Source organism: Cnephaeus nilssonii, assembly GCF_951640355.1.
Source record: "Cnephaeus nilssonii genome assembly, chromosome: 7".
Taxonomy (NCBI): Eukaryota; Metazoa; Chordata; class Mammalia; order Chiroptera; family Vespertilionidae; genus Cnephaeus; species Cnephaeus nilssonii.
The window spans coordinates 30,747,439-30,819,527 of NC_137078.1; positions in this window are offsets into that span (position 1 = coordinate 30,747,439).

Consider the following 72,089-nt stretch of genomic DNA (forward strand, 5'->3'; position numbering starts at 1 on the left):
TATATATATACAAACACACATACATATACATACTGAGTGGCCAGATTATTATGCCACTTAGTTCAGAGATCATAATAATCTGGCCACTCAGTGTATATATCACATTTTAAGAAACACAAACTATGTTACAACAAAAATGGGAAGATAGGATTAGACTTATAAAGGCTTTATTAGAACAAAGCTTATGAGTGAAAATGAGATGGGTACTTTGGGAGAGACCACCATGAAAGTTTAACCTTCAAGTTTAGAAGAGAAAAAAAGAAGGTTGAGTGGAAGTGTCCTAGGCTGCCAACTAGTCTAAGGAAAATTAGTTCAGGACCTTGGCAAGTTCTTGAGACAAAGTAGGCTGTCACAGGCATTTGCGAATGTTATGGCCCTGGGTCACCAGGAAGAGGCCAACTTTAGTGTTGTAGTCACACAGGGAGCATCCCATTGAAGTGTGTTCTCGGGACAAATGCTGTGATGGATTTCAGAGCACAGCATCTCTTGTTGTGTCTATACAACCGTGGCTGTGTTGTACTGATGTATTCTCATGTCAATCATAACAAAGAAATTATTAAATCAATGTATATTTTTACAAATTAATATCATTCTCATGAGGCAAGTAAATCTCAGATAAGTTATATATTTTTCCACTGATCACATAAATAGTAAGTGGGGGATTAAAACCAAGCTTTTCTTGTTCTTAGGCTATGAGTTATTATTTCTAATGCTAGTACTATTTCTACTACATGAAGAAAATGGAATTAAAGTATAACATGTAGAAAAAATTAAATGCCTAGTCTATTGATGAGGAAGGAAAACTGATTGTCCGGATCACTTTTTTTTTTTTTAATTACTGAAAGATAATCATTTCCATAGTAAATCAGGAAATAAATTCTACCAGCAGGTATTTTCCAACTTTTAGTTATTGTTTCTTAGCATCAAATCTATTCTTTTCTACTCTTTTAAAAATGGGAATGGAATCCTAAAGCCCTATTTCTGCTTGGCTATCCATCTCTCTGTTAGGTTTTGTCAGTAGGGACACAGGGAGGTGTCTACATAGCTGGAGGAGGGAGAAGGGACTCGGCCTATCATGATCATTTCCTGTAGGTACTCTGCTTCATTCTCACCTTTTTCCTGTTCCTGAGTCAGCCCAGCAATGCTTCTTTGCTCTAAGAGCATCAGTTCCTGACTAAAATAGAAACTGAATCAATAGCACTTTCAACAACTCTTGGGGAAGCAGCCTCATAGCATACACTCTCACCCGTTGGCAGCACTAGCCAGCTATTGCCTCCTCCTCAGAGGGAGAGAGTCTGGGTCCCAGCCCTTTAACCCTTCTTCAACTAAGAAAATCCAGCACAAGAGAAGCAGTGTCTCTTCCTCAGGATCCGAGTTTCTACTCATGAGGCTCCTCTAAACTTCCATGTTGTAATAATTCCAACCTCTTTCTTCTATTCCATAGCTCTAGGGGTGGAGGCTGCTTCCTTCAATACTAGCTCTGTTATTCCTAGTATTCTTTTCCTATCTTTTGAATAGGAAAACCACTTTAAATCCATTTGAACCACTTTATACCCAGTTAAACTACTTTATACCAGTTAATTTTTATATTGAGTTATTTCTGTTTGAATGACAAGTATGGTTTTTGTCTCCTGAGTGGACCAGACTGATAGGATGGGAAGAAATGAGAGAACAGTTAATCACATGCATATGGTATCTAACATTAGATTATATCTGGGTTAGAATATAAGTAAGAAGATATATGGTCCAAGACAAGTAAAAATAGGCATTAGTTAGAGTCTAAGAAATAGGTAAATCCACAAAGACTCAGAACAAGCCATTTGAAGATGTAGGCACTATAAGGCTGATTTTAAAAGTCCACTTGATAGTAAATAAATTTAGTTACTGCTAATTATCCACTTCTTAGGGTTATCTCTTTTTTTCAATTTTTAAAGTAACATTTCTCCAGATAACCTATGCCAGTGATTCTCAATGAAGTTGAAGGGAGTTGATTGAAATCGTATAGTTTAGCAAAACGTGCATAGCGTTGAGATGTGTTGCCCAAATTTTCTCCATGCATAGAATCAGAGCTGGTGGACATGGGTATCCCAAGAGTTACTGTTTTGCTACAATGACATCAGTAGATACAGAGGAGTGATCTCAGAAACATGCTTATGAAATTGTTCCATTTACTGTGTAATATTGTTGAAGATAGGTGTGTTTTTAAATTGTTATCATTATGGTTGTTGGATTAATCAAGATAGGCTAGCTTTGAATTAGTAACAAACATAAAAGTTTATTTTTCACTCACACAGTATTTATGGGGGGATTAATAGCTCTACGAGGAAGCTATTTTCAGTGACTCAGAGAAAAAAGGCTATTTCTTGTAGTTCCATGATTTTTTCCTCTAGGTCCGTGAAAAAGAAAGCATACGGGTTTCAATTTAGTCCTGAGGTGGTCCAGTCCATAAGAGAAACACATCAGTTTCAATTATGTCCATTGGCTTGATAATGTATGCACATCATCTTAACTTTCAGGTGGCTGAAAAATGTGGAGGGAACACACTGATATCCAATAACCAGTAAGTGTCTCTGCCACATCAGTCCTCATTGATTCATGGTAAGACTTGTGTAGTTCCGTTATAAAAATAATTTTGAATTTGAGGATTTGCAGACATCTTGGGGCATGTACCTCTTAGATGTCAAGGGTTTACTGCAAAGAGAGGAAGAGAGGCAGCTCAGGAGTTTGTCACGAATTGGTGCATTGTGGAGAAGAAGACTTTTCTCACAAACCTATTGGCTGTCTTCTATTTTAACAATCTTAGAATGACAAACTATTTTTTCCACATCTCAAGTATTAGAATTATGAAAGATCTTGCCATTATAGCAACAGGTTTAACCTTTTGCACTCGGATGTCGAGTGTGACTCGACATGGTTAGCATTAGAATAAAGGAACCGAGAAAAAAGCAAGCGAGTGCAAAGGGTTAATTTAAATCTGTACAATACAACTATAGCATTGCATTAAATGTGGCAATTTAAACTCACCTGGGTGAAAGAATAAAATATTCACAGTGATCTTATGGATAGCTGAGGTCATGAATGAAGCTTGATTTCTCCAGTGTGGTGTAATCATGCAAAGAGTTCAATGCATAAATAACAACAACAGCGCAAACAAATCCTAAATGTAGTCATTGCTAACAAGAAACAATTGTGATTATTTTAGACATTTTGCCAAAATGATAGTCATAAATAAAATGACCCTACTTTTTAGCAAGGAGTGTTAGTTGAATTGCTTTTACTAATGTTTGCTTGTTCTCCATGGAAGGTCATTCTTTTAAATAGTGTATAGATAATGACATTCATTCTGGAGCATGTATGACAAATTTAGGTCAGATTAATTTCAGGAAAAGTACTCTCATGAATAAAAAGCTAGTGAATGGGGACTATAGTTGATATATAGTTGACAAAATAAAGTCAAGAGCCTGACTATGTACAATTTAGCAGGGTTTCTTTTGTGAAGTACTCACATTTTAAATTGATTTTTGTCATTGGTTGAGTTTCACAGGAGCCCTGTGTTCTAATATTTATTTTACTCCTCATAAGGCACACCTCTGTGTACCCATAACAAATCGACGTTGTCTTTATTTGTAGAAAGTTATCATTAAGAATAAATTGCAATTAATACCCCTCTGATTCTCTCCTTACTCTGATGTAAATTAACCTAAGTGAAAAAGTTGCAAATGTTAGACCAAAAAGAACTTTAGAATTCCCCTTCTCCAGTCCAATTTATAAATTTAACAGATGAGAAATCTGAGTCCTAAATAGAGGACATGGCTTGTAATGTAACATATACATTAACTTACACTCATGTGCCCTAATTGTAAAGTGAAGATAAGAATTCTATTCTCATCTACTTCTAGAATCAGATTAGAAAATGTATGTAATTTTTTTGAAAACAACAAAACTTATAATAATAGTAATAGTAGAGATCATAAAGATAACATTTATTGAATACCTAGTATGGACCAGGCACTGTGATTTACATACATGATCTTACAAATTACCAAAACCCTATCAGAGAGGTTAATGATAACATTTAGTTCCCCAGTTTAAAAATGACAAAATGGAGTTCAAAGATTAGCTCTAGGTCTTAAGCTAGCCAGTGGTGGAGATAGGACTTAACCTAGGGGCCTAACATGAAGCATAACTCTTTCTCTTTGCTTATGACCTAAAAATTCACACCCTTTTCACAAGTGGCATCTGTACTGGACCACAATTTTCTCACTCACAGTACAGGGTGTTCCCATTGTTATAAATTAGTTTCATAAGGTTCTTTTGGAAACAGAGAAATGGAAACTGCCTATCCATTTCTAGGCCTGTTTTGATGTGTTCATTACTTTTAGCACTGAAGTTTTAACTAAGAACAGAAAATAGGACACTTTCTGACGCTATTATAGATGTTTCAGCCCAATGCCATGGTTTCCTATCTGCCAATGGGTCCTGGAAGTGCCCAGTGCTATCATATCCAAACAAACCTCTCATTACTTTGTGTTCTGTTCCCTTGCTGCAATAAGCATGAAACTGTAAATTGCCTACCAGGAATTTAAAAAAGAACCCAATGATCATGGCCATGGTACCTGTGTGTGTGCAGTACATACAGGTGCCTGATGATGTTAAAATGCTGCCACCTTCTGTTTAGCCCAAGTGCTGTTGATGCAACCTGTTCCCACAGCTTCCTCCTGTCCTCTAAGCTGATTTGTACTGATCCCGAATTGCATTTCTGCAATATATATAATGACAAGTTAAACGCAAAGCCTGCCAAAAAATCTTGATGGGCTCAGCTTTTGTGTGCAGCACTTGAAAAGACCATTACAACTGCCATCCCACTAAAGTGTGCTCAATATTTTTGACAGTGAATTATCTAAGCAACTGTTTGTCTCAGCATTCATGGGGGTGTCTAAAGATTCAAGAGAGGAAAGATAAAGTGGGGGTAGGTATAATTTTACATTGTTCAAGTGTATGGTTTACTCTAAGGTTTTCCAGATGTTGCAAGGGCTCCAAGTTTATTCTCAGGAGTATTTTCTGATGAGATGCTCAAAAGAAATGAAACACAGCATGAGCAGGATTGCTGATTTATAAGTGAGGGAACAGCACCAGCACTTGTTTTTTTTCTCCAACTGAGAGGGTTGTACTAAAGAGATAGTGTGTGCCAGACTCCAGCAAGCTGGGCCCCCAGCAGCTGGCTTATCAAGCCAATCACCTCTGTTTATCAGCATTAAGCTATTGTTTCCTCCAGGAGAAGAACCCTATAGCAATCACTGACACCGTATAGTCGATCCCCTAAATCTGGAGCTCTGCCAGTCTGAAATCCCATCCCTAACTTCTCCCCAGAAAATAAAGGCAGGGCTTCACTTTGTCTCAGTCCTATACCCCTGCAAAATTAGCTTTGCTGAGAATCATTTTAATAACTAGCACATGGCCACTTCCATCCGTGTGTATACACTTAAGTCTGGGTGAGTTGGGTCTCCTTATATCGTTAAAATACCAGGATTGTTCAGTAAGAAAGTCAGAAATGGAAAATAGTTCTAGAGGCCAAAACTGTCTAGTTAAGTGCTTAATGACCAACATTTTATTGACTATGGGAACCTTATGCTTCATACATTTATTATTACACTCAATCTTCTCTTGGGTCTGAAATAAATAAATCTGTCACCTATCTATCATCTATCTATCTATCTATCTATCTATCTATCTATCTATCTATCTATCATCTATCTATCTATTTAGTTTTATGTCTCTTGTTACAGGACACACAAAAAAATCAGAAATATATAGTATTTTCTCCTGAAGACTTATAGAAAAAAATCACCTAATCTTCCAACTTTTCATTCTAAAAAATAATATTTTAATGTCCTTATTTTTCCCCACTTATTCATCATTTTTCTAGAAATGCTTCTCTATATGTTTAGTCTTACATAAAGTTGATGCTCATCATTGGAGAAAATCTTACTGCTCTTAGAGTTTTCAAATTTTTAAGCTAATTAATTACTTAATTGTAAGTAATTTCCAATATAAATGTGGTAAAACTAGATTTTTATATTTTTAGGGGAGAATTCCACATTCAAGAAAAATTAATACCCAAGTGCAAAGTTACTGAGTAACCCTTTAGTGGACATGCATACAGAGGCAACTTCTTCTAGCCTGGGTTGAAATGATGACAGCTGAGAGCTGTCTTGAGTATAGAGTCCCTCTACATCTCAAAGATTAATGCCCAAGAGTCAGGCACCTACAATGGGACAAACATGAAAAGTTACTTTGATTTAGAAGAAAATCTTCCCTGGACCTAAGGTCACAACAATGCAGGTGAATACAATTTCCTCACGCACTCCAGTATTCAGATACTGATGTTTTTTTATCTTCAGTTTGTTCAAGTTGAGTGAATAGAAGCACTACTTTCCAATGCTCAGATTTAATTCATATACTATTTAACAACAATCTCTATCTTCTCTTGATAATTGAGGTTTGTTAACCTCCACTAAGTTTTACTGATTGGCTCAGAAAAAAAACCTAAGACAGAATCATACAACCTGCAACTCCAGTACCTTCTCAGGAATCATGCACAGTATGTAAATTATGCGACTGCAAGGGAGCTAGGAGAGACACACAATTTGTCAGATCCCAAGGCTTGAAGGAAGGAACTCTCAGAAAATCAAATCTAGAGAAACAACGTGTTCAACGCTAGATTGGACAAGGGAGATCTTGATCCAAAACCATCATTTTTGATGAAAAAACAGAAGTACAGAGAATGATTGGACCATGATGATACAGCTAGTTTAGTTAAAAATAAACTTAGAACCCAGTCAAATAGCCGATACTTTTCTCTTTCAACTGCAACATCAATTCTCAGACATTAATGTAAAAAAAACAAAACAACACACACACACAACAACTTCAGAAAGTTTTATTTGATATCAACATGTAATTGAGTAAGAAACAAACGATTCATGAACAGAGGCCTTCAAAACTGAACTTGGTGAGACACTCATCTCAGCGTGGTTACAATGAGTTCTATAAGACTGAAAGTGGAAGTTCATGGAGCTTAATTCTCCTGGATCAGGGTCAGTGAGTTACTTCAGCCATCACTGATTGGCTGCCAGGTACTGGGTCATGTTGAGAAGGAAATAAGGCTCAAGCTTTATCTACAACCTGCATTTGTATGTGGGTTTTCTAGGCAATCGTAACACAAGTGCCCTGCACTCCTTCATGTGGTAGCTTTCCATTTAATTTTAGGGAAAGATTTCTGGAACCAAAACTGAGAAATTATTCAATTATCTAACCAAGGGGTCATCAAGTTTGAACCAACTGATAATTGCTCCTCCATACTTAGAGTTTTGAGGCTGATTTCAGGGAAGAGAGCACGTGAGAAACAAAAACATGCAGAAATATCAACTCTGCTTAATTCTGACCCCCGTATTCCCCACAGCCTCTCCCCAGTAAGAAGAGATAGGGCCAAAGGCCTCCCTTCTCTCATTGGTCTCTCAAACCTTAAAAGTGTCAAGAAAAATGACAAATATTTCCTTCCTACAAAGGGCTCTCATTTCTAAATTAGTCCTTTTGTGAATATTCTTGATAGAAGTGAATGTGAGGTTCTTCTTATCAAGGTCACAAAGGGAAAATATAGAAACAGGCAAATTGGATTAAGTCACAGGAATGGACTAGATGGAAGCAAGATTTGAGGTTTAGTTTATTCCAGAGGCCCCACCACTTTTCTGCGGCATTATTATCTCTCATAAAAAGTGCCACAGAGAAGGGTGAACTAATTTGTGAAAACCATTATGATTTTCAGGATTGGCAGACCTGCGTCCACTGGAGCTAAACTCCCAAATATCAGGTGATAAGCAGCAGAATAGCAACAACCTGCTTCTCTGTCTCTTTCTTCCCAACCCCACTGAGCTGCAGGCACTAGGCAGGAAGAATAAAAGTAAAATTGATGCATTTCTTTTTCTTTCTGCTTCAGACAGGGAGCTACGGCCAGCTTCTCCATTAAAAGTGGGAGAGAAAGTGAACTCATCCTATTTGATTAGGACTGTCACCATCACACAGTGGTTGCAATTAGTCCATGCCAGGCTTATTCAGGCCTTTGATTCTTTTCAGAAGTGAAAAAGGGAACACTCCAGGTCTATTGAATTGGAGCGTGGCATCTGCCGCACACCGAGGGGAGAGGTCGGGGGTCAGTGCTTGATTTTGATAAAGCGTGCCAGATTAATTGTCTTCGGTAATCCTGTTTGTCATGGTAGATATGCAGAGGGGTCTTTGTGGCACAGGCTGACATATGGGCCAGCCTGCTGCTTGCCTATTCAACCCCCCCAGCACATGCTCTCTACAGTTGGACTGGTTCCCAGGGCCTTGTTTGCCAGGGGAGTGGGGCCTCCCGCTCCTATTCAGCCAGCCCCCATCTCCACAAACAGGCTTCCTAATCTTCAAGCCTGCCTGGGCTATTGAAAGAGGCCCCATTATTCAAAGAGGCCTAAAGAGAGAAAGGGAGAGAGAAGGGGGGCTGGTGAGGAGAGAAAGAAGGAGGTGAAGGGGGAGGGAGAAATTCAAGCACCAGAGATCTCAGTGAAAGACTCTACAGACTGGGGAGGGGTTTGGGGCAGAGAAATATAATTACACAAAATAGCAGCCATGTACTTCAGGCAGAGCACTTCAGGAGGCTGATTATAGCTCCTCTCCAAATCCGAATCTATCACCAAATTATACCCTGCCTCTTTTGTAAAATAAATGTTAATAAGAGGTAATTTGGGCCCTGCTGATTGTTAAGCTCAAAGGAGATAGACATTTTTTTTTTCTGCCTCTGTGTGTGTGTGTGTGTGTGTGTGTGTGTGTGTGTGTGTGTTTATTGTAATATCTGGAGGGCTTTTTTTTCTTCCAATCAGAATTTATATTCAACCACAAAAGATGAAACAAACATTTAAGGGCCTGACACAATGCCAGAAAATTGAGAACAGTTTGATTTTTATGATAAAGGGGGATGTACAGATTAGCAATTGACCCTTAAACCACTAAAGCATAGAGTTGGTGTGTTCGAGAGAGGACATCCTCCAGAATTTAGGAGACAGTGGAGGGGGTGGGGGGTGGGGGAGAGGAGGACTGCTATGCCTGCCTGGTGGGGAGGGGAGAGTCCTTGCTCTAAATAGCTTTTCTTTTCTTTGATTTAAAAAGCAGGACTTTTTTCCATTTACATAATCATTATTTTGAGTTGCTGACAATTCTTTTGGAGGCTTTTACATCTAAGAGCACAGAAAATAGAGACAATCCTGTGACAGATCTTTTGAAAATGTTCTTATGATGCGTATTTATGAACAGATCCAGAAATGGAGCAATTAGAAACAATGAATAATAATCTTCTGATCAGACCAAAGCATGGAGATATTAAAATATAAATCCTTGATCATAATAGCCCTGAAGCTGTCCTTCATGTACTTTACTATTCTGATCCTCATATCCACAGGGCAGAGATAGGGAGTAGGTCAACCAATAAATTCTCTGACCCCACACTGCTGGGTCTCCAGTTGTAGTTTCTTACTTAAATGCTTTGAATACTATTTTCTTGCCTGTAATATTTTGGTAATGCTATTATCTATTATTAATTTCATGGGGGAAATAATAGATTTTTAAAAATTTAAGAAATTGAACTGAGGAGAAATTATTCAATGGTTCCTTTATTCTAGATATCCCAAGGAAAAGGTTTTGGCAACCCCCCCGCCCCATGAGGTTGACTGCTATATTCACATTGCTTTTATTTTTTTTATTTTTTTAAATATATTTTATTTATTTTTCACAGAGAGGAAGGGAGAGGGATAGAGAGTTAGAAACATCGATGAGAGAGAAACATCGATCAGCTGCCTCCTGCACACCCCACACTGGGGATGTGCCCGCAACCGAGGTACATGCCCTTGATTGGAATCGAACCTGGGACCCTTCGGTCCGCAGGCCGACGCTCTATCCACTGAGCCACACCGGCCCGGGCTATATTCACATTGCTTTTAGATATCTAGATCTCACCATTTGTTTGGCTTCCTATAATAAAGCAGGCTGGGCCCCAGGGATTCAGGGAAGGTGTGTAGTAGAGACAGAAACAAAGCCTGTCTTCACAGACCTTGTGGCGTTTGAGGAGTCACTGTTGTTTCAGCAGTAGAGAACGGTGTTAGGCACATCCTATAAACATATTCAATTTATTCAAAAATATTGAATAAATAAGTAGCATTTCCAAGAGGGAAAACTTGTTTTAACTGGCACATTACATTATAAAGAAGAAGGGGAAGAGAAAACTAGGACGAGAAGGAGAAAAAAAATAACATTTGCGAGCAAATGTTCTTTGCTGGTATGAATATTACTCCATCTAATCCTTAACAGAACCTTTGGGCGGGAAGGGCTGATATTCATGCAGGGCACATGGTGCCTTTGTACTAGTTATAGGATAAAAATCATCTAATAACTCCATAAGACAGGTTGTAGCAGATGCCTAAACACCATTAACGAGAGCCTCTGGTGGTGAGGCCCAGGCATCAGTATTTTCCAGGCATTCAGACTTCCCAGATGACTCCTTTCTTTCTTTCTCTCTTTTTCTTTCTTTCTTCCTCCTTTTCTTTTTTTAATATATTTTTCTTTTTTTCAGAGAGGAAGGGAGAGAGAGAGAGATAGAAACATCAATGATGAGAAAGCATCATTGGTTGGCTGCTTCCTGCATGGCCACCACTGGAGATCAAGACCGCAACCCAGGCATGTGCCCTTGACCAGAATCAAACCTGAGACCCTTCAGTTTACAGGCCAATGCTCTATCCACTGATCCAAACCAGCTAGGGCCTCATTTTCTTTTTAATGGATATGTGTGTTTCATTATCTGCTTGCTAGGATGAAAAAGAGATAAAGAAGTATTGGTACAGTATTATTAAAAAGGGTCCTTGATTCAACCACATCCCTAGACCAACCCCATATGGTATCTTTACTTCAATTTCCCCCATTTTGTATACCACTCCAGGGGCATTTATTTCGTAAAGAAACCAATTAAAATGGAAATCTGTGAGGAGGCATTAATTATTTACATCTTAGCAAGACATGGTGCTTCCAGAATGCCCCGAGGCAGTGCGTGTGGGGGTTAGAGAGAAAGGGCAGACGTAGGTGATATACCAATTTGGGATACCAGCCAGAGGCATAATACCTGTGACTAGGTGGCTGAAACACAGATACAAAACAGATTCAGAAAGGGATAAACACCGGGCCTTTCTCTCTTTCTCAGCTGGATTTTTGGGGAGATCTGTTTCAGAGCCTTACAGCCTTTTCAGAGCTTGGCACTGGGAAAATCCCCCTGAAGAGATGGAAAATGACCAACACTTAACTAGCATCTTCCTCCCTCACTGTAGGAAGGCTGGAGCCAAACCCTTTTAAACCTGCATGGTTAGGCTCAGTGGGAGCCAGGAGCCCTCCTGTGTTCATGGGGAAAACAGGCAAACACTGCCCACCTTCCTCTCACGCTCTCTATGCAATTATAGCGGAGAAGTGTGCCTCCGAATTCCTGAAATAAGCTTCTATAGGATCTATGTCTCTTTCCCCTGGTCCGTAGGAATGAAGTGGAAACTAAGCTTTGTGCCTTTCAAGAGAATCATACACATTTCGGAAGGTCCAAATATATAAGTAAGCAACACTGTCCTCACTTTATTTCTTCTCAATTTACCTTTATTCAACATTGTTATGCCTTCCTTTTTTATTTTTTTAACCTATGTTAGCCAAAAGGCTTCTTTGTGGATTTTTGAGTCAGTTTGACAAGTGAGCCTCAGAAAATGCCTGAGAGACAAGTTGTGAAAAGGCAGCAGCCTTCTATCCTAAACATGCCCAGACAGACCGTTACTTAGAAGCAGCTTGCACCTATCGCTCTATTTCTACCCCAGAACAAACGGGAGCCCTGTTCACAATGCCTGGGCCAACTTTTACAAGGTCCACAATTATGTGATGGGGGAAAACAGCGTGAGGGAAACAGGAGAAGTCAGGCATCTTTTATTCAAAGGGCAGCTTCCTTAGAGTAAAGCATCATGCCTTTCAGGGCTGTCTCCAATGTGGAAGTTTAAGGAGTCTTAAAGCTTAGAGTGAAAACTTTGCTCATCCTTTGAGCTCTCCCCAGTGGGCTAAGGACTCATATGCTGGTTTGAATGCTTTTTACCAATTCAATACACTCAGACTCCTAATGGCCACTCCCGCGGCAGGTTGCCAACAGAAACCGGTCACAGTGACCGGTTCAAAATGCAGTCAGGTCGCTTGTGTAAGATTCATTTCACAGGATTTTATTTTCTGAGATAATACTGATGAAGAATTATTGCCTCTATCAAACAATAGTGCATATAGAGACATTGCCTGTTTCTTTCGTGAGATTATTTAAAACCAAGTTAAGCAAAGATGTGCTGCTTCTATCTGTGTGCTGCATCTCTCTCTCCAGGGGAAGGAAAATGAATCATCTTTAACTTAAAAATCTCCTAGTTGTTGGCCTGCCCACTAGCAGTTCCCCAATGTGCTTTAACAGTGATCTAGCATTTTGGAAATGAAAGGACTTGGGGAAGATAAAAAGTGGTAGCTTGCTTAGTCTGCTGCTAGACTGACTTTATCTGGGCTGGAGATTCAAGCATTTTTGAATTGTTAAATCCCAGTATGGACTCTTTTTCTCCTATCTGTTTTCATTCATCATCCTACATATCTCAAGAACCCTCAGACACTTCCTATGAATAACAACAACAATAACAACACTACTACTACTAATATATTATTATGAGTAGTTACTTCCTGCTCAGTTTATTTCACTTTATAATAACTCCAAACTTCACAGCTAGGTACTACTGCTTCCTCCACTCATAGAGGAAGAGATGAAGGTTTAGGAAGTGTTGGTAGCTTGCCTAGCGCCCCACAAGCTACCATCTAGTAGTGATTAGACTCCATGTCTACCCTTGATCATTTGTAGCAGAGATACAAAGAATCAAATAAGCAAGCACTTAGAGGACCCTTAACATAGAATTCGATGTGTTAGATTTAAAAAACACACACACACACACACACAAAAAGAAACAGAAAACATATAAGCCATGCCCTCAAAATTCTAGGAGTTACTTGCTAGGAATTTGCCAAAACTTGGTTCCTATTTTTGTAGATGTAAAAAATACATAGTCCTTGCCCTCAAAATGCTATACTCAAGATAGGGAAATATATGAGAAAAATAAAAACTCAAGTGACACTGTAAAAATTAATACAGAAATAGAGGGGGAAATAGATATCCCCTAAGTCACAAGGCAATTCTGACAAAATGCCAGTGAAGGATATGTCTAATTTAAGTGCTATCAATTTAAGAAAAAAAAAGTATCTAAGAAGAGAGATAATAGGAATAATGGAAATTCCATTTTGTTGCATTGAAGGATTCACGTTACTCTGGCTATTTTCTCATATAAATATTTAAATATATTTTAACTTCTTTGAATTGATCTCGATAGATAGGTTTCCCTAAAACACTAAGAGCCAGGCTGCTGAAGGAATACCTTGCTAATTGAATTCCATTTATGTTGTAGGCATTTTGTTCTCCTGAATAGTAACTGAGTGAAGAAAAGATCTACCAGGTTGTTTGTAGAAGCCTAAAGTTTTAGAATTGATTGTGAAACATAACTAATATTTGAGATTATGAAAAAGTAGTAATAAACAATGTGAAAAACTGTTCATATTTACTGTGTTGCAAGGCACAATCCTAAGGGTTTCATATGTTTTAATCCATTTTAAATCTCACAACAGCCCCAGAGATATGGGATTCTGGCAGTTACTAGACATTCACCGAAGCTTGGTTTCTTTTCTCCTGACTACATTTCATTGACTACTTTGCAGTTATCTCTGGCTTTGTGACTGACTTCAAAACAAACTGTGATCTTCTCTATTTCTAGTCCAGGACCACATCCATTTCATGCACATTTCTCCCTGCTCTTTTCTATTTCTAACTGGCTGGGATAGAAATGGCCCCACCTCTTTCCCCAACAAACACACAACATTCCCCTTCCCTCCACCCCCCCCCCCCCCCGGCCTCCACACACACACACAAGCACGTACTCATGCACAGGGTGGAATCTCTGGGATCTACATACCAAATAAGATGGAACCACAAGATAAAAAGAATCCACTTGTAGAAAGGTCATCCAATCTGGGACATAGATTGTACTGGGAACAAAAGGTACTGCTTTACTTGGTTAACCCATTTTGAGATTTACCCATTATGGCACCAAGCCTACCTTAAGATATACATTCCTATTTTTATTTCTTCCAGTTTAGAGATGAAAAACTGAGGCTCAAAGAGATTAAACAACTTGCATGGGATCTCTTGGGGGAACCAAGGTTGTAACACGGGAGACTCAGTTCCAGAACCCAAATACTTATCCACTATGTTAAGCTGTAACTGAACTCATTACTTTCTTCTATGTGACATTACTTACACCTCTGGCTAAAACTAATTAACGCAAAATCTTCACTATAACACTTTGGTGTGATAAGCTCCTCAAGCCAAGTAAAATTTAAACCAGAGTAAGTAGCTTTAAAAATATGTTAATTTTTTGTCTGCCTTTGTTTCTGTAGAGCATTATGTTTATTGTTTTCTGATAATTTTAATTTTGGGAGCAGTTCCTAATATTTAGCCTTACAAACTAAAGTTGGGATAGACAAAGTGAAATGCAGAATCAACTCTGTTTGTGGCAAGGCTGTAGACATTTTTTGAATTAGAACATTTAACAGAAATGAATCACCAACTTACTAACCAACAATAGAAGAAAACAACAAATTTTTCAATGCAACATTAATCCTTGTTCTGAATGTATAGTATTGTTGAAGGGAATACTAACCTGTAAAAAAATAAATAAAAATAAACACACAAAAAAACATGTTAGAGTATTTTTCAAAATTGCTGCAATAAAATTAATGTTGATTGGAATTGCAAGTCAAAAGTAGAGGGCCAGAGAGTAGTTGAGTCGAGATAGTAAACTAGATTTATAATTGCATATATTTTGGCCTTGGCTGGTGAAGATTATCACAGGTCAAACTTTCTGCAAACATAAGGGTACTCTTTCATACTTCTCCATCATCCAGGCTATTTTCAATCTCTTCTTGCTGTTTATTTTATTTTTTCCACAATTGTTTTCCCTGCCATACTATACAAGTGTCTGTTGATTAGGAAACTATTTTTATGCATATTTCTAATTCTCTCATGTCTAGTGTGATGTTTGCTCAGATTAAGCTATTCAATAAACATCTTCTAAATCAATGACTATGTTAATGGTCATTAATGTGATATGAGACTTAATTCAACTTTTGAGTCCCCTGTCATATATAGGACAGACAGTTATAATACCTTACAAATCTACTTCAGTAAGCCAAATATTAGTCATTGCTTCCTGAATAGCTGATTCTATGCCTAGATGTTCACTTTAAGTCCATAAAGCATAAGGAATTTTCATGACATTAAAATACAGTTTTAACTATTAGGATTTCAAATTATTGCAGAGTAAAAGTTTGATGTGCCATCTTTGAAAGAAAAATTAATGCAAAAATATATACAAAATTTTTGTGCATGCAAAAATTGGTGCAATCTGATTAACAGTTGGAAACTAGTTAATTGTGCTGTGCCAATCAATTTCCTGAGTTGATAATGCACTTTTGTTATTCATATTACCATTGGGGGAAGCTGGATAATGGGCACAAGGAATTCTCTACAAAAATTTTGCAACTTCTTTCAAGTCTATAATCATTTCAAAATAAATACTTTTAGAAAAAGTAGTGTAAAATTATTTTAGTAATAGAAGAGGATACCAGAAAATATGTATACCCTTTTAATTTGATATATTCATTTTGTGGTTAACAAAGAACATTTAGGAAGTTTTTGCATTGAGAACCAATATTATAAAGCTCCTTATATTGCTGACTAATGTGGTCTAATTTAGCCCTCCTGTCAGGTAATATGAAGTGGCAGAAATTATAGAAAATATATTTTGTTATTAGTACTTACTGTTTTTTGACTGCTGAGTCAAAGAATAATTTATGTATTCAAATTTTATGCATACCATGTTAATTTTATAGCCTTTAAACTCATTTGATATTGGGTCATTTGATACTGCTTTTATTGCGCTGATGGCGAGTTTACTGCTTTATGTTTTAAATATTCCCTCACTAATTAAGGCTTTGGAGATTTCTGCCATCTCAATGTTAATGATATAATTTTATGTTTGTAATGCAATTCATTAAAATTGTATTATACAAAGAGGCTAAATTGATCAAGTAAAATCCAACACACATGTACAAATATAATATTCCATGAACTTGGATGCACCTAATTAGGAAAAACAACTTCTATTTAGTTTTAGAATCCTCAAATAAGGTATTTCTTTATATTGTTTATAATTTCTTTTCTTTAGACTTGATCTTGCCATGTTCTCTTAAAAACTTTAGTAACATTGTCAGGATTATATTAAATAAGATTTTCTTCTATAACTAGATTTTAACGATGAAAGAGAGTTCATAAATAATAAATCTAACTGGCTCATTTATAGAATAAGAAACTGAGGGTTAGCCAGGCCCATGTCTCAGTGGCATAGTCTGGATTAGGAAACAGTCTTCTGGTTTTTCAGAATATTGTACATTTTGTTGTCTGACCTGACCCACCACATGAGAGAGAATGTGAAAAATCCAAAATTTTAGGAATTAAAATGACCATTTCAGATAATTTCTTCACATTACTTTCAGATATAACAGTGGCCTGGTGCTGACACCTAAGATATTTATTAATGGCTTTACACACTGTGCCCTCTACTTCTCTCGCTGTGATTAATCAGGCTACAGGGGGAAGAGAGAGAGAGAGAGAGAGAGAGAGAGAGAGAGAGAGAGAGAGAGAGAGAGATAGGAATTGCTTAGTCTGGGAATGCAGTGAGAAGGAGAAAGAGACTTGAGAATTATGTCAAGGTTCTTTTCCCCCCAGTGTCATTGTTCTGTCTAGATGTGAAGAATTATGCTGCCGAAAAGAATCTCCATTTCCTTGTCAGAGCAGAAAACGCCAAAAGGCATGTGTTGGCAGTTCTATGGCTGGTGAGATGTCTACTGTTTTTATGCTTTAAAACTACTTCCTATGTTGTTTAATTACCCAATTAGTCATTTTTTTTTTGTTTTGTGTTTTTTTGTTTTTTCTTGTGAATGCCATTTCATGAGCTGCAGTCACTTTTGGAAAAGCAGAATTTCCCCTAGTACACTGATCTTTGTTTTGTGAGAGCTATTATACTGAGTTTCTGGTATCCAGGGAAAGATGCATGGATTGGGAAGATGGACATATTGATTGGAATTTAAAAAGGCTTCCCTTATGCCCCTTGGATCATTCCACAAACGTCAATAGTCTCACCAGGCCACACCTTCCTCTTTTCATGTTCTCCCTGTTCCTATCTCCACTGATGTCAATTACTATCTTATGTAACTAACATGGAGCAGTTAAAGAAATGAATTCTCATTGAAGGTATTAGAAAAAAAAATGTGGAAAACTCTGAAATGGATGGGTTGCTTTATTAGAGTACAATATGTTGTGGAGTTTGCACCAGTCATTGTTTTTGAGCTATTTTCTAAGTCTCTACGTTGCAAATAACCAGTAGCAATGAAAAGAATTATTTTCCATTTCCAAGTGAAATCTGTCCAATGCAGACACAATTGCTTTTCCCCCTCCTTATGAAAAAAAGATTTATATCTGTTTCTAAATTTATTTGGACATCCCTGATTGAAATATATAAGTGTGGTCTGTTGAATTCTCATTGTAACATTTGACTGGTTCTCTCATCAATTAAATAATTGAATCACAAACTAGACATTAAGTATAATATATCCATTTAAGTACATTGTTTTAAAATTAGTGATTGTTGTTACACAAAATGAGACAGTCTTCCTATTCAAGGTTATATGCTCTGTTGTGATTCATTATAACTTGATAATTACTACTGTAATTACTAGTATGGTATTAGGCAGGGTAAGGTTGAGAGAATGAGACTGAGAGAAAGAGAGTGAATTAGTTTTAAGTTCATGTTATATGCTACTTGGCAGAGTCAGTGTAAGTGTAGGGCTTGGTCTTTAATTTTGTATATGTAGGAACTTACTTCATTTTACCAACTTATCAAACATTTTGAAAATGAATTTGTCAGTTAATCAGATTAAATCCAGACTGGATCATATGAACCAGATTTTTAAAGTATTATTTTATCCTGGGAACTAAATGTGACAAAATAATTAATTCTGGTTATTTCAAGAGTCTAAAGTGTACTATACAGTGTGCATATTTAAATGTTTTTAAGAGACTATATGGATGAAGCTACCATTATTTGTCAAATTATTGTCTTCAACTATATTTTAAAATTAATAAACAGTTATTGAGGCCAAAATCTTTGAATAGCATCTCTGAACAGTTTTGAAAAGGTACTGAAAAATTCTGTGTACACAGTCCTCTTTTTCTCTCCTATTATCTTTTATCATAAAAAAGTCTTCATTATGTACAATCCCCTTTATATTGTTTTATATTAGCTACATTCTATATTGATATGAACCATTCAAAGAGGCACCCTTGGCCCTCACCAAGATTTAGGAAACATTCTAGTTGTATCTACAACATAGTTTCAAAACATTTATTACTTAACTTTTGTTTGTTGGAAAGCATTTACCTTCATAGTTAATCTAATTTTACATCATGATTTAGAGGACTGACTTTTGTTTTAGGGTCATCTACCTATTTTTTTTTCTTTACACAAAATAATTATATTTAACTTGAGTGGTTTGTTCTTGCTACCATTAGTCAGAAAGAAAAATATTATTTTTAAGAAACTAAAGAAAAACAAAGGACCTCAGTATCTACTTTCTCTTCTAGACATAAAATCCCGGACCAGGATTTCGCAGAGATGATTTCCAAGAGAAAACCAAAGAGTCTGTCCATGGAGTATATTATAAAGGGGAGCACATGGCATCAGACCTCCGTAAAGATGAGTTGTTGTCACAGCCCGCCAAGTAATAAATGAACTCATTGGGTGAGCTTTCACTTGCCCCTGGACCTGCAAAGTTCTAAAATATGTCAAATAATTAAAGCTTCAAGCAGGGATCAGAAGATAGGAACAACACAGAGGGGCTATGTCTATTGTTGTTGGGAAGCATCTAACATAATTCAGAGGGAATTTTGGGGTGGCTCTCTGGTGCAGGGTCACTTTATTGATGGACACTGGTTGTCATATAGGGGGAAATGTGCCTATTTAATACTTCTAAAAGTTTCACATTGCTTGCCATCTAGCTGAAAAAACAACAAAGAAAGTTCGTTGAGTGTATGTGAAAATTTGCTAGATAAATACACATGTAAAATATGTAAAGACTACATGTCCATATACTACAGACCACATGCAGTATATTATGTTGATTTTTGACTGAAATAGTCAATAGTATTTTAAAGGAATTATATGTCTATGCACACATACACAGTAGCATTTAACATATGCAGTAAAAAGAGATTGCTTCTATTTTCTCAGATATTTATCTTTTTTGGTACTCTCCATTCATTCCTGAAAAGCTAGGTTCCCTCTGTATTTATTTACCTTCAATTCAAAAAACTTCTTTTGGTTTAAATTGATGTGGGTCTGCTGGACACCATTCTCTCAGCTTTTGTCTGCCTAAGAAAGTATTTATTTCATTGTCATTTATAAAGAATATCTTTTTAAAAAAATGTTTGTTAATCCTCACCGGAGGATATGTTTTCCTTTGATATTTAGAGAGTGGAAGGGAGGGAGGGAGGGAGGGAGGGAGAGAGAGAGAGAGAGAGAGAGAGAGAGAGAGAGGTGATGTGAGAGACACATCGACTGGTTGCCTTCAGCATGGGCCTTGACCAGGGCCAGATGGAACCTGCAAATCAGGTACCTGCCCTTGACCAGGAATTGAGCCCAAGGCTTTTTGGTGTAGGGGCTGACGCTTTACCACTGACCCACACTGGCGAGGGTGAAGAATGTTTTGGATGGATATACATTTCTGCTTTTTTGTTATTTTACTTTCAGTACTGTCAAGATGTTAATCAATTTTCTTTCTAACATTCTTCTTTTCCTGAAGAGTGATCAGCAATCATTCATATTATTGTTTCTCTGTGTGTAATATGACCAATTTTTCTGGCTGCTTTTAGTATTCTTTTTATTTGGTTTTCAGAAATTTGATCTGATTCCATTATCTTATTTGATATCTATTGAAATTCTTCTTACACAGGTTAATATTTTGAAATGTTCCCAGCCATTATCTCTTGAAATATTCCCATCCCGTTCTTTTTTTTTGGTCATTTCCTCTGCAATGTTAATTATGCACGTGATAGGCAATTTAATTTTTTCCACAGAAATTGTACAATCTATTCTTTTTTAAAAATTGTTTTTCTCTTTATGTTTCAGATGAATATTTCCTTTTGATCCTACTTTAAGTTTCATTATCCTTTTCTTTACCATATGCAATCTACTCTTAAGCTCATAGGCTGATTTTTTTCTCATACTGTATTTTTATTTTTTGCATCCTTTTTCATGGTTTCCATGTCTCCATTGAAATGATAATATCTTTATTTATATATGTTCACTTTTCCACTTTAATGTTTCATTATAGTCAACTTAAAGATTTTCCCCCAGAGACTGATTTTATTTTATTTGTTAAATTAATTGATTTTTAAATTTTTTCTTCTCTATTGAATTTATTGGGGTGATACTGGTTAACAAAATTATACAGGTTTCAGGGGTATAGTTCTACAACATATCATCTGTACACTGTATTGTATGTTCAACAGTCCAAATTTTTGATCATTCAAAAATTGGCACCTTCTCTTATTCTCCTTCCATTGACTAATTATTTGGTCACTTTTTAAAATGTGTTGTGTGTCTTTTGATTTTTTGTTGAATATTTTTATAAAAATACACTAGTACTAGAATTCTACCTGGAGCAAACAGGCAACATAAAGAAATAAAAGGCATCAAACTTGGAAAGTAGGAAGTAAAACAGTCTTTATTTTCAGACTAGAGGCCTGGTTCATGGATTCATGCACCAGTAGGGTCCCTTAGCCTGGCCTGCACACTCTCACAATTTGGGACCCCTCAGGGGATGTAGTAGTGTGCAAAGCAGCAGGCGGCTGGGGAGGAGCCCAAGCCCGGCTGGGCACTGCTCTGCTCCCCTCCCGCTCATCTCAGCCCCACTGCGCCTGCCTCTACCACCGCTGCCATGGAGATGGGAGAGGCTCACACCACTGCAGCTGTGCTCTCCAGCCATGAGCCCAGTGTCTGAGCTCAGCGTCTGGTGCCAGTTGGTCAGCTGAGCAGTGCACTGACCACCAAGGAGTAGCTCCTGCAATGAGAGTCTGCCCCCTGCTGGTCAGTGCGTGTCATAGCGACGGTCAAAAGGTCGACCAGTCGACTGATCATTCGGTCCCTTAGGGTTTTATATATATAGAAAATGTGAAAGAACACAGACCTCCTGAAAGAACACAGTCCTAGTCTGTTAGAGTAGGGACTGAGTCAATACAGTTGGTTGTTGAGGTCTGGGATTGTTAAAATGCCAGTTTAATTTAGTTTAACATTGCATTTAAGTGTTTTGAGGGTAGGTATGGTCTAGGATTTTAGCCTTATTGATTGATATTTTGGAGAGCTGCCTACACTTCATTTTCATTTCAAACTGTGGGGGAATCCCTTTTTGCTTTGCAACCTGCTGTCACCATTTTGGGTAACTGGAGAGATTTATTTGCTCTCTGGTTTCACCTGCTGTGTTGCGCTTATTCTCTTTTGGATCTTCTGAGACTACCTCAGCCACTGAGGTCATCTGTGGCTGTCCTATAATCTGTGAGGCTAGTATTTATTACCAGGGAGATAATATTTCTCTGCAACCTTCTTAGCTGAATTTCAAAGTACCTCAAAGCCTTTTTATCACCTTTCTTTACCTACTTCTGTTTATGGTATACTGATCCCAGCCCTGGGAATGTCTGCGACTAATCTTGGTTCTAATCTACCATGTCAGCCCACACTCTACCACTAAAATACTGGTAAATGTTACACTTTTAATTCCATCTATGGCAAATTGTTATCTCTGTTCTGTTTCAGTCTGCAATAAGAGCAACTAATCTTTTTCTTTATGCTTTCTTTTAGGAATTTTGTGGTTTCAGGACTTATGGTTAAGTCTTTAATCCACTTTGAATTAATTTTTATGAGTTATATAAAAGAGAGATCAAATTTTATTTTTCTGCATGTGGTTATTCAGTTTTGCCAGCAACACATATGGAAGACTATATTTTTCCTACTGAATATTCTTGGTTCCTTTGTGAAATATTAGTTGACCATGTACATGGGAGTTTATTTTTGGACTGTCAATTCTGTACCATTAGTCTATGTATCTATTTTTATACTATTACCATACTATTCTGATCACCATAGCTTTGTGGTATAGTTTGAAGTGTAATGTCTCCAGATTCACTCTTCCTTCTCAGGGTTGCTTTACCTATTTGAGAATGACATTGATCTATAGATAGCTTTGGATAGTATGAACATTTTAACAATATTTATTTTCTAAACTATGAACATGACATATGTTTTCATTTTTCTGTGTCTTTAATTTCTTTTATCAGAGTATTATAATTTTCAATTTATAGATCTTTCATCTACTTGGTGACTGTTTTTGATGCTAATGTGAATAGGCCTGCTTTCTTTTTAGATAGTTTGTTGTTAGTGTGTAGAAACACAAGTAATTTCTGTATGTTGATTTTTATAACCTACTATAGTATTTACTGAATTAGTTGATTCATTTTTAACAGTTTTTTGGTTGAATTGTTAGAATTTCTGTACATAAAATAATATTATCTGAAAATAAAGACTGTTTTACTTCTTACTTTCCATTTTGATGCATTTAATTTATTTATGTTGTCTGTTTGCTCCAGGTAGAATTCTAGTACTATGTGGAATAAGAATATTAAGAGTGGGCCCTGTAGTTTTGTTTCTGAGATTAGAGAAAAAGCTTTCAGCTTTTCACCATTGAGTATGACTTAGTTGTGGGCTTGTCACATATGATTTTTATTGTATTGAGCTATGTTCCTTCAATACAAACTTGTTGACAGTTTTTATCATTAAAGGATGTTGCATTTTGTCTAATGCTTTTTCTACATTTATTGAGATCATATTATTTTTTTCATTGTGTTAAAATGTGTACCAAATTTATTGATTTGGCATATGTTGAACCATTCTTGCATCTTAGTAATAAATTCTACTATATTATGATGTAAGATCCTTTTAATATGCTGTTAAATTCAGTTTGCTAATATTTGTTGAGAAATGTTATATCTATATCAGGAATATTGGTATAGGTCTTGGCAACAATTTTTTTTGGATGACACTAAAAGCACAAACAACAAAGGCACAGCAAATAAGTAGGTCTACACCAAAGTAAAAAATTCCGCACAACAAAAGAAATAATCAGCAAATGAAAAGGCATGCTAAGAATTGAAGAAAATACCTGATAAAGGCTTAATATCCAACATATATAAAGAATTATCAATAACAAAATGGTGAACAATCTGATTAAAAAATGGACAGAGGAACTGAATAGACATTTTGCCACAGAATACATACAAATGGCCAACAGATACATGAAAAAGGTGCTAACATCACTCATAATCAGGGAAATACAGATCAAAACCACAATAAGATATCACCTCATACCTCTTCAAGTGGCTATAATCAAACAGATAACATGAACTGGCAAGGATATTGAGAAAAGGGAATGTTGTGCACTATTGGTGAGAATATAAATTGGTATATCTGTTATAGAAAGCAGTGTAGAGGTTTCTTAAAATATTAAAAATAGAACTTGCATATGATCCAGCAATTCCACTTCTGGGTATATAATACAAAGGAAATAAAAATGGGACATCAAAACAATATCTGCCATACAAAAGGGAAGCTGGGTGAAGACCCCTGTGTATTTATACTTTCTTGCCCCACCCATGGGCCTCCTGGATGACCAAGGTGTTTGGTATTATTGGTAACTACATTAGTCAGGGGATCAGCCCACGTAAGGAGTCTTACCCATGAAGGGTCAGGAGCATAAGACCAAAATACTTACCCTCTTGTCCCAGGTAAAATTACCGTACATCTGATGATTGCTTAGCATGGCTAGAAAGGCGTTCTCAGGCATTCTTGGGTTTCTGGTTACCTCACAATTTCTTCCCTGAGGTTTGACGTTCTGATTGATGTTTCTCTGTTTCTGGATCTATTTTTCCCATCAGTTTATGTTGTTCAAGAACAGACCCAGAAACAAGGAGGCATGGATCAGACTGTCGGGCCTCAGAGGGAGGGTAGGGGAGGGTGGGGGTAAAGGGGAGAGAGCAACCAAAGGACTTGAGTACAAGCATATGCTCCTAACCAGCGGTTGGGGACAACAGGGGGGTGGGAGCATGTGTGGGGAGGGGTGTGGGATGGGAATGGGGGGATGAGGACAAATATGTGATACCTTAATCAATAAAGAAATTAAAAAAAAAAACAAAAACAAAAACAAAAAAAAAATATCTGCACTATCATGTGTATTTTATCATTAGCCAAGACATGGACTCAGCATAAATGTCTGCCAATGAATAAATGGATAAAGAAAATGCAATTGATATAATGAAATATTATTCAGCTGTGAGAAAGAAGGAAATCCTGCCATTTGTGACAACCTTGAAGGACCTTGAAGGCATTATGGTAAGTGAACTAAGCCAGGAAAAGAAAAACAAATATTATATGATATAATTAATATCATACAAAAAAAAAAGCCAAATTCTTAGAAGCAGGGAGTGGAGTGGTGGTTACTGGGGACTGGGGTCAGGGGAAATAAGATATTGGTCAAAAAGTACAAATTTTCAGTTAGAAGATGCATATGTTTGGGGGATTTAATGCACAACATTGTGATTATAGATAACAAGACTGTACTATGTATTTTAAATTTGCTGACAATGGCTCTTAAATGTCATCACCACAAAAAAACAGGTAATTATGTGCTATGATGGACGTATTAACTTACACTATAATGGTAATCATATTACACTACCATGGTAATCATCCTATATAATAAAAGGCTAATATGCAAATTGTTCCCTCCACCAGGAGTTTGACTGAAGTTCAAACAGGGGGCAGGGCCTGCCAACTTCCCACAGCCCCTCTCCCCAGCAAGCCCCAACCCCCGATTGCCCCCCCACCATAATCAGGGCAGGCTGGCCGGACCCCACCTGTGAACAAATTCATGCACCAGGACTCTAATATTACTATATATGTGTATCAAATCAACACATTATGTATCTTAAAGTTATACATGTTGTATGTAAATTGTAACTCAAGAAACTTGGAAAAATATTTCTGTAATAAATTTTTAAAAAGTGCAGCCCCAAATTTATTTTACTCTTATAAAGGTCTTATCAATTTCTAGATTTTAGATCTTTTATGTTTGTGTGGCTCTTATTCTCTTGGATGGCTTTTAAATCTTTGCTTATGTAACCTATCTGGCTTGTTTTAATTATAAGGATGAGAATAAGGGTCTTTTGAGATATCTGCATGTGAACCAGAAACATCTATAATGATTTTTCAATCTTTTCAGCAACCTCTAGTACCTAATATGCAATGCTGTAAAATTGATACTCAATACATATTTGCTGAATAAATAGAGATAAGAAAGCAAATTTATTCTACTTTGCACCAGAGTGCAGCAGAACTAGGAGCAAGGAATGAAGTTATAGGGATATCAACTTGGGATCAATATAAAAATGTACTGTGTAGAAAATATAGCTAACCAAAAATCAAGTAGTTTTACTGGTGAAGTAGTAAATTCCAAGTTATTTAAGTAAAGTTTCTTAAGTAAAGATTTTAGGGTATACATAGAGGAATGCTTATATTTAAACTAGAGGCCCGGTACATGAAATTCACACATGGGGGGAGGGATGGCGGAAGGGTCCCTCAGCCCAGCCTGTACCCTCTTGCAATCTGGGACCCCTCAGGGAATGTCTGACTGCCAGTTGAGGGCCAATCCTGCCAGGATCCAGCCTAAACCAGCAGTCGGACATCTCTCTCACAATCCAGGACCACTGGCTCCTAACTGCTGGCCTGCCTGCCTGATTGCCCCTAACCACTCTGCCTGCCCGCCTCATCGACCCTAATCATTCACCTGCCTACCTGATTGCCCCTAACCACTCTGCCTGCCTGCCTGATCACCCCTAATTGCTCGCCTGCCTGCCTGATCACCCCTAACCACCTCTGCCTTGGCCCCACCAGGGCTTTATCCAGAAGGACATCCAGAATGATGTCCAGAAGGTCGTTTGTCTGTCCAGTCTAATTAGCATATTACGCTTTTATTATTATAGACTAGAGGCCCGGTGCACGAAATTCATGCACAAGGGGGTGTGTCCCTCAGCCCAGCCTGCACCCTCTCCAATCTGGGACATCCCTCTCACAATCCAGGACTGCTGGCTCCCAATCGCTCGCCTGCCTGCCTACCTGATTGCCCCTAACCGCTTCTGCCTGCCAGCCTGATCACCCCATAACCACTCCCCTGCCAGCCTGATTGATGCCTAACTGCTCACCTACTGGCCCGATTGCCCCTAACTGCCCTCCCCTGCCAGCCTGGTCACCCCCAACTGCCCTCCCCTGCCAGCCTGATCGCCCCTGTCTTCCGCTACAGGCCTGGTTCCTCCAAACTGCCCTCCCTAGAAGGCCTTGTCCCTCCAAACTGCCCTTCCCTACAGGCCTGGTTGCCTCTAACTGCCCTCCCCTGCCAGCCTGATCACCCCTAACTGACCTCCCCTGCCAGCCTGGTTGCCCCTAACTGCTCTCCCCTGCAAGCCTGGGTCCCCCCCTCAACTATCCTCCCCTGCAAGCCTGGTCGCCCCCAACTGCCCTCCCTTGCAGGCCTAGTCCCTCCCAACTGCACTCCCCTGTTGGCCTGATTTGCCCACAACTGCCCTCCCCTGCTGGCCATCTTGTGGCAGCCATCTTGTGTCTACATGGGAGCGGCCATCTTGTGTGTTTGAGTGATGGTCAATTTGCATATTACCTCTTTATTATATAGAATGATTAGGTAGATCTCTATAGTTTAATGATTCTACATTATTGAAGGAAGAACAAGTTTTTATTTTTGCAGACCATATAAAGGAATTTTCACACACTACACAGATATACACAGAAAATATGGCTTCTAAGTATTTTCAATATTATGTATTTTACCAGTTCCCATAATGTATCCCATTTGACCAGTCAAGAAATATTTTTTTGAAGTGGCTTCTGGCATGGCTTGACTAATGATCTTTACAAATTATATCATTACTGATCTCTCCTTAAGTTTAAGGTGTCCACAACAAAGGAAAAGACTGCATCTGATACCTTAGTCCTTAAACTCCATGGATGGCTTTCTCCTAGCTCACGTTGGCAGAAGTAATGGCTTTTTTCCCTGTGGGAAATTACTCTGATGCAATAGTCGCCTCTGAGGACATAACCAAGCAAGTTATACTCAAGTCACGTAACAGGAAAGTTCATAGGCCAAATTGAAATGAGTGATTCACATGGTTTATTTAATTTAGAGTGCCAACTGTGACCTACAGGGAAAGGAATAGAGTAAGTTAACTCACACTTCCTAAAGTCTAGGTTATACAGTGTTTATATAGCCTATCTATTTCTGAGCTGCATAAGTCTTTTACAATGATGGATGAGGACCAGAGTTGAGATTTCACAAGAAATCACAACAGATGGAAGGCATCTGGGCCAATAGACACTTGCTCTATCAGAGGTAGATCTCAGCGGCAGAGACCTCTAGTAATACCACATAGCTAACTTTTGCCAGTGAACTGCTGAGCTGCCATTGATTTTTACCTGAGTGTCTCAAAAGGAAGACACTTAAGGTCAGAATGGGTATCACCAATGGAATTTTATTTAACATTTCATGCATTTCAAGTGCCTCATGAAACTTATGTATATTTAGTGCATCATGAATACTTGCTGTTTAATTTGTCTTTCCATCTCTAGTTTCACTCACACACATATATCCCACTGACTTTATATGCATCTGCTATAGGCAAAGATATATAACTTGAGGGGACATTAAAATATCAATTAGTATTTTAAAATGTATCAATTAATTTTAACATATTAAATATCATTATTATCAGAAATGAATTAATATTTATTGTTTTTAGTTGATATCTATTATGAGCCTGTTTTGTGTCAGACACTATACTGGGAATGGAAAATGCAACTGTGAACTAGAGTGTTTCTTAACTATCCTATATAATAAAAGGCTAATATATGCAAATCAAACAAACGGCAGAATGACCAGTCACTATGATACACACTGACCATCAGGGGGCAGACACTCAATGCAGGAGCTGCCCCCTGGTGGTCAGTGCACTCCCATGGGGAGCACCGCTCAGCCAGAAGCTGGGCTCACAGCTGACAAGCAAAGCAGCGGGGGTGGGAGCCACTTCTGCGGCAGTGCTAAAGATGTCTGACTGCTGGCTTAGGCCCACTCCCTGCCTAAGCCGGCAGTTGGACATTCCCCGAGGCCTCCCAGACTGCAAGAGGGTGGGCTAAGGGCCACCCCTGCCCCCAGTGCAAGAATTTCGTGCACCAGGCCTCTAGTTATTTTATAACCTTTAAACAGTGCCAATATTTACACAATGTTCTGCAGTTACATAGATGATCCACTAAAGTGAACTGACAACCTTAAACTTTTTAAATAGCACAATCTGCTATAAAAATTGATATTAGGCATGGTTTATTCACCAAGGGGCATATTTATTCTTTCATTAATCCTAAAGAATATAACCATGCATTGCATGTTATACTTTTTAAAATATCCTTATTTGAAATATAAGTGGATCCTTAGGTTAGGTAATATTGGAGGGGTGGAGATCTGGGGTATCAATGTAGAGGAGAAAATTCTTAAATATTTTCAACATGCAATATCTTAGCACTGTGTATATAATGCACACACTGGTATGTATTATAGACAGTCACCTCTACATAAGACAGTTACCCTCTTACTAACAAGTTCCCTCTATTTTTATTTTATTTTTTAATCTTTACCCCCTGAGGATATGTTTTTACTGATTTTAGAGAGAGGGGAAGAGGGAGGAGGGAAGGAGAGAGAGAGAGAGAGAGAGAAACATCAATGTAAGAGAGAAACATCTATTGGTTGTCTCCTGTAAACGCCCTAACCAGGAATCAAATCCTCAACCTTTTGGTGTACGGGACAATGCTCCAACCAAATGAGCCACCTGGCCAGCAGGGTTCCCTTAATTTTTATGGGTGCAAATTTTTGGAAGGAGAAAGTGGTGCCTAAAAAGTCAACTTTTCATATCTATCTATCTTCTATCTATCTATCTATCTATCTATCTATCTATCTATCTATCTATCTATCATCTATCTATCTATCATCTATCTATCTATCTATCTATCTATCTATCTATCTATCATCTATCTATGTATCATCTATCTATCTATCTATCTATCTATCTATCTATCTATCTATCATCTATCTATCTATCTATCATCTATGAGAAAAACCCATATGTGAGATTCCATAGCCAGCTGGAATGCATGAAATACTAGAAACGGTCATGTTCCAAGATAGGAGACAACTAATTAACTTACAAACACGTAATGCTTCCATTACCCACAACATGAGCAAATTTGAATACATTCTTAATCACTATTTCCAGGTTACAATGCCAACTTATCTGCCTCTGATTTTACTTGCTATCATTCTATCTGCATTAACATATTTTATAGATAGCCAACTATCCATTTATAGATTATTTTCATGAAGTTCAATGGTTGTAAGTCTTCTATTGATATTGGTGTTGCTTTAGTCTTTTCAAATGAGAGGTTTCAAAGCACAATACTCTTCTTGTAGCTCTGTAGTTATCCCTTATAACCTTCATCAATATATAATTAGTTGATGAAAACAAGCTAATCAAATTCTGTTTCTTTTTCATTGTACAGTCTTTGGATCTCTTGATTTTGTCAACTTTCAAAAGCTATTGTGTCCCTCTCCAGTTCTCTGAAATGCCAGATACATAAGGAAGTCTATCATGTTTGAATGTATCATTATTAAATTTTCTTGTGGGTTGGTGTGGACTTTCTGCTAGTACATTTGTAAAGCCATTGTATTAGAAGTCCGTTCTGAGTTTCATCTTTGTTTAATGACAATTAGTCAATGTCTATAATTACACAGATGTTCTACAGTTACAACTATGATCCACTGAATCGAATTGATACCTTAAACTTTGCTAAATATCACAATCTTCTCTAAAAGGGACAAAAGTGATAACTAAGGTAGCTGTTTGATTTTCCTGATGGTACTCCATATTGAAGAGTAGAAAAGAGAATCAAAAGTAACACACTCAGAGCATATTATTTTACCTCCAAAATGATAACTGTACACTTTTGCTAATAGTTTCTACTCAATAGGCTCACTATCCAATACATTTTGAAACACAAATTTAGATGCCACTAAAAAAATTCAGCTGGCCAGTTTAAACATTAGTTTGTTTGTTTTTTTAGGAAGTTCTGCCCTCTCTTAGATAATACTATTATAATGAAAGTATGCAACATTTAGTATTTGTGCTAATTTTTGATAATTACTGTGAAATTATATTCATTCCTACAGTAATCCCAAAGTGAGACTGGGAGCAATGGAACACAAGGTCTCTGTCCATGTTAATCCTGTTTTAAGCCAGTGGTACTAGGATTGCTTTTATATGCCAATAAAATCTCCACCTAAGCAGAGGAAGCTCTTGGCTGTTCTAAAATGCAAATCCTCTCTTAAGAAAACAACTGACTTGAAGCACTTTTGTATCTGTGGATCATGCTGTCAGGATTTTAGTGTCCTCATAACGCAATTCTAATGAGTTCTTATGATTTATTCAATAAGTACTAAAGGTCTTTTATATAATCGTTACCTTGATGGCTAATATAAGAAATGAGTATCCTAGTTAGTTCTAAAATTCTACATATAGATACTATTTAGCTTTCATCTTTGAATAATTAAAAAAGTAATCACAATTCCTTATTAAATAAATTACCATTCTCTAAATTAGTTTTATTTTTTAGTCTGGAAAGCTGCATAAAATTTGCCAGAAAAAAAAATCTGGAAAGTATAATCTCTCTTCAGGCAGATAAAAGTCATTTTAACTGTGAAGAATGGTCATTCAGATGAAGTCAATTTATCTGTTATGGATTCCATTTGTCCAGACAATTATGTTAATATATAAAGATTGGGAATTCAACACTGAATCCTTAAGTATTAGTATCACCCCTTTTAATTTTTCTCATGTTATTATATTTCTGTGATTTTATGATTTTCCAAAGCATTTTAATGATCTGCTTTTTTTTTTCTTAGTGAACTTTGCATATATCTACTCAAATAAATCAAGATATTCATTCTTCTAGTTGATTTACCTGACTGGAATGAGATGGTTGTACAAATCAATATAGTCAGTGTAAGATGAAACATTGGGCCAGGCGATTATTAAACTTAAAATTTATATAACTTGGAGTCTTGGTACTTCATTAAAAAGTTAAAGTACTTGTGAAACTTTTGTGATACGGATTTTTGTGAATTTTATCTTTGTTATCTTCTACATTCTCCCTTTTCTAGGATCACACTCCTAACCTGGTGTCTGCAATATTTTTTATGCATCTACTGTGCCTCACTATATCAAGCACTGAAAATAGCATCAGAACTATTGATTAAGATGTTAACTAGATTTATTATGGTGATCATTTCTCAATGTATTGAGAAATTATATTCAATCATTATGCCACACACCTGAAACTAGTAGAACCTTGTATGTCAATTATATCTCAATTAAAAATCTCTCTTCAAGTGTTTAGAAATTAATAGATGTTTAAAAACTGAATAACTTCAGTAGCTGATAAGATAATGAAGCAGTTTTGTTTGTAAGCAGTGAAGGAGAAGCTGTTAAAGTCAGGCTTAAGGCTTTTTGCATCCTGTTGCATGAAGAAAAGAATGGGTCAGTCCTGTAATTTTCTCTGGCTTCTATGTGTTGTTTTTGTTTTTAGATGTTTAAAATCGTGGGGTGTTTTTATTTGTTACATAATACATACAAAAATGTAAGAGTAGACTACATATGAGCCATGAAGCATAAAAATAGTAGCTATAATACTTTTACATCTACCTAAAAACCTGCCATGGAATCAATAATTAAAACAGTACCCTATGTAGAGTTGTTCCTTATTAGCAGACAGGTAGGTAACTTGCAACATTTGTCATTTCAAGCTGTATAACATGTCTAAATATTTAAAAACTCCTATTATTATTTCTTCCTTGATAAAGCAGTCAAATTTTATGTCATGTAATTTGTATCTTAACAACACTAAGAAAGAAGACATAAGAAACACAGTTAAATCAAGGTTACTATAGGGTTGTTGAATTTTCCATATCTTTATGAAGTTCTCTTATGCAGATCTATAAATAACTGACAGTACTTTTGAAACCTCTAACTGTAACAGTTATATTTTTCACTTATCTCTATATTTCTATAATTTTTTGTTTTATATATTTAAAAACTATTTTGGGTGCATATATTTTTCTGATGTGTAGAATATTTTATTATATGGTGACTTTCTCTACCATAAAACCCACTCTGTCTTAAAGGCCATCTTTTCTGATTTAAATTGAGTTCTCCTAATTTTCTTTGGCTAGCATTTTTCATAGTTTTCCACATTTTTCAATCATACCGTAGCCTTATATTTTAAATGTGTTTCTTATAAATAACTTACAGCAGGACTTTTAAAATATATATAACATGTCATAATATCATATACAGAATACATTTTTGAATAATTTAAATTCTTTAACCAGCTTTATTTGTGTTTTCCTTCTGCACTGCTTTTTGTTTGTTTGTTCTTTTTTTCTCTCTCCTTTTGTTTAGACTTTTTTTAATTACCCCTTGCATGGTTTGATTTCTTTTCCTCCCTCTATCCCAGCACTATATCAAATAATCTATTTCTAGATATTTACTATTTATTATTGATGTTTTACTGTATTTCCTTAACCATATATACTCAGAAGAACATATAGGTAATCCAATCTTTAAACACCTCACCATTCCCACCATGAAAAGAATGTAAGAACTTTTCAGCACTGATGATCATCACCTATCAATTTGTATATCATATTGATCTAATTATCTTATTTTGGGAAGTCTGTTGGACATTATTTACTTTCCTTAAAATAAACTTTGGTAAACACATTTTGGTGGTAACCTGACAGTTTTTGGTTTTATCCTAAAATGTCTTTATTTTGTTCTCTTACTTGAAAGACAATATACAACATATTCCTGTTTTGATATAGAGTCAATATTAAATTTACTAGTCTGTTTCTCATTAATTCAATAGCTGTAGGATTTTGTTTCCCCTGTCTTCTCTGCTAGCTTCTTATAACTTTACCATATTGCACATGTGTTCATTTTAAATATTGGTACATTTCATAAAATTATTTCCTCACTACAGAATATATATTTTATAATACAGGAAGGTAATTTTGGAGGTCGATTCTTATTTTTAAATGAAGTGAATATGTTGACAGCCTAATAGGAGTATGTAGATAATTTATCTATCCTTGATTTCTCATAGTATGGTATAATTACTAATATTTTCTCACTTTACTTATAAGAAATTAACTGACCAAATAATGTATCACACAAGTGGGGTATCTCTTGGAAAGAAAAGTCTGTACTAACTGAAGCCTTGAGATAGTTCCTCATCTTACACACAGTTTCATTTATTTTATTTTTCATATATGCACTAAAACTTTGATAGCTCATCACAACACACTTAAGAATTATTATGAGACTAAAATGAATAATCAATTACAAATGATAGAAGCAAGTGTCTGCTAAGAATGATCAGTGTGATGATTCTTCCTTTCCTGAGTCCAGAACAAAATGCTTTCTACAGAAAACTATCAGGTTTATTATTGGCAAATAAAACTAATTTTTTTTTTACTATAGATTTGTAGTCAAGAGAATTTTTAAACTCTCCTTTTTAAGCCCAAACTTTTAGTCAGACCAAACCTAGACAACTTGGAGTCAAATAAACAGTTTTCTCTTGTATGCTTTTTCTGTGATGAACATGGCCCCCATCAGCCTACCTCTCATTATACAGGGGGCAAGGCTGGAAGGATTTTAGTAATCATGAAGTCAAAACCCTCATTCTCCAGGAAGGCAACCTAGCCCCAGATTGGGAAAGCAAATGAAAGGGAGCAAAGCCAGTTAACTTGTTGGTGGATCAAGGACAGAACCCACTTTTTTTCATGACATACGCTGCTTCTATTCTTTCAGGAGCCACAAAGCAACCAATAGTCTCAACGTATTGATGAATGAAAGATAACTAACATTTATAGTACCCTATCATTGAATTCTCAGGATACTCATATGTGATATTTATGGTTGTTATCTCAGTTCTACAGGTAAGTAAATTGAGGCACAGAAGGGTTAAATAACTGACCCAAAACTACACCATTAGTAGCATGGCTGCAAATCCATTAGTCAGACTAGGGAAACTGAGTTCTCAGCTGACCTAATTCTGCTAATTTATTTGATCAAATAAGGAGCTAACTTGGAAGAAAAATCCTTGGTTTTAAATCAGATAAGATTAGTCTGTTCTTGAATTTTTCTATTCCTGGTTGTTACTGAACAAGCATGAAAGAGTTTAAAATAAGGTTTAGGTCCCCTCCTGTTTTAGAAAAGTCCTAAGAAAGAACTAAGTAGATGAAAGCGGATATTTCATCCAGTTGGCTGGATTAAAAAACACACAAAAAACAACACCTAACTGTTCTACAATGCATCCCAGGGATGAGTGTCAGCTGGAAATGCACACATGTGGGCCAAAAAATAATGATGGAAAACAAATAATAAGAAAAAACAGCTCTCCACACAAAAGCCCTGGAGAGATGGAGAGAAGAATGTAACCTCTAAGGTGGTCTGACTTTGAGAGTGAGCTCCACTTCCCTCCTTGAATCTAATCTGATCCCAGTGGGGAAGTTTTACTAATACTTGCTTTCAAGTCTGTAAAAGGAGGCATGCAAGTTTCAATGATTTTTAAAAATTACAGTGTTGGCATTTTATCAAAGAGCATGTTAAAATATATTAGGGAATCTAAGATGTAATAACTCATAAGTGGATTTTCATTATATTTGCTAAATGCATATAATAAAATTTCATACATTTTAATAAAATGCTAAGAAAAATCACTGAATTTTAGGTAAAACAAGTGAATTTTACCATTAATTCTGCCAAGAAACATCACTGTAGGCAAATTAAGTTACAATAAAATAAAAGTATTTGGCTTGAATAGGGGTCTCAAAGTAGAGTCCAAGTCAAATCCACCTACAAGAATGCTTAATTTGGGCAGCATAGGGTTGTTCTTTTTTAAATTAACAGTGTACAAGTATTTAATATTTTTCCCAAAAGATTTTGGGAAGTATGAACTTGATAGTTTAAGAAAGCATCAGATATAACTAGAATTTGATTTTTTCCCCCACAGAAATAGACTTTTTTTCTCTCAAAGTTGAATTGATATTATAAATTGGATTATATTATTTTGCTAATATAAAGTAATTATGTACTCATTTTAGTTATGTTACTATCTCCAGTTAACTAGGCTTTTGAGTTATTAACATCTGAAATTCCTCATTTCCAATCATGAAAGGGGTTTAAATATAAACTCAAGTATTCATTTATTCAAATATTCATTTATTTTATCCTTCACTCAACAGTCACTTTAGAGTCTATGTTCATGACAAACCCTGGAGATATTACAACGAACAAGAAATGCAGTTTGCCTTCTCAAAACTCACCTACTGATAGAAAACCGCAACCCTCAAACACTTAGACACATTTGTTTCTGTCCAAAATGTCCAGAGAGACATTAGGTCCCTACCAAAAGATCCTTGGTATTTGGTCCTGTTCAAAAATCCAGGGAGACATTGGCCCATAGTGAATATAAATCTGGCTTTTCTGCAAGATTCTAATCCTGGCCCATCCACCCAGTACCATGTGCCATTACCAGCGAGGCTACTGAGGCAGAAAGGGTTATTATTGTCCATATAACCACATCATAATTATTGGACCAATAAAACAAGATAATATTCTTATGTATTAATCCTGTTAACCAAAAGCATATATACATGTTGTGGGCTATTAAACTCTGAGATGTTTTCTAAGCATGGGCATTTTGGATAGGACCAAACATCAAGAAGCTTATGGTATGGATGTTTCAGACAGGATCTAATGTTTGCTAATACCCAAAACAATCGTAAAACAGTATAAATGGTAGGGGTAGAATAGGGTGCCATGGGAACATTGAGGACTGGCAACTGACTTGCTGTTCCCGGAAGGTTTCCTGGAGAAAGTGGATATTGTTAACATACAGCAATTCCACCTCTTCTCTCCGTCAATCTATACCTATTGACTCTGAAGATCTATGCCTGAACTGGAAAGATACAATGTTTGAGGTTAACAGGGGAGCAATATTGGCAGTTTTCTAAAAGGCAAATTGATGATGTTCAAAATGTTAATATATTTGATCTAATGTATATATTCTAGAAATTAATCCTCCACAGGTACTCACATATATAAACAAAAATTGGTGCTCAACAATATTTACTATAATAGCAAATGTTGGGATAAATTCAACAATGGGGGATTAATAATAAATTATAAGGATACACAATGTTAAAAATGCTATGCTCAGGTAACTAGCAGAAGTAATGCCAAAAATCAAATAAAATAAGACAAAGCTTTTCTACAATGAATATGTATCACTTAAATACTAAGAAATTATGAATTCCTTTAAAAATTTTGTACTTTTAAAACACATGTACATCATTTGTATCAGACCATTCTCTATGTTTTGAAGCTATATCCAACTCACTAATATTCTAATCTATCAAAATACTTTCATTTACAGTACTTCATTGCATCTATTTTACAAACTTGTGGGGGGAAATTGGCTTTGTTTTGGTAGTTCCTAAAGTGGTGTAGGAATTTGTCGAATTTTTTTGGGGGGGATAAATGTTGAACATTTATTGAGTATTTCACTCTCTAGAAGATTTAAGGTTCAGTAATTTACACCCATTATCTTGTTTAATCCCTTGCCACAACAATAGCTCCCTGAGCCAGGTGATATTAATATTTTTATATTGACCAGGCTGAGGTTCAGACATATCAAGCTACTCTGTCAAGGAAAGACAATGTCTGTGACAGGGCTGTAATTTGAAACCAGGATGCACGCATCTGCAGTCTGAACTGTTTAATAGAGTATACATTATGATGCCAACTATCTCAATTATGAAGAAACTGAGGTTCTTTTAAAAATATGTTTTTATTGATTTCAGAGAGAGGTGGGGAGAGGAAGAGAGAGATAGAAACATGTCACTTCCTGCACTCCCCCGACTGGGGATCGAGCCTGCGACCTGAAGATGTGCCCTGAACAGGAATCCAACCCTGACCTCCTGGTGCATAGGTCGACACTCAAGCATTGAGCCACATCGGCCAGTCGAAACTAGGTCCTTAATCATGAAGACACTGAAAGACCACATCCCGTGTATAATGTCATATTTCGACTAAAGCTGCTGCTGATTTTCAAATCTCTATGTCCTAATGTTAAATTTCATATCCCCTCCTCCCTCCCCACTACATTTCTCTATATGCTTGAGATGCAATATCCTATCAATTTCCAGCAATAGATGGATTTTCAAAAATAAGTAAAGTGCAAAGGAGTGTTTGAGGGAAATGCTGTTCCTGGTGGTTTTCCTATTAGTCTTCCTAACTGCATAACTCTAACAAATAAACATGTTCCATGGTGATTTGGCCGGAGGCTCTGAAAGCCTGATTTCATCTATTTAGGCTCTGCAAGTCCTTACTTGACTTGCCCTTTAGACCTTCTGTGTCATCTCCAGGGCTACAAGGTGGTGGCATCTTGGGCTTTGGATCTTTCTCACCCTCACTCAGATTCATCAATCTAAGGATATATACCCGGTCTGATTTATAATATACAAGTCAAAATAGATTTTTGAACAAATAACAAGCACATATAAACTCAAACAATACCTTGTTTAGTTAATCCTACCTAATAATAGAGTAATATGCAAATTGACCGCACCTTCGCTACGCCTAAGCCACGCCCATCTTCCAAGCCATGCCCACCAGCCAATAAGGAGAAAATATGCAAATAAACCCAACCAAGATGGCTACAGCCACTGAGAGTGGGAGGGAGGCTTGGGTTTCCGCGGTAACAAAAGAAGCCATCCTGTTGCCAGCCTAAGCCTCCACTCAAGGCTACAAAGTTTCAATTATAGAAGGTGAATTAACTCCAACAGAAATCACTGCTGGCCGTGGAGCAAGCAGGAGGGAGGTTTGGGTTTCGGCGGTAACAAAAGAAGCCAAGCTTTCCACGTTGCGGGCCTAAGCCTCCACTCAAGGCTACAAAGTTTCAATTATAGAAGGTGAATTAACTCCAACAGAAATCGCTGCTGGTCACGGAGTGAGCAGCAGGCTTGGCTTTGCTCCAGGCTACAAAGTTTCAATTGTAGAAGGTAAATAAATTCCAGATACCAGGGCCTCCTCTTGGGTCACCAGGGGGCATGGCCGCCTGCAAACCACCACCGGCCCCTTGCTCAGGCCGCCCCACGCCCCAAGGGAACCCCCACCCTTCAGGGCAAACCAGTCAGCCCCCACCCATGCACCAGGCCTCTATCCTATCTAATAAAAGAGTAACATGCAGATTGACCATCACTGCAACACACAATATAGCTGCCCCCATGTGGTCAAAGATCCTGCCCCCATGTGGACACAAGATGGCCACCACAAGATGGCTAGCAGGGGAGGGCAGTTGGGGGCAATCAACCCTGCAGGGGAGGGCAGTTAGGGGTGACCAGGCCGGCAGAGGAGGGAAGTTGGGGGCTAACAGGCTGGCTGGGGAGCAGTTAGGCATCAATCAGGCTGGCAGGCAGAAGCGGTTAGGGGCAATCAGAAAGGCAGGCAGGTGATCAGTTGGGAGCCAGCAGTCCTGGATTGTGAGAGGGATGTCTGACTGCCCGTTTAGGCCCAATCTGGGATCGGGCCTAAACGGGCAGTCGGACATCCCTTGAGGGGTCCCAGATTGGAGAGGGTGCAGGCTGGGCTGAGGGACACCCCCCCCTCCATGCACAAATTTCATGCACCGGGCCTCTAGTTAGAAATAAAACAACATCAACAATAACAAAGACATTACATGTCAATTTCTCAATTGTCTTCTATCTAGTTCACCTGGAAAACAAAACTTTCACATGCAAAGGTGACAACATTCTATAACTGATAAATGAAAATAATGAGTTTCTTCCACTTGTTGAAACTGGGCCATCCACAACTATATCATCACTGAGGTGGAAACCAATCACCACTCAGCCTACATTAATGTCATAATATTATGGCTGTGATTCACTCAATGGCCTGCTGCACACAGCTATTCTTATAAATAAGCCCCCTCATTCAGAATGCCACAATATGTGCTCAGGCAACTGGCAGAGGCAGCATAAATATTGATCATCATCATAATTGTAGTTTATATTGGCATAATGTCCTCCTTATGAAGCATTGAAATGGCTCTCAATATTTTCCTCAAATATTTCTTAATTCAAATATGGTTGTAACTGGTGTTTATCTCTACCATGATATGAAAAATAAATTAACAGTATAAACACAATTTGTGTTTTGGGAAGAAGATAATATTTGGTTTACTTAAGAAACACATTCATGTTAGCCCTTTAAAATACTACTTGGCAGGTATTTATAATGTTTCTGTAAGCATTTTACTAGTAACAAATTAATTTCATTTTCTCATTCAAGCATGTATGGTTTTTCTCTTGGATAACCATGAGAATACTTCCATGGTTTGACTCTTTTATTTTTTTATTCGTCTCAAAATTCGAGATATACTTAAACTTCAAAGTATTAAAAAAAACTTGGATACTGTGTTTCAAATGGAGCTTACTCTATATTGAGGACATATCGTTATTTCTATAAGTAAAATAAACCACAGTGAGCTTTTTTAATAACGAAATTTAGAGCATACAATCTTCCAACTTAAATCCCTTTGATGGCTTCCCATATCCTTACTAGTAGAATAAAACACGGTTTCAACAAGGCACTTCGAAATGTACATTTTCCTCTGCATTTTACAGCACACTCACCATTTTCATTAATATTTACTAACACAGTGGTCGGCAAACCGTGGCTTGCGAGCCACATGTGGCTCTTTGGCCCCTTGAGTGTGGCTCTTCCACAAAATACTATGGCCTGGGCAAGTCTATTTTGAAGAAGTGGCGTTAGAAGTTTAAGTTAAAAAAATTTGGCTCTCAAAAGAAATTTCAATCATTGTACTGTTGATATTTGGCTCCGTTGACTAATGAGTTTGCCGACCGCTGTACTAACACAAACTTCCTTTCTGTAACAAGGATTTTTCTGCCAAGGCGTCTGCTGCCTAGAGCACTCTTCCTATGGTGCTTTTCCTCAAGTCTCAGCTCGCAAGTGGCCTCGGTATAGAGAATTTCCCTAAATACAATACATAAAATACCCCATCTGCACAGCTCCCCAATTCACCCAATTACTCTCTAACACATCGTTCTGTTTATTTTCTGCATGTCACTCAACCATTCCGTATTGTAATTATCTTGTGTGTATTTAATTTACTTATTGATCTTCTACTGGGAGCGTGAACATTATGAATTCCACTAAACCAGGCTACTTGTTGTCCTTTACTCATTTTTTCTCACCACCGAGAAGAGGGCCTGTCACATAATAGGTATTCAATAAATAGTCATGGAATGAACAATAAGACTGTCTTTATCACAATTCACTTAACCTTAATATGTCCCTTCACAAGAATTAAATAAGAATTTATTATATGTAGCAGTTGGTAAGGAACTAATGTCTGTCAGTTTTTAGAAGATAAGACAGCATAATACAACCCAAAGACCAACGCCTGCCTGCTGCCTGTTTTTGCAAATAAAGTTTTATTGGAATATTGTCATGACAATTCACATAAAATATTGTCATTGGCTGCTTATGTGCTGCAAAGTCAGAGTAGTTGCAATAGAAATTCTCTGTTCTGGCTTGGGAAGTCTAAAATATTTGCTACCTGATCCTTTACAGAAAAAGTTTATTGACCTTTATTGAACCTTTATTGACCTCTATTGAACTTTAGAAAATTCCAGTGTGCCCTAGCCGGTTTGGCTCTGTGGATAGAGCGTCAGCCTGCGGACTGAAGGGCCCCAGGTTCGATTCTGGTTAAGGGCATATGCCTGGGTTTCGGGCTCGATCCCCAGTGGAGGGCTTGCAGGAGACAGCCGATCAATGATTCTCATCATTGATGTTTCTATCTCTCTCTCCCTCTTCCTTCCTCTCTGAGATCAATAAAAATATATTATAAAAAAAAAAGAAAATTCCAGTGTGATAATTGTTTCAATAGAGAACCTTTTTTAGTTGGGTTTTCAAAACTAACAATCAAACAAAGACTTTTAAGGACAGGCTAATTCATTATATAGATAGAAGATCAAGATTAATGGTCATTTTTTGTTTTGATCTCCTCATATTTATAGTCCTGAATCTGCATTCAGGAGTCCCTAGTTTTAGTCATGATGTATTCGTTAACATTTGCCATGTCCTGAATACTTTTGAGTTTAAGTTTCATTATCTGTATGATGAGAACAATAACATTTGCTTTGACTAATTGAATTAATTCTTGTGAAGAGAGACTGTGGTGTCCCATACCTGTGTCTAAGTTTTGTTTTTGACTCCATCTTTTTGATGGCTCCTTAAGTATTAGCACTCTTCTACCTGTTCCCAGTCTTTGAAGAAGACTGTTTAGAGTAGAGGTTATAAACATGATACATAATTGACATATTACATTGTTTTAAAGTTAAGGTATACAATATATTGATATGATGCATTTGTATTGTAATACAATTGCCATTATAGCATTAATTAATAACTCTATCACATAATTATAATTTCTTCTAGTGGTGGGAACAATTAAGTTCTAGTCTCTTGGCAGCTTAATATTTATAATACAGCTTGTCTATAGTTGCTGTACTCTGTATTAGATCTTCAGGATTTATTTATTTATTGGTTGCAGATGTTGATAAGTTAGTTAACCCCACAATTCCCAGAACCTTACTGGTAAAATGAAAAAAAAAACACACACACAAAAAAACAAGAGCTAACATTGTTTTGAACCAGCTATTGCTTTAAGCCCTTGAGATATATTCATTCATTTAGTACTTTCAACAACACAATGAAGTCAGGTTTGTTGTTATTATCATCTCATTTTACAGATAATAAAATTGAGGCATTGAGAAATTAGATAACTTGTTCAAAATGTATGGTCCAGTAAGTAGAATAGCTGAGATTTTAAACCAGTTCTTGGGCTTGGCCTCTTATAACATAAAATTCTTGTTAGGATTAAATGGGGAAAGTGATGAAAAATCCTTGACAGTTCCTGCATTAATAAGCATGATATAAGTGAATGTTACTTTATCTAATCTTCTATAGGCTTCAATTCTGAGGGGGAAATGCCCCACTGAATTACCTTAATTACTTCTGAATAATTTAAATAAAAAATGAATATATGTAGTTGATCCATTTCTATGATATCATTTAAATAGCAGCAAAGCCCATTGTTTTACTTTTGTGTGTGTGATGTAAAAGACCCAAACACACAGATAATCCAAATATTTTGTTAGTCCAAATATTTTGACAAAGTAGAATTTTCTTCTAATTCACCCTTGAGCCTATCTATCCCTGAGATGTCTACAACACATAATAGGTCAGGAATTAAATCTAGGAAGAATAAAGTGAAGTGAGTTGTTCTAAAATTTTCATTTTTCAACTTAATTTTTTTAGAAAAAATAGTGTTTACCAATAAATTTATCATACAGCAAGCCATGGCCAGTCTTCTTCACTAATTCTCAAGTAAGCCCAAAGATACATTGGAAACCAAAACATGAGAGTACCCAGGTAGTGTGAAGATAGCACAACAAAATTATCCTTATAATAGTGTGGAAGAGATAAAACAATTTGGCAAATCTTTTTTTGGCCTTGACATATTCTGATTTTAATTTCATTATTTGGTTTCAAATCTGAAAGCCCTATTATGCATAGCCTTACCTCTCAACACTGCAAGTAGAGAGATGACTTTACTCTGGAGAAATCTGAGATCACAGATAAAAAAAAAAAAAAAAAGCATATGATTTGGAAAATTTTCCTATTTGAAGCTGGGGTTTTTTTGTTGTTTTTTTTTTGATAGAACATATTTTAGATTACAAAGAGTAATAATTTAAAAGCTATGTATAATATATAGTACATTGTAAAAAAAATTATACATCTTCTCAAGTCCTTTTCCCCCTAAAATAGTACCAATACGAAACTCTTGAAAAAATGGAAGATATCTCAGGTTTGTAACAATAATCCATCCATGCATTGTGCTGTGGCTCCTGATTTCCTCAGGAAAAAACAAACAAACTTGTGATTACCCACATAATGGAATGGTAATGGAGAAAATTCTTTAAATGGAAAGAAATGATCTGAAATATATGGTGGGAATATTGCATGAGCACAGGGTCAGGGACTAGTATGAGCAATGTGCACCTAATGAAATTTGAGATTTACTTTGAAAAGAAGAGGTTTAATGCCAAGTAATGATAGGCAATACTGTTGAGTATTTTGAGTCCCCAAAGCATAGGGCTTTTGAATGCAGACTTAAGGATTTTGCAGTAGGTAGAAGAGGATAAAGGGAGGATAAATGATGACAGGAGACTTGACTTTAGGTGGTGAACACACAACCCAGTATATTGATGATGTATTATAGAAACCTATATAATTTTATTATGCAATGTCATTCCAATAAAGTCAATAAAAATTTAAAAATAAAATAAAATGTATATAGCATGTAAAATTATGTACAGGACATAATACTTGATAATGATATAAACAACTCTGTTACTGGTTTATGTATTTACTATGCTACACTTTTTATCATTATTTTAGATTGTACTCTTTCTACTTATTAAAAGTGTACTGTAGAAATGATAATTTTTGAGTAAGTGGGGAGCTAAAGGATTTCTCTCATAATGCATTGATATGGGAAAGACTGCAGCATTTTAAACTATTTGTCAGCTCAATGCGGTACCCATTTTGTTCAAAGATATAATTGCAACCAACGTGAATCATGGAATTTTGTTTTCTTTTTTGAAACAGGGGCTTCCAATATCATAGCATTGTGGTGTGTTTTTTTTGAAACAGGGGGTTCCAATATCATAGCAATATCAATCAGCAGTTCTAGAGTTTTTAGGGCCCTTTTATATTTGTTTTAGTCTATTCAGAGTGTCATAACGAAGTCCCTTCAACTTGGTGGTTTAAACAACAGAAATTTATTTTTCTCACACTTTGGAGACTGGAAGTCTGAGGTTGGGACCAGCATGGTGAGGTTCTGGTGAAGGTTTTCTTTCTGGCTTATAGATGGCTGCCTTCACCCTGGGTTCTCACTTGGCCTTGATAGAGAGAGAATGAATGTGTGTGTGTGTGTGTGTGTGTGTGTGTGTGTGTGTGTGTGTGTGGAGAGAGAGAGAGAGAGAGAGAGAGAGAGAGAGAGAGAGAGAGAGAAAGAGGAAAGAGAGAGAGAGATCCCCCTCGTCCTCTTTTTTCTCTTTTTATAAGGCCACCAATTGTAACAGGTTAGGGCCCCACCCTTAGGACCTTATTTAATCTTACTTACCTCCTAAACCCTTAACTCCAAATACAGTCACATTTGAGGTAAGCCTTCAATATGTGAATTTTGGTGTCACATGATTCAGTCTGTAGCAATACTTTCAAAATTATTGTGGCTCTCAAAGAGCTTTTGTGTATTTAGGTTATATCTATTTACTATATTTGAAATTAAAATTACGGAATTTATAAAACAGAATACACAGTGCACATTTCATTAGCTGTCTAGAAATTCCACTTTATACTTATGGGAAAATAGAATGAGGAAGGGAAGTTGAACTTTAGTATCATTTTGAAAGTAATTTTGACCTCACAGACACCATGAAAGGCTCTCAGGGATTCCCAGAGTTCTCAAACTTTGAGAACAACTTACATAGAAAAAAGGTTGAGTTCCCTAGATATTTCTTAAATAAGCAAAGAAACCTTTATACAATTTTTTTATTGGCAGTTATCGCAGAGTTTAAAGATTTCCTTTTTAGTCCCAAATGTAAGATAACACACAGAAACCACAGGCCAGATTAGCCTCCCCCGATCCTGAAACTGCCATTTTCATACACAAACCCAAAGGCAGTTATAAGCTTTCATTCTTATCTTTATGACAGCCTACTCTTCTCTTAGAACAAATCAACTTCAGGGCTGTGCTCAGGGGCCAGACAAAAGATAGGCAGATAATTGATTTTACCAGGAATGTCAGATACATACTTATGCCCTCATTTTATTTCTTTACATGAAACTCTTATCATTCTTACAGCAATACACACACACACACACACACACACACACACACACACACACACACCATCTTGATCTTCAAACACATCAAAGCATTCATTGAAACTATTTTAATATGAAAATAACACTGTAGTATGGAATTCCAAATTTTTAAAAACACAGATTTCTATAACAGCTCATTTCTTCTAGTACTGGCTGAGATTTTTCTTATTAAATGTCATTGAATGTTTTGCCACCAAAGATTTGGTCTTACCTTTTAACAATTTTATCAGCAATTGAAATTCTTGGGGCAGAACTTCATTCTAGAACATCATTCTCTTCTTTGAAAGATATTGATGCTTTATATAATTATTAAAAACACTGTAAAGTTAGTATCAACCCACTGAACAATGTTTTTCAGCAATTTGATATGTGCAAATATATTATTGCTTTTTATGTCAGAATTTCAATATTATGTTGACTTTTAAAGACCTAATAAAAATAAAGTTTACATTTTGACAACTGGAGTCAAAATTAATATAAACAAAATGCTTGAAATGAAACTGATTTAATAAATAAATAGCAGGACTTGGGTTGGAAAAGATATCAGTCTTAATATAAAAGAATCTCAAATATGCAATCATGAATATTTCTATTCCCCCTTTTAAGCAGATGGTAAGATAAATGATCTGGATCCTCCAATCTATTTTATGGTTATGTGTTCCAGAAATAATTGCTTTCATGTACTCAATATTTGAATAATATCAAGAAAAATTTACCACCTTCAGAAAGGCATTACAAATGGAAATTGTAGATATTAATAATGAAATGACAAAGTGTTTTGTTTGACACTAGATTTTTCTAGATAATGTGTGTCTTATTCAAGAAGTTAGGATATATAACTGCTATAATCAGAGAGTGACTGAGTTAGCAACTGTGTAATAAATAGCACATATTTTTAAAGTTTTGAGTATAATTACTCATAACATGTATGTTGATTTCAGTTATTCTTTACAAAAAAGAAATGCTGCATTAAGAAAGCAGGTAACTTCACTACAATCTTTGTGGTCAGAAAATGGAAAACAATAATTGTATCAATTCTCTTTATTTCTCTAAATCCAATTTTGCTTTTTGTCTTCTGCCTAATTACTCTAGAAAAAAAAATCAAATTATTTTTTTCTCTAATATCCACTCTTGTTGAGAATAAAATGATATTAGAATGAACAGCCACTATTCTTCTGGCTCACTTAGGAATATTTAAAAATCGCCTTAAATCCACATCGTCTAGATTCCTTCCACCTTGAGGCACCAATTAATTTACTGTATTCTATTAAGTTCCATTGGGCAATGTTCTATACCCCAAATTATTATTCTAAAGCTTTATTTTTAAGGCCAGAATGAGGAAAAGAAATAAACACAAAGTCATTTGCTTCATGGTTGCAAAAGGATATCAAGTTAAGGGAGATCTGATATATCAATAGGAGAGGGCAGTTCTGAATTCTAAATCAAATTACACCTTTTTCTGTTGGGATTTCAACATCTGCCTCTGTGTAGATTGATTAGAATAAAGCAGGCCATCAGCGGCCCTTTGTCTGTGTTTGACTGGGTGAAGCAGCTGACAAGTGGCCATCAGATTACCCACAGAGGGGCAGCTGCAAGATAGGAGTTTGACAGCTGACTTCATTATAATTCCTACACTGCAGACTAAAATGGATTTGTCCTTTAATTGAGCTGGGCCAGCAAACTGCCCAGAGATGAAACGGAAGGGAAAAATGGTTGGATACTGATAACAGAAAAAGTAGCAGGTGAATCCCACTCTAGGACAGAACAGATAGTGGCAGGAAAATCCTGGAAAGAAATATTTTGATATATTAGGAATTGCAATCACTTTAATTGAAATTTTCATAAATTGGCTATTGAAATGTCATCAAAAGTCCTTTTATTGATCAGGGACCTTTTATTTCCCTTACCAGGCAATTTCCAAAATATTTGCCTATCACTTCCTTTTGCACATGGATTTCAATTCAATGTAGAAAAAAAAATAAGTTTCTTCAAAAAGTATGAAAAATTAAGTATTAAAAAAAGGTTTGCTGTGGTTAATAGGATTCTGGAGGGGTTTCTGATAGAGAAAAATTTACAGATTGTTAAATTATATGGTTTACTATGATTCAGTCTGCATAGATATATTCAGGAACATAAAGTGGTATAAGGTCAAATATTTTTTAAATGAAATCTTGCAATCTGAAATATCAAAGGCAATTGGATTTAATAAAACACATAGGTCAAATTATATACTGAATACATTGAGAAAGTGTTCCAGATTTCACTTTGGGAAAATAACTTTGTAAAAGGTTTTGACATTTAAATATAGGTAGTTCTATAACTTGTCTTCATTTGCTTCAGGTAGATTTTTCTCTGATCACAATAAGGAGTCAGTGTGAAATAATTACTAAAAAATTTACACTGGTCATAAATAAAATAATGAGTATTGTTCAATGTCACTCATAAATGTTTTTTATGAATGTTACCATTTACATTATTATAATTTTATGTTATATATTGAAATTTTTATAATAATAAATATAGGATTAATCAATAAGTTAACCAATAGTATTACAGTCGTGTTTTTTGTTAACATCTTCAATTTCCTTTCCTATTAAAATTCTGTATGTTAATTATAAGAAAAAGCTCTTTACATTTATTATCATGGTTCACTCTTCCTATCCGTAAATTCAAATTTAGAAATGTAAGATACTTAAATAACAAGCAATCAAAAGAAGACACATTGATAATTGTTTTTAGAATAATCGAATTTTATGCACTCAAATATTTAGTGGTAATATCTTCAAATAACATTTCTTTTTGGTGTCGTTAATCAATGTGGTGGTAGGGTGACATCCTAGGACTAACAGCATGTTAGAAACTTTCTGAACAGAGGAATTTGAGGTCTGGTTTAGTGAGGCCAATAGTTGAATTTTACTGTCAGGCTCTTTGCAGAATGTCAACACTAAACTCATGAAGGACATTCCCTTAATATATAGAATTATTCAGAATACAGGCTATGAACTAAACTGCTTAGGAATAAATTTGTTTTTTAAAATATATATTTTATTGATTTTTTTACAGAGAGGAAGGGAGCGGGATAGAGAGCTAAAAACATCAATGAGAGAGAAACATTGATCAGCTGCCTCCTGCACACCTCCTACTGGGGATGTGCCCGCAACCAAGGTACATGCCCTTGACCAGAATCGAACCTAGGACCCTTCAGTCTGCAGGCCGACACTATGTCCACTGAGCCAAACCGATTAGGGCCTTAGGAGTAAATTTCAACAGTATCATTTACTGTTCATATATTCTTAGGCAAGTCACATTTAAATCTCTTTGTGTCTCGTTTCATCATCTGTAAAATTAGGAGTCTAATATTACCCACCTTTATAATATGAAATATTTTCTCTCTGTGTGTATGTGTGTGTATAATAACAAATGCATGTAAAACCTTTAGAACACATATTAAGTAAGCCTAATATTAAAGTAAATGTGAGCTATAATATACCTTCTCTTCCCCCAACTTGTCCCCTTTTTTTTACATGATAATCTCTTAAAACATAAGTAAATGAATAACACAAAAATACTTTTTTTATGAAAATAGCATTCATTAATAAATTTTACAAAATTATCTAAATTACTTGGGCAAATGAACATTTCAGAAATAAAATTTTCAAGTGAGAGGAATCAATTCCAAAAGTAGTTTCTGATTTATTCTTCTTGAGATTTTGCTTCATTGGTTACACCCTTTATTTGTAATGTTTTCCAGTCACCAAAAGTCACTGACACATTCACCCCTGGATATGGGAGAAGGGAGAGAGGAAGGATACTAAAATCAGTCAAGCTGATAAAGTTATATCCCTTATGTGAATGTCAGATATATTGCCAGAAACAAAGGTGTGGGGTAAGCACTGCTTTGTAAAATAGTGGAAATGAGTACATTTAAACTAAAAAAAAAAAATAACTCTAAATCTTTTTGTCCCTTTCCCTGAGACACATAATGTAGTAATCGCCTAAAAGAATTCTCATAACAGGTCACAGAATAATAATATCTTATTCCCTCAATATTATAATTTACATCCAATAAAATGTAGCATACACATAGAGTTAGGTGTGTTTTCCCACAAAATGTAAAGCAATGACACTTTTAGAAAAGTAAATGTGTCTATTATACAATGTCCATTAACTTAGGTTATTATATGACATACATTATATTTCTATAACAAATAAAATAATAGAAAGAAATATAATTTATTGATCACCAATACTGCACAATCTTGATTGAGCACACTAAATCTCTTTTGGATAGAGAATGCCACTTTAGATGTTACATGATTTGTGTTTATATGGCAGAAAATGTTAGAGATTAAAATAAGGTGACCAGATTTTAACATTGGTAAAGCGGGAAACCATTGACCGGGTGTGTGTGTGGGGGGGGGGGGGTCTTTTTTTTTTTTTAAATATATTTTATTGATTTTTTACAGAGAGGAAGAGAGAGGGATAGAGAGTTAGAAACATCGATGAGAGAGAAACATCGATCAGCTGCCTCTTGCACACCTCCTACTGGGGATGTGCCCGCAACCAAGGTACATGCCCTTGACCGGAATCAAACCTGGGACCCTTGAGTCCGCAGGCCGACGCTCTATCCACTGAGCCAAACCGGTTTCAGCCCGGGGCGGGGGGGGGGGGGGGGGGGGGTTCTTGATTAAAAATTTGGTCTATATTGTAATCACTTTTGTTTTTTTTTTAATAAAAGGAAATTCACTTCTTAGACCATCGTTGAATTTGCATCCTCTTTTCTTACTCATTATGTTAAAAATCTAAAAAAAATAATTTAAAATTATATTATAAATTATTATATGCATATTGCTTAAAAACACAGTAAGTAGGTACATAATTACATGAACATATTTTATTGTTAGTTTATAAATTAAATTAATTTGATTGTTATAAAGTAACTATATTTTAAAAAGTATTTTAATCCTATATTTCTTTCTAAATAATAACAATACTAACTTGTATTATTTTTCCTCTGAATTTGCCATAACGTAAGTCGTAAGTGTCACTTTAAAGGCCGGTGCTAGACTTTTTGCCGCCACTATAAAATATAAATAATACGAGTACTGTGTGCTAAATTCAAGAAAATTTATGTATTTATGAAATAAATAAATAAATTACTTACCTAAATTATCTGAATAGCTGATTTGTAATGACATCACTTGTTTAACTAGCTTACTAGCATGCAGTATGATGTGTATCGTCTGAGAGACAGTTACAAAATGTTTTCGTCGTTGCCAATCCCCAAAAATGCCATTGTTCATTAAGTCCAAACAATGGTGGTCGAATTCTAACAACTGATCAACAATGCGAACTTTGATAAGCAGTTCTCGATAATCAGTTCTCAAAAATTATTTGTTATTATTAAAGTTTAACATTATAAAATTAACAAAAATAATATAAAACTCATATCCTGGCTAAATAGCCACATGGCAGCCGAAAACCGTATATTCCCTTCTCGTTCTCCCACCGTTCCCTAGTTTGTCGTGCATTCTTTCCAAAAATCGGGACTTTTTTAAAACGCCGTGGGACGCGGGACAAATTGTTAAAAATCGGGACTGTCCCACCAAAAGCGGGACATCTGGTCACCTTAGATCAGTGATGCGAACCTATGACACGCGGGTCAGCACTGACACGCGTAGCCATTTCAGATGACACGTGGCTGCTGAGGCGGCCGCATGCCGAGGATGAAACACTTGCTGCTCCGGAGGATGAAACATTTGCGACTAGAGTCTTGGAACTCCAAGACTCTAGTCGCAAATGTTTCATCCTCCCCTATTAGACACTCTGTGCCGGAGGTCTGTAGGCCAAAACAACAGAAGTCCGGCACAGAGCGTCTAGTTCTGGGACTTCCGGTTAAGCTGGGATCTTTGCCCTCACTTCCGCCGGCAGAGCAGGGAGCAGTGAAACGCAGCGGGGGACGCATCTCTGGGGGCCCTGCCATTACCAGTAACCAAATAACAGTTAACCACAGCAACCATTATCTACTGTTCTGGGGTGTCATGGATTTCTAACCCATCATTACTGAGATAAGTGAGGGGGAGGCTGGGAGAGGCGAGGGTTTGTAGCATGCTATGGGTGCCGTTTCCCGCCATTAGAAATAGCGGCAGCCATTTTAATTCACATAAGGAACACCATCTTGCTCCATAGTGCAGATTCCATTTCACCACTGTTACTGTTTTGCATCCTTATTAACCCCTATTTCTGCTTATTAACCCTGCCCTTTCCTAAAAGACAGTTATAGGCACCATTTTGTGGTTAGTTAGGCTAGTTAACCCCTAATTGCCTGCAGGCCTAACAAGCTATCTATAATTCTATCTTCTGTCACTGCCCCCCTGATGGAGAACCCAAAAATTAAAAAACTAAGGTTAAGTAAAGGAAGTGGTAGTAGCAGTGGCCGACCCTTTCAAGAGACATGGACTGAGATGTATGGCTTTATAGAAAAAAATGGCACATCATTTTGCGTTCTATGTACTGAAACGGTAGTAAGCAGAACGTGGAATATAAATAGACATTTTGAAACTAATCATTCCCAGCTCTTGGAAAAAAGTGAGGATGAAAGGAAGGAATACATTTCCAGGCAGCTACACCTTTATAAGAGCCAATCTAATTCCAACCTTAAATTTATGAAAGGCTCTACAAATTTAACATCTGCAAGTTTGAGCATTGCTCACTCTATAGCTCAGCATGGAAAAGCGCTCAGTGAGGGAGAATTTATTAAAGAAACTCTCCTAAGATGTGCAACAGTTCTATTTCACAATATGCAGAATAAAGATGCAATTATTAAGAGAATATATGAGTTACCACTCAGTAGAAATATCATAAAAGACCGAATAATGATACTGAACACAAACGTACAACATCAATTAAAGAGAGACATAAGGAAGTGTAAATATTTTTCGATATCTCTTGATGAAACTACTGATGACACATCACATGCTCAGTTGGCCATTATTGGTCGATATTCTGATGGTCTCACAATGAGAGAAGAGTTGATAAAGTTAGTATCAGTGTCAACAAGTAAATCAGGAAGCGAAATATGTAAGGTTGTTATACAAACATTTCGTGACCTAAGCATTGATATCTCTAAAGTTGTGTCAGTGATGACAGATGGGGCACCAAATATGGTGGGGGAAAAATTGGATTTGTCAAATTGTTTACAGAAGCTATTGGACATCCGATTGTGCCTTTTCATTGTATTATCCATCAGGAGGCTTTATGTGCCAAGGCAGGATTCACTGACTTAAACGACTTAATGTCAGTTGTTACAAAAATAGTTAATTTAATAGCTGCTCACCCCCTTCACAAGCGAGAATTTTTGGCACTTTTACTGGAGGTTGATTCCACCTACAGTGGACTGCTGATGTACAATAATGTAAGATGGCTGAGCCGAAGCAAAGTTCTTGAGCGCTTTGTGGAGTGCTTTGAAGAAATTAAGGTATTTCTTGACAATAAGGATCTGGGAAACTTTCCTCAGCTTAATGATGATAAGTGGGTCAACACCCTGATGTTTTTTACAGATCTCTCTGTTCATATTAATGAACTGAACTTAAAGTTACAAGGTTTTGGCAAAAGTATTGACGTTATGTTTGGATACATAAAAGCTTTTGAAAGTAAAGTTAAAATTTTCAAGCTAGATGTAGAAACTAAAACTTATAAGTATTTTCCTCGAGTAACAAAGTATTTTGAGAAGGCCAGTGCAGCTGTACAAAATGAAATGGAACTCTTGTATGTTTTAGACTCATTACTTGACCAGTTTAGTGATAGATTTAGTCAATTTAGAAGTCCAGAACAGACCATGAAAATAATTAAGTATCCTGATGTAGTAGTCTACAGTAGTTTGGAATTAAATGGTTTCCAATGGATGCAAATTGATGATTTGGAGATGCAACTTGCAGAATTTCAAGACAGTATCTGGGCTCAGGTCTTTGTCGACTTGAGGTCAAAGCTGGAGAATCTGGAAAGGTGCCGCTTGGAGAATCAAGAGGAGTGCCACTACGAACAGGAAATTTGGAGTGCCTGGAACTGACTACCAGACACTTTTAGCACCCTGAAAAATATAGCAATGGCTTTACTCACAATTTTTCCCTCTACATACTTTTGTGAGGCCTTATTCTCAGCGTTAAATAATATCAAAACCAACAAAAGAAACAGATTGACAGATGAAGTTAGTAGAGCTTACTTGGGCCTGAAGTGTACAAAATACCAACCTTTAATTGAAGATTTAGCCAATGAAATTCAGCAACAAAAAAGTCACTAATAGGCAGGTTAGTTAAAGAATTCCCCCTCCCCCTCACTTATCTTAGTCCACACAAGCTAAATAATATCAAGACCAACAAAAGAAACCGACAGACGGATGAACAAAGAAGTCACTAAGCAGGTAAGTTAAATATTTAGTTTTTGGTTTATTAAATACAATTATATATAACAATTATACATTTATGTTATTTAAACTATAAATATCGCAAAGTAATATTTTTTCCTCAAAGTGACACACTACCCGAGTTATGCTGTTTTTTGGAGAAGTTTGACACACCAAGCTCAAAAGGTTGCCCAACACTGCCTTAGATTAAAATCAAGATTTTGTGTAAACTAAGTGAGGACACTTTCATCATTGTTTAAAACTTGTATTGCTAATAAGGTAAACTGATTATAAGCTTGTTAAAACTTATTAATATAAAAACATAAGCCTTATTATTATTACTGTTTAATTTCTTGAGTCTGTCTAGTGTCTGTGATTTGGAAGTGATGCTCCATTGTCAAGTCAGTCTTGTTTCCCAGATCAGATCTTAGCATCGGATATAAGGACCCTTCAGGTTCTTTTTCTCATTTTGAATTCAGGCATTCACATGAGTGGTCTACAAGCTTAAGAATGGGAAACACACATAAAGTTGGAGTGTTTTTTTGAGTGTTTTATTTTTGTTTTGTTTTGTGTCTTTTTAACATAATCTACTTTACCCAAAATTTGTTGCTTGTTCCCCTAATAGTTTCTGTAGAAAAATAAAACCATTTGTTCTGGTCCAGGATTCCACCTAGGATCATGTCTCTTTGCATTCATTAGTCTGGAACAACTATTCTTCAGTCTTCATTTATCTGTCATAACTGATATTTTTGAGGGTTCAGGTGTATTATTTTGCTGCATGTTCTTCAATTTGGATTTGTCTGGTGTATTCTCATGATTAGGTTCATATTATGCATTCTTGGCAGGAATACTAAAGAGGTGGCACTGTGTTCTTTTCTATGCTGCTTATCAGGTGGCCCACATTGACTTGACTTGGTTAAGGTGGTATCTGTCAGCCTTCTCTACTATGAAATTGCTATCTGTCTCTTGGATTACTGAATATCTTGTGGAGATATACTTTGAGACTGTATAAACATCCTGTTTCTCATCCTAATTTTGCACAATAGTTTTAGCATCCAATGAGTAGTTTACAAAGTTAAAAATGGGGAACAACACAAAGTTTTGCACTGAAGCAGTTTTTATTTTTAATTTAAATACTAGAGGCCTGGTGCACAAAATTAGTGCATGGGGGGAGGGGTCTCTCAGCCCAGCCTGCACCCTTTCCAATCCAGGACCCCTTGAGGAATGTCCAACTGCCAGTCAGACATTTCTCTCAAAATTCAGGACCACTGGCTCCTAACTGCTCACCTGCCTGCCTGCCTGATTGCCCCTAACCCCTCTGCCTGCCTGTCTGATGCCCCTAACTGCTCCCCTTCCTGCCTGATTGCTCCTAAACGCCTCTGCCTGCCTGCTTGATTGCCCCTAACTGCTCTCCTGCCAGCCTGATCACCCCTAACTACTCCCCTGCCAACCTGATTACCCCTAACTGCTCTCCCCTGCCAGCCTGGTCACCCATAACTGCTCTCCCCTGCCTGCCTGATTGCCCCTAAACACCTCTGCCTGCCTGCCTGATCACTCCAAACCACTCTGACTGCCTGCCTGATCACCCCTGACCAATCTGCCTGCCTGCCTGATTGCCCCTAACTGCTCTCCCCTGCTGGCCTGGTCGCCCCTAACCACCTCTGCCTTGACCTCCACCACCGTGGCTTTGTCAGGGAAGGAAGTCCAGAAGGATGTCTGGAAGATGTCCGGTCTATCTTGTCTAATTAGCATATTAACCTTTTATTAGTATAGATTATTGATTTTATAAAGAGAGAGAGGAAGAGAAAGGGAAAGGAAGAGATAATCATCAATCTCAATTGGCTGCACACCCCCTACCAGGGATTGAATCTGTAACCCGGGTATGTGCCCTGACTAGTAATTGAACTCATGACCTCTTGGTGCACTGGAAGATGCTCAATCAACTGAGCCACACTGGCCAAGGCCCAATTATTTATTTCACTAGTTTCTATTTTTCATTGTGAATATACATTTTTACATCCTTGAATGGTGTTACAGTTGCTTTTTAAAATAATTGTCTGCTAATTGTAACATGAGGATTACCTCAGGATTATCTTTTCTATTCAAAATGAGTCAATTATTTTTGGTTCTTCATATATAGAATACTTTTGGATCATATTTTTATCATTGTTAGCCTGTGGAGGATAAGTACTCTTATTCATTCAAAAACGTTTTAAATTTTGTCGTTATTTTAGCTGTTTTACAAGCAATTAACTTATAAAAATTAAATTTCAGATGTTGTATCTCAAATCTCAGTTTAGTTTAGTTTATTTATCTTTTGCTGGAGGCTATCAAGAGCATATATGGTTCAGGAGTAAAACAGATTTGAATAAAATTTATACACAAAATTTTGGAATTTCTTTCTCTTCTTTCTGGAATTAGTTTTCATCTTTATTGTATCCTTCTCACTTTTAAGCAGCTGTTAGGTGACTTGAATTCTGTTCTCTGGTTCTTCAATGTGTGGATATTTTATGTAGGGAGCGGCTATAGGGTTAAGCCTCAGATTGACCTGTTGGCAAAGCCACAAAACAAGTCCCAGCTTAGAGGGCACAGCCCTCTTAGCATAATTAAGCTTGACCTTATGATGCTCCCTAAATCTTATCTGGGTAGCTAATGGGCTGTGGGAGATGCAGCAAGTGCTGCCAAAACAAGTGAAACTCACAAGAACATTGTAACTATGGTGAGCACTACCTTTTTTACCTCTGGCTATAAAATAAAGCATCAGCTTGCCCTCTGGATCTTTTTCTGTGGCTTTAGCCAGGCACAGGAGATCCACCTAGACCCAGCTTATTCTCTTGGTCTGTCTTTTTTTCAATCCTTCGCCACCCCCGCGACCCCCCCACCCCCCACCAGGTTCACAAAACCCTTGGCTGTACTGGCAATGCACAATTTTACATTTTAGATAAAAATGTTACTTGATCTGTGTACATATAACTTTGACTAAAAGCCTTACAAATAGGAAATCATTCAAGCTGTTTTTTTCCTCCCCATATTTTTACTCCTGAAAGAATCTGTCTGCTGGCATTCACTTTTATTGTCATTCTTTTTAAAAATTTGGGTGAAGTGCATCAAAAGGTATAAACTTCCAGGTATAAGATAATAAATTATGAGGATATAATGTAAACATGGTGATAATCCTATCTAATAAAAGAGTAATATGCAAATTGACCATCACTCCAACACACAAGATGGCTGCCCCCATGTGGACACAAGATAGCTGCCACAAGATGACCAGCAGGGGAGGGCAGTTGGGAGGGACCAGGCCTGCAAGGGAGGGCATTTGGGGGTGATCAAGCCTGCAGGGGAGGGCACTTAGGGGTGACCAGGCCGGCATAGGAGGGAAGTTGGGGGCGACCGGGCCTGCAGGGAAGGGCAGTTGGGGGGGACCCAGGCCTGCAGGGGAGAGCAATTGGGGGGACCAGGCCTGCAGGGGAGGGCAGTTGGGGGCACCAGGCCTGAAGGGGAGGGCAGTTGGGGGGACCAGTCCTCTAGGGGAGGGCAGTTGGGGGAGACCCAGGCCTGCAGGGGAAAGCAGTTGGGGGGGACCAGGCCTGTAGGGGAGGACAGTTGTGGAGGACCAGGCCTGCAGGGGAGGGCAGTTAGGGGTGACCAGGCCAGCAGTGGAGGGCAGTTAGGGGCAATCAGGCTGGCAGGGGAGCAGATAGGCATCAATCAGGCTGGCAGGGGAGTGGTTAGGGAGTGATCAGGCTGGCAGGTAGAAGTGGTTAGGGGCAATCAGGAAGGCAGGCAGGTGAGCATTGGGAGCCAGCAGTCCTGGATTGTGAGAGGGATGTCCAACTGCCTGTTTAGGCCCAATCCCAATAGGGATCAGTCGGACATCCCTTGAGGGGTCCCAGATTGGAGAGGGTGCAGGCTGGGCTGAGGGACACCCCCCCCCCCCCACCGTGCACGAATTTTGTGCACCAGGCCTCTAGTATATGTAATAATATTGTGTTGTATATTTGAAAGTTCCTAAGAGAATAGGTCTTAATAGTTCTCATCACAAGAAAGAGTGAAGTCTGCACTTATGTATGGTGAAAGATGTTAACTAGACTTATTTCACAATATATCAATATTGAATCGTGTACATCATTTTACAATATATAAATATTGAATCGTTATATTTTACATCTGAAACTAAGTTGACATACAATTTTGTATGTCAACTCTACCCCAATAAAAAATAATAGAAAATGACCAGAGTTTGTAGTTTTTACCTGAAGTGGGCTAAAATTCTATAGAAGATTATTGGTTATATCAGAAGTGGGACACTGATCATTGTTTCTAGAAACACAGGAAGCTCTATCTACCTAAGAATATTTGAACTTTGGGGGCTGGTTACCTGGTTCTTTAAGTGGTAATGAGTTGCCTAGTTACCTTTTTCCTGAATATCTATTAGTAAATGGAGCCTGAAAAAGAAAATCCCTCTGTGGCAGCAGGAATCCTACCACTACATAAATATCTGAGGCAGCAGAGAAGTTGCAATATATACCCTGGCTTTAATTCCAATAGTAATGAACCCCTTGGAAAGATGAGCAATGAAGTGAGAGAATTTCTTGCTCAAAGGTATTTTTGAATTAAATTTCTTCTTCCCCAGTCACCTAAATTGTTTGGTAAATATTGCAAGGTTCTCTATCATAGAAGATATGGTATAGACTTTTTTTTTTACATTAAGATTGGACTGTCAATAGGAATATAATTAGAGCCATGTTTTCTGAGAGTAGTGATGCTTCTGAGCCAATCATCCACAACACCTTACTTAGCAATTTCACAAATAGAATTTGCAGAATAGATTACTAAAACTTCAGGCTGAAAATACTAGTATAGTCACAGATAGAAAAAAAAGAGTAACTGGAGTAAAATGAATTAATTTTTAAAATAAGATTTTCCTAAATACATGGGGGAATAAATGGTTATAAAAGTATCTAAATATTTAAGCCACTCGGATGTAAAATGCTATCAAGTATATAAGCTATTCAAGAAAGATGGAGGTGTGTTTTGTCAAACAAAAGACAAAATCAATGCAGCAAATATTCAGAGTTTTGTGGAAGTGTGTGTGTGCGGATGCACACACACTTCTGTAGCTGTTCATACGATTCTCATTGAATATTTTTAATGCAAGAATTGCTGAAGAATCTTACGGTCATTTATTTCTATGACTTCTTCTTTTTTGATATTATTCTAATTTATTGTTCATGCTGAGCAGCTTAAAGAGTATGGTTTAGTTTCTTACTAAATATCATTTTCATTTTTATTGTTTAATCCAATATGAATTTTATTAGACTTGCTGAAATTTAACACCAGTTTCTCTGCAATATCCTAATGAGTTTTCATCACTGCAGAGCATTGTATATTGCTATCAGATTAGTAGTTGGAGCACATGTTATTAGACTTTCTATAAATAATGCATATTCACTTATGCAGTACCAGTCAATACTGAAAATTTCTTAAGGAAAGTAAAATTGTAAAGTAAAAGGATAAGAGAAAACCAGTAGTCAAAGAGAGAGAGGTGCTGAATTTTTTATTTCCTAGACTACGGATGTCTGCTAAGTGTTAAGACACTCTGGGTAAATATTTCTATTACACTTTCATATATAAACATTTAACAACTTTATATTCAAAAGCTAGTCATTTGGAGAGATTTAAATGTAAGCTGTAACAGGAGGTACATGGCCAAACTACCTAATGACATAATTCTCTGGGTTTTATTTTATATAAATCAAATAGAGATAGAAAATAATGACAAAGTTCAATACTGGTTAGAGTTGAAGACAACTGATTTCTCAATCACCATCAATTAAGTATAAATTGGTATAACTGTTCTGGTGGGAAATTAGGCAATCTAAAGCTAATATCATAAAAACTATAAATTCCATTAGATAAAGTCATTCCATCTCTTGCTTAACGCAAGGAAATGATTGAAAATATGATGAGGCATTAGATACATAAATGAATGTCAATTAGGGCACAGGGCAAGTTGGAGCAGAGGAGACTGTATCTGTTCCTCTAACACGCTCTTGCTATGACTTTTGTAGCAATCAGGACATTGTATCACTCAAGCCATCTTATAGACTAGACTAGAGGCCCAGTGCACGAAATTTGTACACTAGGGAGGGAGGGGTTCCCTCAGCCCAGCCTGCGCCCACTTGCAGTCCTGGAGCCCTCAGGGGATGTCTGACTGATGGCTTAGCGCTGCCACAGAGCCACTGTGCTCACCAGCCGTGAGCCCGGCTCAGGGCTTCTGGCTGAGCGGCACTTCCCCTGTGGGAGCACACTGACCATCAGGGGCAGCTCCTGCATTGAACATCTGCCCCTTGGTTGTCAGTGCACATCATAGCAACCGGTCATTCTGCAGTTCAGTCTATTTGCATATTAGCCTTTTAATATATAGGATATACATTGTGAGGGTGCAGGCAGGGCTGAAATGTATTAAAAACCTCTGGTGCACCATCTCATATCTCTGTTCTCAGCTACTGGGTGTTTTGTTTGTTTTTGTTTGATTTTGAAAACATAGGTTAAGTAACTGGTTATTTGAAATTGGTGGGGAAAAATGTCAACGCCAATGAGTACAAAATTGAAATTTATTTCCATGATTTCTTGTGTAAGATTTTGAGTAGTTTCAAGATTATGAATAGCACATAATTTATATGTGTTCAAAACTTGTTAGGAATTCATTTTACCAAATCATGTTCCTAAAAGTATCAAATACTAAAAAATCCTAAAGTCTTACATAATAATCTCTTGAATCACTAACAGTTTTACTCCTAGAGAATAGAATTTAGAAATGAATATAACAGATTACATACAGACTTCTGATATACCTTGTAGAGGCCTGGTGCATGAAATTCATGCACGGAGGAGTGGGGTCCCTGAGAAAGACCTGCATCCTCTTACAATCCGGGACACCAGTAACCATACTTTTCATACAGGTGAAAGGCATCTTGCTGTTGTATGAGCAGCTACATTTTTTTTTTTTTGCCCTGATTATAAAAAGTAGTACATAACATGATCCTTCTGAGGCAGTAATAGCATTTCCCCCATCTTCTGGGTGGAAAAACTGAAGCAGAGAAAAGTTAAGTAATTGGCTTTGTCACACAGTTGTAAGTGTCAGAATCCGGGCTGACCACAAAATGTGCAAGCCAGAGTCCATGCATGTCATCGCTGCATCATCCTGTGTTTTCAGTGTTAGAGTAGCCTTGCTAGGTTTTAATTTTTAAATCTAAGAGACTGTTCCCAATATATAGGGTAGGGTCCCTAGGCCTGGCCGGCGATAAGCACCATCTATGGGGTCACTGGTGGGTGGGGCAATCGGGGGGGGCTCTGCTGGCACCTGTCTTGGCTGGCTGCCTGGCACTGCCCGCTGGCTGGCCCCACCCCCTGAATACCGCCACTGGTCACCTCCCTCTCAGGGGGCAGACTCTCAACGCAGGAGCTGCCCCCAACTGGCAGGCACTCAGGACCCGGGCTTTGCTCTGGCCCCTGGCAGGTACCCGGGACTCCGCCTTCCCTCCAGCCCTGGTCATCTGGAAAACCATCCGGAATGATGTCTGGTCTAATTAGCATATTACCCTTTTATTATTATAGATGATTTCTTTTTAATAATTTTCTTTCTGTATAGAGAATTTCCTTTAGTCATTATTTTTAGGTAAGAAATGCTAGTTACAAGTTCTCTTATTTTTCTTCATTTGAGAATATCTTGACTTAAGTCTCCTTTTCTAAGAATATTTTTACTAGATAAAGAATTCTGGTTTGACATATATTTTTTAGTATTTCAAAATGATTGTGTCAATTCCTTCAGATCCCCATGGTTTTCTGATAAATCATCTCCTGGAACTCTAATTGTCTTCTCCAAATGGTAAGTTCTTGCCACTTTCATTATTTTGTCTTTCTCTTTAGATTTGTAATAGTTTGATTATGATGTGTTTTGGAGTGGAATACTTTAGGTTTACCTTCTTTGGTTTCTTGAATTAGCAAGTATGTCTTTTGCCACTTTTGAGACATTTTCAGCCATTATTACTTAAAGTACTGTTTTATCTTCCCAATGCTCCCAGCTTTCTCCTCTCCTTTTGTGATTCTGATTATATGAGTGTTAAACGTTGTTGTTGTCATTATATTTCTACAAGCCCTTGAAGCTCTGTCCTTTTTCTTTCAGTCAAAAAATATTTTATCCCTGTGTTTCAGATTGAATAATTTCTATCACTCTATATTTCAGGTCACAGATTATTTTCCCTCTCCTCTCTATTCTGCTGTTGAGCATATCTACGGAGTTTTTTATTTTGGTATTTGTGTTTTTCCAGTCTAAAATGTTTAAATTACTGCTCCTACTCCTATGTGACCTCCATTGATTCCATACATGGATAAGCCTTGTTGCTGCTGGGTGTTGAGGAAAGTCCTGACACGCTCCTAGGACTTCCCTGATAGGAACCAGCATGCCTTATGCTTCCAGGAAGCTCCCCTGTGTTCTACACTCTCACCTGAGGGACAGGCCTCTTACAACCTAATGGACATGTAAGTGTCAGCTCCTTGCTGGCCTTTCTAACACTTCTCTGGAAGCAGCGTTGGGATGCCCTAGACCAGTGGTCAGCAAACTCATTAGTCAACAGAGCGGCAAACCGCGGCTCGCGAGTCGCATGTGGCTCGCGAGCCGCAGTTTGCTGACCACTGCCATAACCCAACACTGTACCCATGATTTTATTTTAATGAAATTATGTCTTTACATTTACCTATATAGCTATCATTTCTGGTGCTCTTCATTTTTTTGCATCTGTCCATGTTTCCTTCTGAAATCATTGTCCTTCTGCTTGGAGACCTTCGCCTGAACATGTCATTCACATCTGTAGATGATAAATTAATTCAGCTTTTTAAATATCTGAAATACTATTTGGTTTTTATTTTTAAAATATTTTTTGTTAGGTACAAATTTTTATTTTTATAGTTTTCTTCTCTTAATACTTCAACACTTTGTTTCACTGAATTCTAGTTTGTTTTATTTCCAACAAGATACGTGCTGTTATTTTCTTATATTGATTTTTTTATATTGATTTCAGAGAGGAATGGAGAGGGAGAGAGAATAAAAACATCAATGATGAGAGAGAATCATTGATTGGCTTCCTCCTGCACACCCCCTACTGGGGATTGAGCCTGCAACCTGTCATGTGCCCTGGACTGGAATCGAACCGGGGACCTTTCAGTCCATAGTCCGATGCTCTATCCACTGAGCCAAACCGGCAAGGGCTGTGTTGTGATTTTCATGACTGTTTTATTGTCATTTTAACTGATTGCTTTTTAAAGTATTGCTTTATCTCTGTTTTTAAGCGAGCTGAATATGATAATCTTTATAGAATTTGCATAATGGTTTCATACATGTGTGAGTGTGTGTGTGTATGTGTGTGTGTGTGTGTGTGTGTGTGTGTGTGTGTGTGTCTTTTCTTTTTTAATCTGTGGGTTTATAATTTTTATCACATTTGGGACATTGTTAACCATTATTTCTTCAAATATCACCACTCCACATTTAGAACTCCTATTTCACATATATTTGGGTGTATGGAATTTTCCCAAGAACTGATCATTGATGCTGTGTGTTTATTATTTTTTCCAGTCTTTTTTTTCCCCTTAATATATTTCACTTGGGATATTTCCTTTTGCTATGTATTCAAGTTCTTCTCTTCTGAATAGTTTTAATATACTTTAATTTCATCGAGTAAACCTTTCATATCAGATGTTGGATTGTCATCTCTTGAAATTTAATGTGTGCCTTTTTATATCTTGTATATCTCTTCTTAATGTGCTTAATCTTTCATTCTTTCCTTTAGTCTCTTGAGCATGTGCTATTCCGTCATATATTTGTTTTAGTAGCCTACTCTATAAATACTGCCATCAGTATCATTTCTAGGTCAATTTTAATTGATTGATCTTTGTTGTGTTTTTCTGCATCTTTACATGTCTGATAATTTTTAGTTGGATGTCAGTCATTTGAATTTTATATTATTGAGTGTAGTATACATTTGTGTTTTAAGAATATTATTGAGTTTTGTTCTGGATATGTTTAAGTTTTTTGCCAATACTTTTATCCATTTGGGTCATGTTCATAACAGAGCTGCATTTTCTAAAGTTAATTTCTCTCCAACAGTTAAGCAAGAGATTCTGAGTATTCTAACCAGTATGCTCCCTGAATTAGGAGGTTTCCACTCTGGCAGTGTTTGTCTCTCTTCCCTCTAATACATACAGGTGATTCTTTTCCTGGACTTGTGTACTTCCTCACATACATGTTGTGATCAGTTCTCAATTAAATACTCAAAGAAGATTCCTGGAATCCTGTCTCTGGACACCTCTCTCCTCTTTCATGCTATGCTCTATGAAATGGAGCCTTCCGGTCTTCATTGGACTCAGCTTCATCTGCTCAACTCAGGGAAAGGCCCAGGCTTGGTCTGAGTTTTTCCTTTCTACCCCCTGGTCTAGAAACTTAAAGGGCTTATAGGACAATCATAGTGCTCACCTCATTTGTATTCTGCATGTAATGTTCAATATTTTAATTGTCATTATAATACTGTAGTTTCTTGTTTACTTTTGCTATTGTTGCTGTAATGTATGGGAAGAAGGTAAATGCTTTGTCTATTTCTTCATCTTGACTTAAAACATCTTGCTCTCCTTCTTTGTTTTATTTCTTTAAAAATATTTCGCTTACATGTGACTAAAGAGTATATACTGTCATGTTAGAAGTTTTATTTTTAACTTTATACAGAATAGCCTGTTGTAAAATATTTGCATGTTTTAATTTATCTGTGGCAATAAAATTTATTTGTTTTGACTGTGGCATAATGCCCCATTGTTTTAATATATTTTAGTTGATTCATATACATTCCTTTTGATGGAAATCTGGTAATTCTTTCTATTTTGAGAAAACTGTTATGGAATCTTTATACATATTTTGTACTATATAAATGTAAGATGTTCGTTGTATATACAAGCCTAAAATTAAATTCTTTTAAGTGTACATGAGCGTTTAAATGTGGGTTTTCCATAGTTTGTACCAAACATCCCATTCCCAAGAGCAAGTTTAAGAGCTCCTATGGACACATGTCTCCAGCATTTTGTATTATCACACTTTTTCATTTTTACCAGTTGAATTGGTGTAAAATCGTATTTTGTGTTGATTTGCACTGACTTCCAGAAGGACCAAATTATTACATATTTTCCTATTCTTAAATATGATTTAGCTCCCCAATTATTTGTATTTTTAAATTCATTTTAATATATTTAATTATTTTACTTATAGAAGTATTTTGAAACTCTTTCAGATTTCCAGATTGTTGTTATCTTTGGGTTTTATTATAAATAACTATCTTTTTTTAAATTACATTTTTCATGTGTTTTTCTTGGTACATATACTTTACATTCTTATCTATATAGTAAAGGCCCGGGTGCACGAGATTTGTGCACTCCGGAGAGGGTGGCTCCCTCAGCCCAGCCTGAGCCCTCTGGCAGTCCAGGAGCCCTCAGGGGATGACTGTAAGCCATCAGTCAGCTATCCTTAGGGCTGCTGTGGAGGCGGGAGAGGATCCCGACACTACCGCTGTGCTCTTCAGCTGTGAGTTTGGCTTGTGGCTGAGCAGTGCTCCCCCTGTGGGAGCGCACTAACCACCAGGGGGCAGCTCCTGTGTTGAGCGGCTGAGTCCTGGTGGTCAGTTCGTGTCATAGTGACAGATTGTTCAGCTGTTCGGTTGATTTGCAAATTAGCCTTTTATTATATAGGGCAGTGGTTGGCAAACTCATTAGTCAACAGAGACAAATATCAACAGTACAACAATTGAAATTTCTTTTGAGAGTCAAATTTTTTAAATTTAAACTTCTTCTAATGCCACTTCTTCAAAATAGACTCGCCCAGGCCGTGGTATTTTGTGGAAGAGCCACACTCAAGGGGCCAAAGAGCCGCATGTGGCTCACGAGCCGCAGTTTGCCGACCACAGATATAGGGTATAGAAGCCTAAGCGACCATTATGACTGGACGACTGGATGACTAGATGAGAGCTATGATGCAAACTGACCACCAGGGGGCAGACGCTCAACACAGGAGCTGCCCCCTGGTGGTCAGTGTGCTCCCACAGCCAACATCCCACGGTTGGCCAGTGCCTTCCCCCTCCCCGCCCCGGTTCCATCTGGCCCCAATCAGCCCTGATTGCAGGCCAGGCTGAGGGAACCCATACATGCACGAATTCGTGCACCAGGCCTCTAGTATAATATACATTTATAAAATCCTATATAATAAAAGCCTAATATGCAAATTGTCCCCTCGACTGGGAGTTCTACCAGGAGTTCAACCAGGGGGCAGGACTGGCCGACCACCCACGGCCGCTTCCCTCAGCCGGCCCCGCCCCACTGGCAGCAGCAGCTGGTGGCTGGGGGAAGGGAGGCCCTGGCCGGCAGCTGGCAGCCTCTAAGGATCCTACCTATGCATGAATTTTGTGCACTGGGCCTCTAGTTATATATAAAATAGACATACCATGTATAATAAATTTATTAATGCACAAAATATAAAATTATATATACAGGCATATAATTTTCTAAAATATATCTATATAAAATATTAAAATATTTTTTAAATTATATAGATTTTTATATCCATCATATGTTAAAGTTTTAAATTTTCTTGTGTACATTTCTCTTACCTGACTCTTGATTTTTCCAATAACTATGACTTTTTAAAACTTACTATCCTGCGAGGTTCCTTTTTTTAAACCTAGTTTCTCAGCTGTTGTCTAGAAACTAATTACAAAAACTTCTATGGTGATATAGCTGTCAATCCTTCAAAATATTTGTGTTTTATGGTTCTAAATGTAGCATAATGGTATACATGCATCTTATATAGAAGGAAAGAGTAATTATGTATGCATTTGGTAAACTTCTCATATTTGATAATTAAATTCTTCCCTGAGTGTGTATATACTATATACTGTATATTGGTGTTATTTTGGCCTAGGAAGCTGAACATAATGAAGAATCCTATAACCAGAAAAATTAATAAAGTCTTTATGTAGTGATTAAGTCAACAATAATTATTGAGTTAAGGACATGAAAAGGGACACATTCCATCATGCATTTGTTTATTAATTTATATACTCATTCTGTTCCATGAAAGTTGATTGGATGCCTTCTTTGGCCTAGAAGTTTACCAGGCTGTGAAATATATAAAATATGCATAGTCATGGTAAATCAATACTGCTTTTTCATGAGTGCCTAATAAGTTTATTTCTGGACATCATAAAAGATTCAACAGAGTCCTAACTGGTTTGGCTCAGTGGATTGAGCATCGGCCTGCAGACTGAAGGGTCCCAAGTTTGATTCCGGTCAAGGGCACATGCCCGGGTTGTGGGCTTGATCCCCAGTGTGGGGCGTGCAGGAGGCAGCCGATCAATGATTCTCCCTCATTATTGGTGTTTCTATCTCTCTCTCCATCTCCTTTCCTCTCTGAAATCAATAAAAAATATATTAAAAAAAAGATTCAACAGAGATTGCCTTTTGTTTTTATAATTAGTCAGAGACATATTTAATATATATATTCAAAATTCATTTATTTTAAAAATAGTATGTATTATGAGTGTGGCAGCAATACAGATTTTTATAACTAAAGGTAACCTAGGAATTATCACCTATACTGAGTGAGGTATGTCAGATTTAAGATTTTATTATTCCCCACTCCTTGCTTTCTCTTCTTGTGAGAGAATTATACTTTTCTGAGACATGGAAATCAGATGTGGCCCTATGACATGGCTTAGCCTCTGAACTGTGAATGAACCTGACATACACCATTTTTTACCAGGAGCCTTAAGAGCAATTGCCTAAGTTCTTTCTTTCTCTTTTGTTTCTCTATAAGATCAGCATGACCTGGTATGAGCTGAATCTTAGGGACTCAGAATGAAGAATTTGTAGAGCAGAACCTCAGCTAACCAATGATGAATATGTATTGTGGTCAAGAAATAAACTATTGTTGTTGTAAACTATTGAATTTTCAGACACTTCATTACCACAGAAATGACCTTTGCTACTATAGGATAACTTAGTAAATGCTGATTACTATAGTGAACCATGTATAATCTTTGCATATTGTCTCACTATTTATTTCCATGGTAGCAATGTCTGCAAAACCTGCCAAATACTATATGGTTGAATGTTGTGAATTTTATTTGGCAATTTTATTTGTAAAGTGCTAATCTTTCTGGATTCAAGTTGAAAATATGAATGAGTAATTTTTTTTTTCAGTTTTCATCCAGATGTTTGGCAACATGCAGACAGAATAAAATGTTAATAGTTTCTAAATGAAATTAACTCAGACAGTTAGTCTCATTAGGGAAAACTGTATTTTAAACAGTGAGAAATAGGAATTGTCTTCTGGAGGCTAGCTCTTATTCTTTTATTAAGAAGTTTCTTATTTGTCATCTGGTCTGAAGACAGATTTATTCAGCTCAGCTCAAGCAAAGATAACTAGATAGGTATTTTGGTAATACTAGTCACACAATAATAGCCAATGAAAATACATCTTTTGAGGCTTTTGCAACACTAAACGTTATTAAATTCAAAAAGCATGATGAACATACTATCCTTGGTAAAAAATTGAAATCGTATAAAATTGCTTAAATGAAAATAATCACCATTACGAACAAAAACAAACAAGAAATTTTTTATAATTGTCCAGTGGAAGTAAGGCTTTATAAGGTAATGTTTATTGGGTGGTCTGCTTTTTTTATGTTTTTGATAATGCATTTGAAAGGAGATGCAAAGTACTGGACATGGAAGAAGCAATCCCCATTGCTTCAAATGCCATGGTGGGAATATGCTTCTTAAACTCTTTTAGGTATTAAAAACTCTTTTAGATATTGCTATTAAATCTCTCATACATATTTGTATCTCTTTGATATTTAGCAAAAAGACACGGAATCCAATAAGTTTAAAAAATGAAAAATAATCAGATTTTGACATGTAAATTGTGAGTGACAATATATAGCAGGAGCTGCTTCAGAGAAGTGATGAGGGTAGAGGCCAGATTGGAGATTGTTGAGAAAAGGGCAAGATGTACTAAAATGAATACAGTGTACTAACAACTTTTTCAAGAAAGGAGATAATGGTAGTAAATGGAAGATGATATAGATTAGAAAGAGGTGGTTATTTAATTTTATTTTAGTTTGTAATAAAGGAGAGTCAATGCATATTTACATACCAATGGGATTGGTCATTTGCGTGGAGGAGGATACCAGAGAAAGGAAGAGATACACAATAGTGAAAGGTAGTTAAGAAGAAAGAAAGGGTGGAACTCATATTATACACAGAGTCAGTTATCTTGAATTGGGAAAAAACACAGTCCCCTTATTATAACAGGCAGGAAGAAGAAAAGGATGTGAAATTTTTTTCCAGAAAGCTAGGAGAGAGATGCCTATTTTCTGAATTAGGGAAATAGCAAAGGCAGTGAAAAGATGTGATCAAGAAAAATTTAGTAGCCGGCTGGTGTAGCTAAGTGGTTGAGCATTGACCTATGAACCAGATGGTCACAGTTCAATTCCTGGTCAGGGTACATGCCCTGGTTGCCAACTAGATCCCCAGTCAGGGGCATGCAGGAGGCCGCCAATCAATGATTCTCTCTCATCATTGTTGTTTTTCTCTCTCTTTCTCTCACTCTTTCTCTTCCTCTATGAAATCGATAAAAATATTTTTTTAAAAATTTAGTAAATACTAATACTAATTTGTTACTGATTAAATTGGGGAGGAGTATGAACATGAATAAAAAGGGGAATATAGGAGTAGCTGAACTTCCAGCTTGAATAGGTGGGTAGATTATAAAACTATTTGTTATTATTGAGATCTAGGAAGATGTATAGATTGGAAGCCCATCTCAACTGAGAATTAAATCTGCATGAAAATTTTCCCAGAAATACAGATCAGAACAACCACAATGTGGGTACTACCCAGTCAGTGTAGTGAAATGGTAAAAGGAACCAGGCATTAAGAGATATGAATTATCTTCCTCTGGTCCACCATTATATTACATTGATCTGTGTACACCTTTGATGATCTCATTGTCTTTATTAGACCAAATCAATTTTTGGTCCTTCATAATATTTTTACTGGAAAACTATGTTTGATAACATTTTCAAAAACTCAAGTTTCTCTTCTTTTCTTCTAGAAATGTATGATGGTGTTGTGGGTTTTGTTTTGTTTTGGTTTATGGTGTTTCTTGTTTTTTAGCAAAGAGAGTGATTAAAAAATATCTATAGTTTTTGGAGTCATCTTTTAGATTTATATAATTTTACTATTCATCTCATAATTCAATATGAATTTGTTAAGCACCTAGTATGTGCAAAGTGCAATTTGGAACACTTAGCACAAGTAAGAGAAGTCCTGTCTCCTCTCAAAAAAATAAAATAAAATAAAAATCTGGGCCTTCGTGAGGCTTATATTCCAGTGAGAGCAAAAAGGTGATGAGCAATAAGCACAATAAATGCATTATTAGTAAATGAGGTAGTATGTTTGAAACTAATATGCAGTTTGAAAAGATAAAAAAAGCAATGAAAAGGAGATCAGGCATGAAGATTAGTAGCTATATTATAATTTCACTATAACATATGATTATAATCTGACTATTAGCATGGGCAATATTAAAAAGCTAAGAGTTGAGCAAGGGGTGAGAAATTTAAACATTTATATATTTGAGGCAAAAGAAACAGCTGGTGCAAACACCAGTGAGTGCATGACATAAAGCAAGAGTGCCAGGTGGCTGGATCAGAGCAGGGGAGGGAGTAGGTGATGAGGTCAAAGAGATAAAGAGGTGATAGTTCATTGGCTTCTTCTCCTGAGTGAGATGGAGGGATGGTCACTAAAGTAATTTAAGCAGAGGAGAGGCATAATCCAATCTAGGCTTTATAAAGATCATTCCAACTATTTTGTTGAAAGGATTACTCTAGCTGAGGGTGAGGGATGAGTTCAAGGAGTCCAAGAAGAAAGCTTTTATAGTTAAAGTAAGAGATGGGCGGTGGTTGAACCAAGATGTTAGCACATTATGATTGTATTTTAAAGGTGAAACAGAATTTGCTGACACATTGAATATGTGTATAAAGGAAAAGGCAAACTTTAAGGGTTTTGACCTGAGAAACTAGAAAGATGGAGCTGCCATCAACCGAGATGGGAAGACTGTGGGAGGAGTAGGTTTTGAAGATATAGATCAGGAAGTCAGTGTTAAATGATTTAAGTTTGAGATCTCAGGGCAGACATTCCAGAGAGTTGGAGGCATGGATCAGGTTGTCAGTCTCCCACTTGGTACAACACACTTTATCTCATTAGTATCTGAATAAATGACACAGTACAGCACATTTGTGCAAAACATATTGCATATTTAATAATTGGTTAAATTCAGATACTTGATATTCTACCAGAGTTATTTATATTTGTTTGAATACTTTTTGATGGAATAGAAATATATTAGGATATACAAAAAACTAATTTAGATGGAAATAGATCAGATATCCAAACAATGATTGAGCCACATCTTTCAAATGTTTAAAGAGCTTCTTATTAGGAGAAGCTCTCCAAGTTGTTTTAAATATAATTTAGATTTTAATATTGCTCTGAAGTCTCTATCACCATTTCACATGACAAATATACTTTATTTTTATATTGCAAATTTCTAAAATAATGATTCTGTAACTTTTCAGTCAAGAAGAACATTTCAGTATGTCATAATTAAATCATGAAACATAGAATAAGACTAGGCTTATTCTATGTTTCTCTCACTCTGCCTGTAGGTTTAAGTTATTACTGATGAGGAGATTAATTATACATATTCAAGTCAATAATGATTGCCAGACAGTTTTATGGGATGGAATGGCTTACATATCATTCAGGGATCTTAATTATAGAGTGATATGAAATATATTTGCAATATTTTCTCTTAGTTATTTTTATTTGCTAGGCTTATAGCTCTGTAAATAAAAGTGGCGGATT